Below are 70,876 nucleotides of genomic sequence, written 5' to 3' on the forward strand. Positions count from 1 at the left end.
AAATAACTTCATTTATTAAGGTTAACATTAATAAGTGACTTCCCCACCATGATGGACCACAACTTCAAACTTGTCATCACATATTCCAAACCCAACTATGCAAATGAAAATCGACAGGAAACCACTCAATAAACATAAAGTAAAAGTTGGGAGACAAATCCCAACATTGAAAACTGACAACCATCCACTAAGAAACAATTACAAAATGTTACACACCAAACTGATACACATTCACACGAAGAACAATATAGTATCATTTTTCCAAAACATCACTACACCAAATTTTAAACCAAAGAAAACCCAACAGAAAGCAACAAAAACCCTAATACTCCCATACAAAATTTCAACCTTAAATTAAGAATGCATACATGACCTGGCCTTCTCAACTTCCACTTTCAACAAAAAATCAACCTAATGTTGCATGCGATTATGATCAAACTTCTGAAATGCACACTTCAACACCAACATCAAATTTGTTCGAAGAAAACCACTTTGAAATACTAGATTTCTACATCACTATTTCTTTAAGTTGTCGCATATGCCAAAAACTTACAAGTCATTTCTTGATTGCTCGCATGAACACTATGTTGTTAACAATTTAGACGTCGTAATGGAAAAGGACCAAATTAAACAAAAAATATGAAAATTGGGACTACATTGAATACTTGAAAAGCTCATGTCACGCATTAAACAAAATAGACAAAAATAGGGATAAAAATGGTATTAAGCCATTTAGAATTCTAAATATATAGATTTAAATTTAGGGTAAATTCATTAAAATAAACTTATTTTAGATTATCGTGAATTGAATTTCATATTTTTTTTCTATCTTATTATCTATCTTATTAATTTTCATATAAAATTACATCACTATTGTTTCGGTGGATATTTCTGAGGGTCGAAAGGACTGACCTGGGTGACGTGGTGCTCCTGCTTTGCGACGCTTGATCTAACCGATTGGTGTGCTTTCTCCTATCTCCCGATCGTTTGTTCTTCTCAAATCTTCGACCGTCGGGGAATCTCCAAGCTTGGGCCGGAGGGAGGAGGTACCTGCAATGGCACTCCACGCCCAAATTAGGGTTTTGTAGTGAAGGGCCTTGAGTGCAAGGCTATCAATTCTCAGTATGAGATCGGAGAGTAAATCTCTCTTGCTAATTCCCAGCAAATTAGGTGAAACGTAGCAAGTGTATTGTAGAATAAGATAGCATAAGAGAGCGTACCTGGCTTGTGATTCTAGCCCTGTATATATAGATCATTATCAAATATAAACAGAACATAATATAAACAGCTATACCTGAATATCCGGTTGTTCAGATCTTATCTGATTTTATCTGATACTTATAATATTTGTTAAGATATAATTTCACTAAATCATTAGTCCATAGGCCCAATTATAATAAAACCCATAATGTCCCGTCATTAGTATGATCGAGGCTCATTAATCGTTTAGGACCGTTCGACTACTATTTGTAACCGTTCGACCCAAATATCATATCGTACATCATCCCCCCCAAGTCCAAATGAAGCGTTGGGCTTTATCAACGGTTGAATGCAGGACTTAAAGTGTGAGGGGTCAACCATTTGAGACTATGAGTAATTCCGGAAAACCGGACGTTTCTGGTTACGAGCAGTCTCTGTAGGCCGATCGTTTTAGGCAATGAGTAATCTCGTTACACCGATCATTTCCGGCTACGAGTATTCTCTGTAGGCCGATCGGTTCAAGTGATGAGTAAGCTCAGTAGACCAATCGTTCAGGTGTTCGAGGGTGTGCCAAGTGGTTACCGCAACGCAGCGTTTTAAGGCGCGTCGCTTAAACTCCAAGTCATCATAAACTTTTCCCGCTTTCGCGAGTAGTGGAAGAGTCAAGATCGCATGGTCGTTAGATCATTTCGATCTAACGACTGAGGATTTTCCTGACGGTTTTCGTCAGGTTCAGAGTCGCTAACGCAGGGTTTGCAACCGTCATTTCAGTTTTCCCTATATTTCGAAATTCAGAACGTCATTTCGTCTTTTCCCTTGCTTTGCTCCTTCCGAAATTCTCAAAATCTCCCTTCGAATTTCTCCGATCTGCTTCATCAGTTCAGGTAACTATGTCTTCCTCTGCAAGTTTAGATTGTCCGCTGTCAACTGTAGAAGAAAGGGGGCAAGGGGATCCAGCCAGTGCACCGGAAAGGGCTCCCGTCGTCATCGAGGTAGGTATACCCTCCATTATTAATGGTATTAGAGCCTTTGTGACGGCGGCGTCGTAGTCGACGATTGTGCCCCTTCTGCCCCTTCTGTCATTAACTATGACTGGGCATCATGGGATGTAAACGATTATTCCAGTTTTTTCATCAATAAGGCCTTGTTAGCACAATGGGTAGAAAATAACTGTATACTTAGGAACCATGGATATGGCAGTTCCCTGAGACTGGCACCGTGCCGGCAGGAGGAGAGAGTTTTCACCGAAAAAACGATTTTGAGGAGGACTTTTTCTATATATACTCCTACCTGTTTGTAGATATGTTTCTTAGACTGCCCTTCTCTAACTTTCACATTGACGTGCTGAAAAGGTTGAACGTTGCCCCTACGCAACTTCATCCGAACAGTTGGGACTACATCCAGTCGTTTTTCGTGGTTTGCCAATGGATAAGTATAACACCGACTGCCCCAATGTTTCTGTATTTCTTTAGAACCCGCCCGATCGCTAAAAAGGGTTGGGTTTCCCTTAGCTCTGACCCTAAGAATACCTTATTTAAATTATATGTCGACTCATATAAAGGCTTTAAGAAGCATTTCTTTAGGGTGTCAATAACTAAGTTAGGCCGCCCGTTCTTTTTCAATCAAGACGGTAGTGAAAGATTTCCTTTGTATTGGACCCAAGATCCTCAAACTATAACTTCTTGGGATAAAGATTTAATGACGGAAGATGAGCTGAAAGCCATTGGTGTGCTGGAGGGATTGCCTCTTCGCCCCTATTCTTCGAGGCAAATAATCGGTTGTCTTGCGTACAACAACCTAGATTCAAAAGTCTCTGATATGTTCTTTTTACTGAATCTGTGCTTTCATTGAGTTTGCCTATTGAAGATTTCTCTTTTCCAGTTATCATGGGTAAGAAGAAGGTTACGATCGACTGGTTTAACTGCTCTAAAGACCTTGTCCAGGAAGAAGGTTCATCTGGAGGTGCCAAAACCACCACCCCAAACATTCCTGCAGTGGTCAATCTTGACGAGGAGGTCCCCAGTCAAGAATTGGCGTTGAAGAGGAAAAGGAAAGTAGTCCCCCCGGTGAAGGTTGCCCCGGTCGGTAAGAAAGCCAAAGTTACAGGGAAAGGGCAAGTGGTTGAAGAATCATTCCACCCTTAGGCCGACCACGACCTGTCGAGCGGTATATGGGACGTCGGCTTTGATCTAGGTTATAAAATAGACTTCAACTTTGATCCCACCAAGAAGAAGGTACTGGAAGCTACCTCTCGTCAACAACTGACTCAACAGTGTTTGGAGCTTTGTGCTCGTGCAACCGCATCAGCCTGGCAGTTAATTCACACGGCCGACAAGGAGAAGGCTGACCTTGAAACTTTGCAGAAGCAATTAATGGATCTCACTCTCCTCCATTCTGAATGTGGACCCAAATATGCAAAGGCGCAGCAAACCATTAATGAGGGTCGCATTATCTTCGAAGAGGTGGAGAAATCCTTTCAAGCTCTCAAGAAGGAAAATGATCAGCAGGCCCTTGACCTGGTGGCTGCTCGAAAGGCAAATGATGAGTTGATTGTGGAAAGGAACACGTTGAGGAGCTCCCTGATGGCTTCCAAAGCCAAAGAAAGGCAAATGGTCGAAGTGATTATCTTGGAACACACGCGTGGTTTCAAGAAGGCTATACGACAGGCTGCCCACTTTCTGGAACGCCCCTTGGAAGGACTGCCGTTCAACATGGACCAAGATATCCTTGAGGGAAATCTTGTTTCCTCTAAAGAAGTTCCTGTCGGTACCTATTCAGATGAAGACGACGAGGCAGACTCCCCTGAAAATGAGCACTCTGCAGCCCCGGTGAACGATCCTAAGGATGTTACTGAAGTGCCCACCACTGAAAATGTTGCCCCTGTAGATGTTTCTGTTGGAAAAGCTTAAGACATTTTTCTCTGTCCATTTTCCATTGAACTTTTGATGATTTCAAAACAATTTATTTTCTGCTTTTTTGACCGATTTGTATGACTTAAGGCTTTCGGCCATGGTTTTTATGTCTACACTGTTTCGAGAATTGCTAGTGATTATTGTGCCGTTCACTAGAATTGATTAGTATTATGCACGATTAAAGGCTTTTAAGCCTGAATTCAAACGTCAAACCCTCTGTCATGAGGGGTGTTTTACCCTTTGCTAGTTTGCTTTTTCAAACATAGCGAGGGGTTCTCTTCACTTAGAATTTGCTAAGTGAAAACCTACCTTAAGATAAGGCAATATAGTAGATACATAAGTGAGTAGGTTAGTATAAATTTACTTGTATGTGCAGAAGCGCTCGGTTTCGGCGTTCAGTATTTTTTCGCGTTATTTGAGCGTCTGTTCTTAGTAGCCCATGGATGTTTGAATAGCTATGATCCAAAAGGACCTGCAAACATATGTTAATCTATAAGGCAAACGCTGCCTTTGAAAGTTTGGATTCGGACATTTAGTCCGGGAGGCAAGTGCTGCCCTAGGGTGTTCAGACTTGTAGTCCGTTCGGACATGTAGTCCGGAAGGCAAATGCTGCCTTTAGAAATTTGGACGTTTAGTCCATTCAAACATTTAGTCTGGAAGGCAGGTGCTACCCTTGGGTGTTCAGACGTTTAGTCCGTTCGGACATGTAGTCCGGAAGGCAAGTGCTGCCTTTGAAAATTTGGACGTTTGGTCCGCGCAGACATTTAATCTGGAATCCTTTGGATAAGAATAAACAGCCGAATGGATCATAAACTGAGTGGTTTCATTGAAACAACGTTAACAAATGTATTGAAACAAATGGAGAATGCAGTAAATATGAAATTCTAACAATGCAGTAAATCTGAAATTCTAACTATAGTAGAACTTTAAATGTGTGGCGTTCCATGTGTTAGGAATGACTTTTCCGTCCAAATGCTCCAACCGGTATGCACCGTTCTCCAAATCTTCTATGATGCGAAAGGGTCCTTCCTAGTTGTCTGATAGCTTGTCGTACGCTTTTTCTTTGCGAGCTTCGCCTCTCTTTCGCCAAACAAGGTCTCCTGTGGTAAAGCTACGTGGTTTGACCTTCGTATTGTATCGCCGCACGAGTAGTCGTTTCTGGGCTGCGTTTCATATCATGGCCACTTCACGTCGTTCGGGTAAAGTGTCCAGGTTAACCCTCAGCTGATTTTCATTGAGGTTCATGTCTTGCATTTCTCGTCGTATAGTCGGTTCGCCAACCTCGACCGGAAGCATGGCGTCTGTGCCATAAGTGAGGTTGAAGGGAGTTTCGCCCGTTGAACCGTGTGGTGTGCATCTGTATGCCTAAAGCACTTCAGGCAACTCTTCGACCCATAACCCTTTAACACGCCCAAGTCTCTTCTTTAACTCGAAAATAATGGCTTTGTTGGCTGCCTCCGCCTGCCCGTTTGTTTACGGGTGTTCAACTGAGCTTGTGACATGTTTAATGCCTAGGCCTTTGAGGAAATCCTCTAGCTTTCTTTCAACAAATTGCCGACCGTTATCAGTTACAATTTTGTGTGGTAATTCAAACCTGTAAATCAGGCGCCAGATAAAACTTTCTACCTTTTGAGCACTTATTATTGCGAGGGCCTCTGCTTCAATCCATTTGGTGAAGTAATCGACCGCTACCAAGAGGTATTTGCATTGTGCTTTGCCGACCGGTAGCGGGCCGACAATATCCATTCCCCACTGCGCGAAGGGCCACGGAGAGATGATTTCATGTAGTTCAGAAGGAGGAATTCGTAAATTATGTCCGTGAGACTGACAGGAGATACACTTCTGTACGAATGCCGCACAATCTTGCTCCATAGAGGGCCAGTAAAAGCTGGCTCGTAGAATCTTGGCCCTCAGCATCCTTTTTCCTGAATGTGAACCACAAACGCCATGATGTAATTCTTGCATGACGTACTTGGCTTCTTCGTCAAACAGACATTTCAGCAACGGGGTAGTATAACCTCGCCGGTATAAATCATCACCCACAAACATGTAACGGGCGATTCGTTTAGAATCAGTGATACTGACCCGTCTGCCCTGTTCTTGTTGGACCATGAGTTGAATTATGTCCTGCCGCCAATCAGTTCGTGGTGTAGCCACATTAGTGGTATATGTTTCCAACAACGGCTTATGCAGTATGGTTTTGATCACCGAAGAGAGTTGCGACTTCTCGCGAGAGTGGGTCAACTTCGATAACAGATCCGCCCAAGAATTTTGTGCCCTAGGTATGTGGGTAACAGAGAAATTGGTAAATGATTTGATCAAATCACTAACCTTGTGATAATAGCGTAGCAGGTGATCGTCCTTGACCTAGAAAGTTCCATTGAGCTGTCCAACAACTAGTTGAGAATCCATTCTGCATTCCAGATGATTGACTTCCAACTCTTTGGCCAGCAATAATCCGCTAATGAGAGCTTCATATTCTGGCTGGTTATTGCTAAGTTGAAAGTTAAAGTTGACCGCCTGTTCGACCAGTAGGTCGTCTGGTCCTTCAAGTACAATGTCAGTTTCTCCTCCTCTTCTGTCTGAAGATCCATCTACATTTAGATGCCAAATGTTTGGTTCCCCCGGACGGTAGACTTCAGCTGCAAAATCATCCAGGTGTTGGCCTTTAACGGAACCTTGTGGTTCATATCGTAGACCGAATTCAGATAGCTCAATCGCCCAAGCTACAATCATTCCCGCCAAGTCAGGCTTCCTGAGAATCTTAGCGATCGGATGGTTTGTCCGGATGACTATCTAATGACTCTGAAAGTACGGCCGGAGCCGTCGTGCTGCTGTCAGCAAGGCTAGCGCCACCTTTTCCACCTGAGAATATCTTTCCTCTGCTCCTTGCAGGGTTCGGCTGGTAAAGTATATTAGCTTAAAATCTGGACTTTCTTGGATGAGAGTTGCACTTACCGAGTGGTTGGATGCAGCCAAGTAGAGTTGTAACTCAAACCCCTCGGTTGGGCGAGCCATGATAGGTGGACTGGTCAGAATGCTTTTTACCTTAGAGAAGGCTTCTTCGCAAGCGTTATCCCAGTGCCGAGGTACATCCTTTTTCATGCTTTTCAAGATAGGTTTGATATGATCAGAAAACCTCGGTTTGAATCGTGATAGGGTTGTGAGACGTCCAACTAAGCATTGAACATCCTTCAACTTAGTGGGACTCTTCATCTCTAATATCGCCCGGCATTTGTCAGGATTTGCTTCTATTCCTCGATAGGTCAACATGAAACCCAAGAATTTTCCGGCAAACACCCCGAAAGTGCATTTGTTGGGGTTTAGACGCATGTTGTAGTGCCTGAGTTGTTGAAAGACTTCTTCTAAATCTTTGAGGTGTTGTTGATGCGTGTGACTTCGGATTACCATATCGTCTACATATACTTCCATGCAACGGCCTATCTGATTATGGAAGACTTTATCCATTAGGCGTTGATAAGTAGCGCCCGCATTCCTGAGACCGAACGGCATGACCTCATAGCAGTAATTGGTCTGCTCTGTAATAAAGGTCGTCTTTTCTCGATCCGGGGCGTACATCGGGATTTGATTATACCCCGAGTAGGCATCTAAAAAACTGAGAACAGTGTGTCCGGAAGCTCCGTCTACCAACCGATCAATATTCGGGAGAGGATAAGAATCCTTAGGGCATGCTTTATTGAGATCAGTGAAGTCCACACACATTCTCCATTGTCCATTCGCCTTTTTTACCATGACTACAGTAGATAACCATGTAGTGTAAGTCAATTCTCGTATAAATTCCGCTTTGAGGAGCTTATCCACTTCGCTTCGAATGGCCGCCCGTTTTTCATCACCAAACTGTCGTTTCTTTTGAGACACCGGTCGGGCCTCTCGGAATATCGACAGTTTATGCGCAATGACGCTGGGATGGATTCCGGGCATATCCGATGCGCTCCAGGCGAACAGATCGTTGTTGGCTTTTAATAACTCTTTCAATGCGTTTTCTTCAAATGGCTGAAGGTTATCCCCGATGGACGTAGTTTGTTGTTCATTTTTTCCCACTATGAAGGCTTTATCTCGCCTTGAGGTTGAATCCGCTCGTCCGCATTGGTCTTGGGATCAAGGTCAATCAGAATAGCTTCAGTACGGTTTTTACTTTTGTAAGGCGTGACCTTTAGACCAGCTACGTAGCATTGACGGGTGGTTTTCTGATCTGCCCGAACGATGCATATAGTTCTTCTATCTGTAGGAAATTTCATTGCCAAATGTGGGGTAGAGACGATCGCCCCGAAAGCATTTAGGCAAGGACGTCCAAGGAGGGCATTATAGGACGTGTTTGCCTCCACTAACAAGAATCGAACTCGGAGTTCCTTACCATCATCGTCCGACCCCAGGCGGGTTCGTAAGTCGAGATACCCCCGGGTGTCTACTCTTTCTCCCGCGAAGCCAACAATTTACTCGTTAAACAGAGCAATTACGTCTTCTGCAATTTCCATTCTTCGGAATGTTGTCCAGTATAGTATATTGACTGAACTGCCTTGGTCTACAAGGACCTTGCCCACATCGTACTGTGAAATGCGGGTTGTGATGACCATAGGATCGTCTTAGTCAGGATCTGGTGCATGAAAATTCCTGTCCGTGAAGGTTATATCAGGCATTGACACTGGATTGCGTACCACCGAGCGAACGCTGTGCAGACTTCTCAAATGTCTCTTTCGAGCTGAGGATGAAGCACCTCCTCCAGCAAAACCGCCCGAAATAGTATCGATCCTGCCTTTTACTGTGAGATCTCGCTCTCTAGGCCGACTACGGGATATATGTCTTGAGGGACTACGAGAACGGTTGCGTGAGTGGCCACCCTTCCCATTTGTACGTTCTGGGCTTCTTCGTGTCTTTTTGGGGGAGTGTCCTGCACGGGCAGATTCTTCTTTCACGAATTCCCGGAGGTGTCCAGCATGGATCAGCTTTTCCAATTCATCTTTGAGAGTTTGGCAGCTTTCAGTGGTATGTCCCCCTGAATTATGGAATCGGCATACCTGTGCCGTGTCCACGTTCTTAGGTGGAAATTTTCTTCTTTGAAAGATCAGGTTGGACTACAAAGCCCTTTCCAGCACCTTTTCTCTAGGGACAGTGAGGTGCGCATAGCGGTCGTACCTAGGGTTGAGATTCGCCGGGGGTTTCTGATCCCGGGCGTTCTCACTCCGACGTTTCCCCTCCTTCTTGTTACCATTCACCGGGTGCTCCTCGTGTTGTTGTTTCCGAAAGATCCTCTGGTATTCCATCTTGATAAATTTAGCCATTTTTTGCTGCAACTCCTCCAACGTACTAGGTAACTCGGCGTATAAGCTTTCTGAGACGAATCCCGCTTTTAGGCAATTGGGCAAACTACTAATGATGAATTCAAGGCTGACACCTTTTATCCTCCGAGCGGCGTGATTGTATCGATGCATGAAGGCTCTGAGAGTTTCGTCTTTCCCCTGTCTGAGATTGACTAGCTCGGCCGCAGTAACCTCCTCGTATCGGTTGGTGGAATATTGCTTTTTGAACATGTCCATCATCGTGCGGAAACTATCCACTGAATTGGGTGGAAGGGCGTAATACCACTCTAGGGCTTCACCCCTTAGTGACAGGGAGAATGCCCGGCACTTTACCGGGTCACTTTAAGTGTAAAAAGCCATGGAGTCAATGAAATTCCGCAAATGATGATCTAGATTCGTTGTGCCATCAAATTTTTCAACCTGAGGCGGAGGCCGCTCGGGCATAGGGGCCTGCATGATGGCATCAGTGAACGGCAAAAGGTCCGGGGACCGGGGGGGAGGAGGCGAATTATGATTTTGACTGTCCTCTGATGTCTCCTGGTCTTGTTGTTTTTCTTTATTGCGTTCGGCATCCTCGGCCTTCTTCTGTTGTAACTCTTGCTTTAAACTTGCAATGGTTTGGGCTTGCTCCTCTAGCTGGGCTTGTAATTCTCTTATCATTTGGATCGGATCCGGAGTTTCCATACCTCTTGTGGTCACCATTGGGAGTCTTCACTTTCGAGCCCCACGGTGGGCGCCAAAATGTTTCGGTGGATATTTCTGAGGGCCGAAAGGACTGACCTGGGTGACGTGGTGCTCCTGCTTTACGACGCTTGATCTAACCGATTGGTGTGTTTTCTCCTATCTCCCGATCGTTTGTTCTTCTCAAATCTTCGACCGTCCGAGAATCTCCAAGCTTGGGCCGGAGGGAGGAGGTACCTGCAATGGCACTCCGACGCCCAAGTTAGGGTTTTGTAGTGAAGGGCCTTGAGTGCAAGGCTATCAATTCTCAGTATGAGATCGGAGAGTAAATCTCTCTTGCTAATTCCCAGCAAATTAGGTGAAACGTAGCAAGTGTACTGTAGAATAAGATAGCATAAGAGAGCGTACCTGGCTTGTGATTCCAGCCATGTATATATAGATAATTATCAAATATAAACAGAATATAATATAAACAGCTATACCTGAATATTCGGTTGTTCAGATCTTATCTGATTTTATCTGATACTTATAATATTTGTTAAGATATACTTTCACTAAATTATTGGTTCATAGGCCCAATAGTAATAAAAAACCATAATGTCTCGTCATTAGTATGATCGAGGCTCATTAATCGTTTAGGACCGTTCGGCTACTATTCGTAACCGTTCGGTCCAAATATCATATCGTACAACTATAATGAAGAAAAATGAGATGGAGAATTGAAGAAAGGAGATAATAGTGTACATGTCACATGAAATAGGACAAAATAAAATTATACTCATTGAGATCAAGTCTTGTTGTCCTTGTTTCTAGTTGTCTAGACATTTATAAAGGAATACAAATCTGAATGTTAATTATGAAATTATTATGTTAAACAAAATTAAAAGGTAATTGAACCATTACTGGATTATCATTATGATGTGTAGATGAGATATTTAATATTTTTAAATTGATTTCATTTATTATATTTTCCTTTAATCAAACATTTATTTGAACATCAAAATATTTTTAAGATATAACTGATTGGACGAATCAACAATAAAACAAACTTAAAAAATAAGAAAGATCGACATGAACTAGAATAAAATGTAATATCTATCTCAAAAAACACTTAACTATATATTAAAGACGAATAAATCACTAAATATGAAAAAAAAAAAATAACACCTGTCGAACAACTAATTAACGTCAATAACTAACTGACCAGTTTAATGAGAAACTATAATAAGTTGACAACTTCATGGTTAGTTGAATAATATAAATGTGCTCTCAGAAAAAAAAAATTAATTCGATTATGACTTTCTCTTTTCCTGTTGAATATTTCTTTTCTCGATTAGTAAACATCATTCTCCATTCCTTTTTTTATTCACTAATCATTATGTATTTGTATTTGTTTTCTGTTTCTCTAACTGAAGTTTGCACCCTATTACTAAAAACTGAAAAAAAATACTAAATTACAGTATTAACATTTCTAGTAATACTCTAGCAAAAGAGAGAAAAAATGGAAGGAAAATAAACTGAAAGAGGATCATATTTTTTGTGGATCTACGTAATAATAGATTTTTTGTGTTATTATTTGTCCAATACTTTACATAACATTTTTTTAATAGATTTTACTAGTTACATTTTTTACATATTTTTCTTTATTTTTTGTATAATTTAATGTACACGTGACATTTTTTTACTGTAGACACTCTCTTTTCGACATCAAAATTTAAACTAAAAATAGAAGAAAAAAAAATTTCCTGCCCAAGTCATTTTTCTTTACCATTCAATTTACCCAAATAAATGAAAATGTTTTCTTTTTTTTAATTCCTTCAACACTACATAGTTTTACTTAAAGGTTTCTCATTTATTTATTTTATATGTATGTACTTTTCTTTTTCTTTTCATATCAAAACAAAGGGTAAATGTAAAAAGGTTATTTCCTAATAAAAAAAATAAACACCTTATTTTTGTAGACGTACCCCCTCTTATGTGTTTGTGGCTTTGGCAAGTACGTAGGTATGCACAGGTGTGTGTAGTAAAATCAGAACTTACCACATTCCGACTTAGCTAATTGGGTTTGGGCCCTTAATTTAGTCCATAATAGAATAACAATTAGAGTCTTTTACACTTCCAACATCTCATCCATCTCATTCTGCAACTTCAAAAATTTCATTTTTATCTTTTGACATCTTATTCTACACCTCTATTTTTTTCAAAAGTTTCATTTTCAATTTTAATAAATATCTTTCATTTTTTTCTTTCTAATTAAAAACACTCTCCACCATCTTAATAATAATAATCTAATTTAATTTAAAATTCAAATATTATTTAATATAATTTTATATTTTAATAATTATTAAAATATTGTTTATATTATAATAATGATTATTTTAAAAAATTTAAAATAAAATAAAAATAAAAAATAAAATAATAATAATCAATTTGATTTAATATATTCAAAATATAATAAATTATATTAAAATGTTAAATTAAATTAAATATTTATTAAATTTAAATAAAAAACAAAATTTTAAAGTTAATTACTATCGGAAATCCATATCCGAATAATACATCATCGGATTTCTATATCCGATTCACTTTTCTTTAAATTTTATAAATTATTTAATTTAATTTAATATTTTAATGCAATTTAATATATTTAAATATATTAAATATGATTTTAAATATTATTTTAATTTTCATTATTATCATTCTTATTTTAGTTATTATTATTTTAATTTTTTGATAAAACTATTATAAAAATATAAATCATATTTTAATAATTATTAAAATATAAAAATATAATAAATAGTATTATAATTTTAAATTAAATTAAATACTTATTAAATTTTAAATAAAAAATAAAGCTGTTAGCATATTGTATAAATTTTGATATCCGATAAACAAATTTTAAGAATTTTAATTTTTATTTAAAATTTAATAATTATTTAATTTACTTTAATATTTTAATATAATTTAATATATTTTAAATATATTAAATCAAATTTATTATTATTATTATTATTAATATTATTTATTTTATTATTTTTATTTTAATTATTTTATTTTAATTTTTTAATATAACTATTATTATAATATAAATCATATTTTAATAATTATTAAATAATATTTAAATTTTAAATTAAATTAGTATTATTAAGGTGGTGCAGCTTTTAATAAGAAAGAGAACAAATGAAAAGGATGTAGAATATTTTTAATGAGTAAGAGAAAAAAATGTAAAAAGTGGAGAATGAGATGTTAGAAGATTAAAAATAGAATTTTTAGAAGTGGAGATGATATATTGGAGGGTAGGATGAAACTTCCTAACAATTATGTACTTTCTTATCATGAGCCGTATACGTTTTTCTTTTCATAACAATTATGTAAATTAAATAATTATTTCAATTAATTATTATATTAAAATATTTTTATTTTTTTTTTAACTTTTACTCAATGAGCTACTTCTTTTAATCAACCGTCAATAATATACATATTGGTAAACGAATAGGCACTTGAAAATTGCTACTAATTTTTTTAATAATTAGATTTTTAAATATAAAAATAAACGTATTATATTAGTAAAATAATATATGAATTAAGTAGTTTATTTGATTTTAATATATTAATACGAAAATAATGGAAAAGCATAATCACTGTATAAAGTTGGCAAATGACTTAAAAAATGCTACATTGAAAATTAATTTATAATACTGTATAAATTTACACATCATAGATGATGATTTGTTACTGTTTATTTTAAAGAAAGTTATTCGTCTCTCTCTCTATATATATATAATTATCGTTTAAGAATATTCATAAAATGAAAAAAAAATTCTTACAAAGTATATTTAAATTATTCTCAAATTGGGGTAATTGAAAATTCAATAATTGTATAAATTTTTTTCTTTTTTTAAGAATGGCTTCTCTCCCCGTTCAGCCTCAGACGCCGTTTTAAACGAAACGACAAGTGCGTGAAAACTACGCTGAATAATATCAAAAGGGTGAAGGGGAGGGCGTTGTTGGTACAGGGGAATTTATCGGAAGTGGGAAAATGGCGGGCGGTGGAAAGGTTTCCTTCAAAGTCACACTGACGTCCGATCCAAAGCTACCATTCAAAGTGTACGTATCTATATGGCTCATTCAATTCTCAATCCTCAACATTTTCCCCAAATTTCGTATTTCCCTAATTACGAATTTCTTTGTTTCTTTCAGGTTTAGCGTTCCTGAGGCTGCACCTTTTACTGCAGTTCTCAAATTTGCCGCGGAAGAATTCAAAGTCCCGCCCCAGACCAGCGCTATCATCACCAACGGTAATTAATTATCTTGGTCAGATCGATTTTTTTTTATTAGTCAGTGATGTCGATGTCTCGAGTTTTTGGATATTTAGCTTTTTATGAGAATTGAAAATCATGCTTTGGTTGTGCAAAAGTGAAAAATTGAATACATTGTGGGTTCCTTTTGATAATTGCTTTTCCTTCCTTATAGCTGTTTCAGCCTTTGGGGAATCACAAAACTTTGCCACAGTTGGACCTGTTTTTGGGTTAAGAAAGTACTGTTTATTTTGGTTAACTATTTTTTATTGTGTTTGTATTAAAAAAATATATACGAAACATAGTAAAAGGAGAGAACAATTTTATACGAGACAATACATAATTTTGTCTTTAAACAATGCAACCCATGTTCATTTAGCCCTTTGAAATTTGTATAACTTTATTCCCTGGTCTACCAATGTCATGGTAAAGACTCCTCTAATTTGGTCGACTGCATGAACGAAAAACTGATTTGTTATGTAATTTATAGACTTGGAGGCAACTTGTACTGTATGCATCCTCACTAATACGATTTTGATCTGGAAAATTGCAATTCGTGTTGATTTGATCCTTGTACATTTACACTATATAATACTAATTAGTCCCGAACTTGTTCATTTTATGACAAATTTAATCCTCAAAATCGGTCAACTCAATGAAAAAAAGACTATTTTTTTTAAGTTGAGAGATGAATTATTGTATACATGCAAAATTTTAGATACTAAATCAGCAAAGGTTGCCACTTTTTGAAGACAATTATGTATTTACTGAATGAGACCGCCTTTTGAATGCAGCTGAAAATGCTATGATTATTAGATTAATGAAAAATTTCTACATGTCAGCTCCAAAATATTGTCCTCATTCCTTACCTTGTTTTCTTCACTCTTGAGGGTGTTGTCTGCTTCGCGGGCTAAGTAGTGTCTGGCTTATAGTTTAGCACATAGTTGAAGTTGTTTCCCGTTCTTTCATGTAGACTTATTACAGTAATTTAGGGCATGTTGTAACTAATAAACCCTTTGAAATTTGGGATCTTACGAGGTAATTTATAATCTATGTAATATTTTAACTTTTGGTGTTGTAATTTAATTAGTAACCTCTTAATTTTTTTTTTTTGGTTATTTGAATTCGAATTGATTGAATATTGTAGTCTTCAGGTTTTATTATATTCTCTACTAGTTAAGTTGGTAAACATATTCAATTTTAAGGTGATTCACATTGGCAACATATTGACAAGATATCTGATCTTTTTATCTTCTATCAACTCAGCTGTTTTGTCCTCTTAAATCTTTAATAGCAGTGCAAATGAGACCTTTCCCCTTCTAAAAAATAAAAAGTTCAGTGGATTGAGATTTAATTGGGTTTGTTGTCAAATTAGTTATTTGAGTTGACTTGGTGATCCCATCGTATGTTGTGACTTTTTTGGCGTTTGTTGTTGCATTATTATGAATGTAATACTGTTCATTAAGTATATTTTTTTAACTAACTCGTTACATTAATCAAATCACTGAAGAACTACGAATTTAAGAGTATTTTTGTTTGTTATATTATTGGCTATCAACCTTTCACTTTGATAGCCTATCTTGTTTTGGTAATATTCATCTTAAATTTGCCACTCATATTCCTTGCTTTGAATGCATGCAGATGGTGTTGGCATAAATCCCCAGCAGAGCGCAGGTAAAGCAATACTTTATCATCTTTCTTTAACTTTACACTGTTTTTGAACAATCTTCATATGTTCCTACAAATAATGTTTTACCGCTACAATTTTCTCTTTAAAAAATTACTGCACAAGGATAAATAAAATAATGGGTCGGTTTGTTAAAACTTTTTTTTAGAAAAAAGTTTTTTTTTAATAAAATAATCACTTATTATGATTTTTAACATATTTGGACGAACTTATTAAAAAACGGACTTATTTCCTTTTAATTAAAAATTAATTTTTTGTTACTATGTAAAAGTCATTTAAAAATAAAATATTTTTTGCAATCACTATGGTAATGGTATTTATGGTTAAATTTCATTATATACATGAAATAGTTATGTTTCGATTTCTTAATTCATATTTTTTGTAGTTGCAATCGCTGGTTCCTGTAGAAAGGTTACACTTATAACATTGAATAAAGTTATATTATATATAGGTTTATAGTAGTCGGTATCTTTCATTGACTTGCATATATTCATCTCTGCAGGCAATGTCTTCCTTAAGCATGGTTCCGAATTGCGTCTGATTCCGCGTGATAGGGTGGGTGCCTGATGTTAAGGGGTGTCTGAGATTTATCCTTCTCGCAAAATACATGAACTGTTGTAGCTTCATAACAATCAATAAATACAGTTGTTACTGATTTCTATAACTTGAGATCAAAGGTGTCTTCATGAAGTTGTTTCTTTTTTATGTAATGATGTAAATTTTGGGGAAATGATGTTATCTTCTATAGTTATAGTTGGGTCAGTTTTGGTCCTGGCAGCTTTCAAGCGCCACGCTTTCCCCGATGAAAGAAAGCATAGCAAAAATGTTAATTTGAGATAAATCATGTTCATATCGTGCAATCCCATCGATTTTGTATCTCGAGGTAGTACGTGTCCCTCGCTGATTGTGATGCTTTTCAGATATGGGTTTCAAAAATAAATCTATATTAAAGAAAGACTACTGATGAGGAGACCTTCAACATTGATTCAGGTTGAAATTCTTTTTATTATTTTATTCTGGGAATGCACTAGTGAAATCAGGGTTATTAAATACATGACCTTTAAGCACATCCGTTACTCAGTTGTCGATGTACCACTGTTGAATAGCCACGCTTTGCAGTCCAGGGTTTTTGAAATTTCCTTACTTGGTATTCATACTGTATGATGAAGCTATGCCTAGTTAGTGAAAGTGACTGCAAAGGAATAATGGTACCCTGATTTTGAAAAATTAACATGAGATCTCTGTCCATGTGTACCTCGTACCAGATTGTAGCTGTCTACGGCCTTGTCACAATCTGACATTCCTTATCAGAAAGGGGGGAATGGGAGGAATGTCGTTTTCTTTCGTACAGGAGCTGCGATCGTCAAGTTTTATTACTCCTGAATAGGAAGAATTGTTGAACCGTATTGTCACAAGAAGGGGGTAATTGGGTCTCGTGGGCGAAGGTGCGAACTGGAAACAATGCACTTGCATTTCAGGAGGGAGTGTATGTATCCCGTTGAACTTAGGGTGGACGCAGTATTGTTTCATGAAGATGAATAATCCAATTATAATGCGACTGCGATAATAAAGTTGTCGAACTCATAACAACAGAAAATAAACTTTTTATATAAACCATAAAAAGGAATAATCAGCAGATAAAGACATGAGCAACCATCTTAGCTTTCCTATGGACAGAAGAAAACGACACCTGTCGATCACGAAAAAATTATTCTTTGACAGTGCAAACTATTCCAACATGCATAAAACTGATCACTCCTTAGAATCCAACATTTTAGCAAAACATAAGTTGTCTGCCCACAAAACGACATCTTATGATCACAAAGAGTGTCAGTAGAGCCAATTCAACCGTGAGGATTGTTATATCCAAAAGGTAAAATTCTGGTCAGCTAAAGAATTCAATTTGTGATCTTTCTTTTCCTGACTTTCCATTGATCACCTTCTAATATCCTGAATTTTTCGCCTTTATCTTATATAAAAAAAACTCTTTATTAACTTGTACTATTAAAAGTTTCTCTTGAATTTTCCGTCTTTACCTTATATGAAAAACTCTTTATTAATTTATATTATTAAAAATCTCTCGTTATATGACTTTTTTTCATATTTTCAAATGTTACTAACATTAAACCTTTACTTAGATCGACTTTTAATCTAATGACTCAATTCAAATTGAACTTAATATTATGTAGTCCCTTTAGCATTAGTTAAAAAAAGAGTATAAGGTTACAAAAGTTGTATCTTTGTCCTTTTGTTATTATAGATTACCTTTTACCTGTAAATCGTCTTATATGACCTTTTTTTGTCTTCTTCAAGCATCTTAAAAGAAAGTCAATATTTCTTCTAGGTTGTTAGTTCTTTTGAATGTTTTGATAAGTCATAATGCACCTTAAATGATCATCCAGATTTTGTTTAGTGCTTCAAAAGCATCTTGAAAGGTCACCTTAAAGGTTCAATTTTTTAAAGGATTGACTGAGTTCATATCCTTTTATTTTTTATTCTTTGGCGAAAACTGGTAATCCAATGCACAATGGATTTGCAATGGATTTGAACCAAATCCAGTTAGCTTTACGCTGTTGTGGGCAGCTTCAAGCTATCAAACATGCTAAATCACTTCATTCCCATATAATAAAACTTGGCCTTTTCAATCACGTTTTTCTCCTAAACAACATGATCTCTGTCTACGCAAAATGCTCCCATTTTGACGATGCACGAACCCTTTTCGACGATATGCCTCACAGGAACATAATTTCTTACACAACAATGGTCTCTGCACTCACCAATTCCGGGAGACCCCAAGATGCTCTCACACTCTATAACCACATGCTGGAATCTAAAACAGTGCAACCCAATCAGTTCTTGTACTCAGCGGTTCTCAAGGCATGTGGAGTCGCCGGTGATGTTGAATGGGGCAAGTTGGTTCACCGACGAGTATATCGGGCAAGGTTAGAGTGTGACACTGTTCTGATGAATGCCCTCTTGGACATGTACGTCAAATGTAGAAGCTTGGCTGATGCAAAACGAGTTTTCTACGACATGCCGAGTAAAAATTCTACTTCATGGAACACCCTCATTCTCGGGTATGCCAAGCAGGGTTTTGTGAAGGATGCGTTGGATCTGTTTGATCAAATGCCAGAACCAGACATTGTGTCTTGGAACAGCATCATTGCCGGTCTTGCAGATACTTCTAGCTTCCATGCATTACAGTTTGTTTCTATGATGCACAGGAAGGGCCTTAAACTTGATGCATTCACATTTCCATGTGCCCTCAAAGCGTGTAGTCTGCTTGGCAAGTTAACTGTAGGGAGACAGATTCATTGTTGTATTATCAAGTCAGGGTTTGAGTGTAGCTATTACTGTACATCAGCATTGATTGATATGTATTCGAATTGCAAGCTATTGGATGAAGCAATGAATATATTTCATAAGAACTCTCCTCTTGCAGAAAGCTTGGCAGTGTGGAATTCCATGCTTTCAGGGTTTGTTGCCAATGGAGATTGGTGGAAGGCTCTCAGTATGATTGCTCATATGCATCATTCTGGTGCACAGTTTGATCCCTATACCTTTAGTGTTGCTTTAAAGGTCTGCATCCAGTTTGAAAACTTGAGGTTGACATCTCAAGTGCATGGATTGGTCATCACTAGTGGCTATGAGTTAGACTATGTTATTGGAAGCATTTTTATTGATCTATATGTAAAACAAGGCAATATTAACAATGCATTAAGATTGTTTGAAAGGTTGCCAGATAAAGATGTTGTGGCTTGGTCTAGTTTGATTGTTGGTTGTGCTAGATTTGGTCTAGATACAATGGCTCTTTCCCTCTTCATGGATATGGTTCATCTGGATCTTGAGATTGATCATTTTGTCCTTTCAATTGTTCTGAAAGTTTCTTCAAGTTTGGCATTGCTTCCAAGTGGCAAGCAAATTCATTCTTTTTGTCTTAGGAAGGGATATGAATCAGAGCGAGTTATTACAACTGCTCTTACTGATATGTATGCAAAATGTGGTGAGATTGAGGATGCCTTAACTTTATTTAATTGTCTTTCCGAAGTAGATACCTTAAGTTGGACGGGGATTATTGTGGGATGTGCACAAAATGGAAGAGCAGACAAGGCAATCAGTCTTCTGCATAAGATGATTGAATCGGGTACAAAGCCAAATGAAATCACCATTATAGGTGTTCTTTCTGCATGTAGACATGCAGGCCTAGTAGAAGAGGCATGGACTATATTTAAGTCTATTGAAACAAAGCATGGATTGACACCATGCCCTGAACATTACAATTGTATGGTTGATATATTTGCTCAAACTGGACGTTTTAAAGAAGCAATAAACTTGATTGATGACATGCCGTTTAAGCCTGACAAAACCATATGGTGTTCCTTGCTTGGTGCCTGTGGAACTTACAAGAATCGACATCTTGCAAAAATTGTTGCTGAGCATCTTCTTGCTACCTCACCCGAAGATGCTTCTGTGTATATAATGCTATCAAATGTTTATGCATCACTTGGAATGTGGGATAATTTAAGCAGAGTACGAGAAGCTGTCCGAAAAGTAGGTATAAAAGGGGCTGGAAAAAGCTGGATCGAGATCTTTAGTTGAGAAAGCTGGTTATGTGAATGGCTTGGTTCAACTAGCTTAATCGCTCATTATATATTTCCAGACAACTCAATGACTGTTCTAACTTAAAAAGGAATGTTATGTGACTGGAGTTTGTACGGTGAAAGACAGTCTTTACGTTTTGTTGACTTCAATTAGAAGGTAAAAGCACGGAAGTGTCTAATTTTGGATGGAAGATACTACAAATACTACAACGAAAAATACAAATTAAGTATAACGTGCGCAGCAGTTCAATCCGATAAGCCTTTGGATGCTTGCTATTGCCATGAGGTTTCACACATTCAATGTTTTCCTTCCCCAACCTAGGTACAAACTAAAAAGGTAAATACAGAGTGAACTTTCAATAGCATTAATACGTTATAATTTTAATTAATCAATTTCAGTTTTATATTAACTACAACATAATTAACCTCGTATACCATATTTCATTTAAGGAACTCAAATTTGGTTAAAATCAGAGGTATCAGAGTCATCCACGACACTTGAATTGTAAGTGTGTCTGAAAATTTGTTGTAGTTCTAATAGTTAAATTAGTACCTTTTATGTAATTTTTAATTTTACATAACATTTTGTACACTAGTATTGTAATTAACCAAACCTTTTCTGAATTCTTTTGCTATATCATTTGTTGTTTGGCAGAAGTCATCGGGATTCACGTCTAAGTTAGCTTGACATGTTCAGCTTACGGTAACATTGGCCAATATTCATTATTATTGACTGTTGATTTTAGAGAATGGATTGCTAATTCATTATTGGTTAGTTATCTAAAGGTCAATTTAATTTATAAACCAACGGCTCTTTTATAGTGTTGAGCAATAAGCGAAAGTCTGTTGCAAGCATTTTTCGTTTTGTCATTTGTGTGTAATAATTCATTTTCTCTTAATAAATAATTCTAAGAGAGATTTAAGATTATGATTATATTAAAGACAAAAAAGTGATAATGACAATGCATTAATGATTATAGGGTTTAGGTGTACTTCTTTTTCTTTTCGTTTGTCCACTTCTGAAATAAAATTATATCTGTGTTATCAAGTTAAAAATAAGATAAATGGGAATAGTAATTACAAATTTTATTATATGCATCATCTTCCAAAGTAGATAGATAAAAAAATATGTAGTGTGCTGTATAATAACTCCTAGATTTTAATGACAATTTTTAAGCTTTTAGGTTGTCTTTCCGAACAGTAAGTTGAAGATATATTTGGCTGGGAGTTGACTTGTCTTGAATGAATCGTTCTGTAATTTGGAAATTCCACTGGGGACTAACATCATCACTTTCTCATTCTTCTTCTTTTTGTCTTTTCTCGTTCTGTCCTATTGCTCGAGTGAGGACAGATTGAGACACCACTAAGCAGCAGCAATAATATGTTGGAGGTGGACAAGAACCTCTCAAGCTACGTCTTCCACTTTATGGATTATATGATTAGAGGGAGGGTGAATTCTAACTACCTGGTCCGAGGGAAACAAAAGTAAAATGCTGCTCAAAGTTTGATGTGTAACAATTTTGAAGCCGCTAATTTTCGTAGTACTTACATTACTTACGTTTTATGTACTTGAAGGTCATTCATGTTCCTTGTTATGTATTAGGCTTGGCCCTGATTGGAACTATGTCATGGACCAATTTGGTTTTTCCAAGCCTCCGTGATGAGTCGAGGCTGCTTGGTATGAGTTGCAAGTTTGAACAGAAGTTGGGGCACCTAAATTTGGAGAGCAGTGTTCTTGGGAATCCAGTCAACAACTGCAATACAGTCCAAACCATACGAACCCGACCCATCATCACCAGTAGCTAACACTAGGGACATGGGTAGGTCCCATTAGAAGAAGAGAAGATTAAATGGTGAACCCCACCTCCTCATCATCACTCACTGTAAGCTTCCTGCATAAGGCCGAGTCATTTCTGAGCAAAGTCTCTACTGCATGCTAGTGGCAGTGAGTGACATTGTGACAGTCTTACATGGATTTTAATTTTTGAAGTCTTCTATGGAATTTATTCTCGTGCCATGTTTATTTCTTTCTCAATCATCGCACCCACTTTTGTCTCCCGACTCTTACTTTTTTCTGACTTCTTCCTGCTAGCTTTTATTTTTGTTTCGATCTTAGCAAGGCATGTCAAGTTCTGATTCCTTCACTGTTCCCAATAACCAGGAAACACTGCCAAAATTACCGCGAAACTACCACGCCCAAATGCTTTCCTGCCCACACTTTTCGCGCCATATATGTTTGCTATCAAAAAAAGCTGAGTTGTCGCTGGTCACTCTGCAGTAGTGTGTAAACCAAACTCAATCAAACTTCTTTAGCCACAAGCATTACAGGGACCAGGTGGGTACATCATAACGTGGCTGATGATAATTCTCAAGCCTTAGTGCGCCATAGAAAACAGTTTTTAGTGATCTGTGTTATAATATTCACAATTATCTTGACATTGGTGGTGAGGTGATTGTTAAGCCCACGCCGAGTTGCTTAAATTTGAGTAACGATGGCCAATGCGATCTTAATCATAACACAATGAGTACAAAACAGGAGTCAACTTGTTCCGGATTCGATGGAAACGCACTACACACACAAATCTACATTTCTAATAAAAAAAACACAAATCTAGATCATACGCACCGTGAGATACCCTTATTAAACCGTTTGTGAAGGACTTACTTGTTCTTAGCTGATGTCATGGGAGTTTCTACTCCTCGTCTTATTTCCTTATAATGTTCCTTACATGTGTTTGTCTGTGTGAGCGACTTCAGTTCAATCAACTTTAATAATAATACTATAATAGCGCACTTAAAAAATGTTATTGGGTATATCAGTCTGTTGGAAAAAGTTTTTTTAACAATTCTTTTTTGATAATTTTTTGACAACGTATATAATAGTTTGTGATTGGTTCGTTTCAAATATTTTTTTTAAAATAAATTCAAACAGATGAATGAAATAATAACATGTGTCCTGTTGTTAAAAAAATGGTTAAAATATATCATCCCAAATTATTACAAGAATTACGAAGTGTTATAGAATTCAACTTAAAGAGAAAACAAGCACTTTAACAAAACAGTTAGCCAAAATAAATATGGTTTCAATAAGAAGCAAGTGCCAAAGTTTTTATGTTACCTTATTTTAGAAGTGCCCTTTGTCTCTGGAGTGTGTTCATTGTTGCATTGACCTGGTAGAGACCTGGCCTTTGACCCTGACCATCATTTTCTGCACTAAAAGGGTTTATGGGGCTTCCACTAAGTGAGATATGATATGAGTGTAGTAGATGTAAGCAACCTTTTAGCAGCAACGGATTAAATTATAAAATGCTTTCTACTAGCTTACCTTTATGTAAAGTTCACAAAAATATATAAAGATAGACGAATGCTGAGACCGTTTATAAAAAGTTCGCAAGAATAATTGGGACTTTCAAGAACATTGTCTATCAAGTCTTCTTTTCTCTTTCAATTTTCAGACCGTTTGTTTTATTATCGTTGGAAAAAAATGAGCGTTGAGGCTATAGAAGATTGTTGACCTCCCCTCATGCTGTGATGAGATTATTATAAAAATTATCAATTTCTCATCCAACTTAAAAACTGAAAGACAGAAACAGTTGAGAGAGGTTTTCTCACACATTAAGTATCTATTATTATGCTCAAGAAACATTCAACAAAAATGTAATCATGGGATAAATAGTTTAAAACGTGTGGAAGAAGCACACAAAAATTACAAGTTTAAGGCTTAATTTTCTCAGTAGGACATCTTTCTACTTAGATAAGTTTTGATGGAGTAAAATTATTAAGCTGATAAATAAAGCAAACTTGATGGCGCATGTAAGACGTATAGGTTCTGTCAGTATATGCATTGAATGGATAAAGGAAAGCCGCTTCTTTAATAGTCATCTGAAATACATAAACAATAAATGAGACAAAAGTCTTACCTTAGCTAAATGTACAGAAAATAAAGGCTTATGATGCGGTTAATATATAATTGTTATAGTAATATACAGTCGTTGATTAAATCTGCCATGGATTGGAGAGTCAGTGATACCAACCAACACATACAAAAATGATCTGAGACTGATCTATACTCCCCCCATAAAGCACCAACGAAATAATCAACTAGATGATGTAGAACTTAAAAAGAGTTAACAAAGCAAAGGAACTGATATATGAAAGGAAGTTGTGACCTCACTCAACCCCCAATCCAACAACACATGTCATCAAAAGCCACTATAGATTACAACAAAGCAAGGCAAAATGGCTCTTGGGTTGAACACAACCAACTCATCCAAATTGGAATAAGCCCCAACAGCCCCTGCAACCGAATCATACTCCTCCATGCCTCCTTCTGCATTCTTCTTCACCCTTCCTGCTATAACCCGACAAACCAGCATTGCTCTCTTCTCTTCACTCTCATCCACACAAGCCTTGTCGTGAGCCTTCCCACTCGTTGCCGTTGTCAAGATACCGCTTCCTCCTGTAACCTTGAACCCGTGCTTGATTATGCTGCAAACGTTGCACTGCGGAACGGAGTTGCACAAGTTGGAGGACCCGTTTAGGCCTAGAGAACACGCAAAGGAGGTGCAGTGAAACCTGAGTAGCTCGTTGCCATCTGCTATGCAACGTGGGTGTTTCTTGGGGAGTTTCGTGGCCTTTGCTTTTATGGAGTCTCTGTATTCTTCGAATCTGGTAATGGTTTTCTGGGTGTTGTGAACCTTGAGGATGCGGTCTATTTTGCACACTGGAGATTGCTTCTTCAGCCAGCTGGAGTGGAATATTATTTCAACTATGTTCTTGCTGGTGTCTTCTGGACCCAGTTCAGAAACTGAAATCGGTAACCAGAAGAAAAAAATGAAGGTAAAACATGTAGTTTAGTCATGGTACATTGGTATCATCATTAAAATCATAGATGATAAAGTGACACAAACACATCAACATGTCGATTATGATGTTTATATAAATAAGCACACTTCATCCCAGAGAACAAGAAAATAAAGCAAATTAAACTAAAACTAACCTATGAATATCAGTTTTGAAGAAAAAATTAGATGAGATATATGTCATGCTTACAATGTAGAAACTACACCTGTTAGCTTCTTAAAATCATATGCATGTGAGACCAAACACACAGAAAACTTAAATGAAAATGCTGAGAAAAGCTTATTTTCTTCTAATGAAAATTGAAAGCATGACTTCATACGATACCTGCATGTTTGACTGCCTGGTGATGCTCCAAGCTTTCAGCTTTCATGATCTCGCCACAGTCGGGGCAAGAACAGATGCTACTCCTGAGAGAAGGATCTCTAGTGAAGCCTAGAACCGGGTCTACCACCATTCTACACTCGTAACAGCCGGAAAGTCTCCTGAATGGCATTCCCCTGAAAGAGCCAGCGCCAGAAGAATTGGAAGATGCTGACAATGAAGAGGAAGAAGCTGAGACGGGTCCATTGTGTTCGGTAAGAGGTGCTTTCATGGATCTGCTGGAAGCATCGTTGCTGTTGCATCCATTTAGAAACAACCTTTTCTTGTGGATATCTGGGGTTGATGTGTCCGGCTTTGCCGTGATCTTGGTGTTGTTACAAAGCGAACCTGAGCACTTCATCTTCTTGCACTTCTTGCTGTTATCTTCCGGGATTCTTTCCTCCTGCAGCTTTCTCTGTTCCTGTTTTTTCCTGTGTTGATGATCTTTTGCTTCTGGAGGTGGTTTTGCTTCCTTCTGCTGCTGCTGCTGATGTTGCTGGATTTGAACATTCCTACAAGCCAACAGGCCTCTTACCACCCATGAAGGTTGTTTTTCTGTTTTCTGTAGCTCTTGGTTTTGGTTTTGGTTTTGGCTGACATGTTTTGTAATGGTCGGTTTTCTTTGGGTTTTGGGTTTGCTCATTGTAGAAAGGATGGAAGTTTCTTGAGCTTACAAATGATGGCTTTAGAACAAGGTTGGAACTAGAACAAGATTCTGAATTTGAGTCATTTAGGTGTTGAAAGTGTTAAGTCGCCTCTGAAGTCATTTAGCTTTGAAGAACCTGTGGCTCTCTTCCCGTGGGGGAGATATATGACTTTATGATGAGCATCTCTCACCATTGATTTTTCTAGGTTGAAGAGTTCTTTTTTATTTCTAAATAGTGGAAAAGTAAAGGGTTTATTGGCCAACGGGTCCCCCCGCCTTTTTATGTTGTGCCTGTCTTCTGTGTGCAAACATTTTGTGAATATCATAACTGACCATCTTTATTGCCTAATATCTACAGCGACTAAACTACTTGGATTTCATTCTTTATGTAAATCAGAGTTTAGTCTTTGATAAACACTTTAAATTGCTGCCATCAAAATTCAGTTTAATTAACCTTTTTGGGCTATCAGCTTCCAATGTCCCTGCTGAGTAGTTATGACTTGGCTCGAGTCATCAATGCAAAGATATGAAACACAAATCATTCATCAGATGAAAATTCTAGGAAACTTACATTTGTATTATTGGCTGATATAATGGTCCCCTCTTGCAAACTAAACCCCCCCAAAAAACTTCAAATAACATTTGCCAGAATTACACGTTCGATTCCATTCTTCTGTTGTTTGGTGGAGGTACTCAGCAATAGGTTAATATAAAAAAATCGTTCCATTCCATTATTTTGTCCAGCAGAACATCATGTTTCAATAGAAAGTAGATCATGTTGGCCCTAATATGAAGATAATAATGCAATGTATCATTGAAGTTGGTGTAAAAACTAGGTTGTCTTTGCCCTCCACTGAGATCTACCACTTCCAGTTTTCTAACATAGACATTTCTTCCATCACTCATTTGTGAGTAGGACTAACACAACTCTTGAACGCATCGGTATTTGAAAGTTGAAACTCTCATGGTTTATGAGCTTCCTGAAACTCTTTCTCAACATGATTGGAATATAATTGAGTGAACACTTTGACCTCGGAAAATGTTAGTTTAGGCTTTGAGACAGAATCCTTGGCTGAATCAATCTCCCATAACCGCTGACACAGACCATATCTCAACAGATCTACTAATAGATAACTGATTAATACCACTGAATAGGACAAAAATCATTTACGCATCACAGCTAGAAAATGGATTCAAGAGTAGCAACTGGTTGCTTCCGTACCCGAACCCAGCACAAGTTTATGGGGAGAGAGTTGATAATTAATTAGGCTTTGTCGTTATTCTGATCTCAATAAGGTGGACTTTTTCGGGCTAAACGCATTGCACCATTTGCAAGGTATTCCACTAATTACCCCATAATGGCACCTATTATATAGGGAAAAGCTGCTCATTTGATTCCCTTTCTGCCTCAAAATCATGCCACCCCATATGCTATGGAATAAAGCCACTTACTTTAACTAACATAAAAATCAGTAATTTCCCCCAAAAACTTTGAAAAAATTATTCTTTTAACCCAAATTGTACCATTCCAACTAGAACTCGACCATGTATAAACATGAAACATACTAATAATTCGTAATGTATCGCAAAAAGTGTATTGACACAGAAACATACCCATTGGTGTGTCACGTTTATGAAAATTTCATACAACGGTTCTTTATTAATAACATCACTGTTTTCATGTGAGATTTACAAATGTTTTTAAACTTAAAGAGAGTTTTTCTTACAAATCATGTTTGTAAAATTCATGCTAAAATAATATTTTTACTAATAAGAAAATCTTAAAAGAAAAAACTTCTATCTGAGACGCTCTCATGCCGTGAAAATTTTAAAAACTTAGCTATCATCAACCTTGGAATATTCAACTATTTTCTGAGATTTTGAAGGTAGCATGTCACGTACATAGTTTAATTTTTGCTTCTTTTTGTAAGGCATTAGGATGAGAACTTTCTCATGTGTGACTTAGGTCTTGCGTAAGAACACAAATTACAGAGATGTTAGCATCGAGGCACGAAGTGTGTTTTAAATTTTAAATGACCACGTGAAATGAATATGTCAGTTAAAGTGATCTAACATTTTTTAAACGGAAAACTAAAAACCGAATGGAGAAGGGCAAGACATGGTAGTACAAAAAAATGTCTAATTTAAAAAGGTATTTGGTCATCAGAGAAAGTGCTTAATCTGGGAGCAGCACATCACATCCATTGGCTAAAGAAATGAGAAAAGGGTAAGGAGAAATTAATGGTTAAGAAGTGTGGTAGAGTAAGAATATTGTGACTCCAACTCCATGCCATAACTTTTCCTATGTAGAAGAAGAGAGCACGAAATTTGATGTGATGAACAGAGAAGGACAGTAAAAGGACCTTGGAAAACAGACAGATCATAAATTCGTGGAAGCAGCGATTTGATTGTTTTTGTCCTCTCCACAGACAATTGAACCACCAAATATAGCAAACTAAAATAGTAGGATATTTGATTGTTGGGGCCACTGAGTGAGTGGTTCAAAGTTCAAGCTAACCTTGTCTTACGAAGCATGCTTTTACTCACCAGAACGTTTATACTTTGTGACCTATTGATGCTGATATTGCAGTAATAGTTATATTGTCTTGATTATTGTTTACGTTGCTGCTAAAGGGGATTTTAGCACAACTAAATTTGAATTATAACGGTGCAAAAGTTTAGATTTTGAGTGGAAAAATGGCTCGAAATCTAAGTAATGGCTCAACTAGTAGTTGTATATCTTTTTTGAATTTCGATTCTTTCCGCTTCAAATCAAGTTGCCCTACAAAGTTGTCAGAACAAATTGGTAAAAATTTCAGTGCAAGAGTCCATGGGAAACAAATGTTGGTGAAGCTCAAAAGATTCTTTGGTTTCCAGAGCTCGAATTGCAAATCATGCTATAGGGTGTCAGTCTACTTACATTCACAAGCATTAATAATAATAAAAAAAAACACTATTTACTTATGTCATTTAAATAGGCTCCATGGATCTAAAAAAAAAAAGTATGGTGTTATCATCCTATATCTACCGAATTACCGGACTGACTAAATGGTTATTTATATCACAAACACAATTATACATTGTCATCGACACTATGACACTATTATTTCTAATACTGATCAATTTATAACTTAATCATAATTAGATTGTCACTAATAAAAATTTATTATAAAGTTTATAAATAAATATAGAAAAATAGACAATGATATCTATTGTACATTAATAACTTGAGCTTAAGTTATTGAATATTTATTAACTTTGACAATGGAATACCTTGTAGAAATAACCACCAAACATAATAAAAGAATTACAAAAAGATAACTATTTAGATCACTAACAATTTATACAATAATAGACTGTTGATCTTAACTCCCACATTCGAAACAATATCTAATAATTTTACGGGTATACCAAATTCTAATAATTTCTTCTTTTAGTATACGAATGTGGGAAAAGAGAATATTTAGTTGTATATTTTAACTAAATGGTTTGATTACAAAAACTGACATTGGAATATTTTGTCATAATGGATTTGAATGAAAATAATAATTTTGAAACTATGATTTTGAACTAAACAAAATGATTATTTGTGATATATACAATCGAAATAATGTAGTTAATTTTAAAAATATGCTTCATCTACTTTCTTATTTCCTACACATGCACCAACCAGATATGTCTTTGCTCGGGCTATTGTCTCTTACACTAGTTGAAAAAAAAAAAAAACTAAAATAGCTTTTATTATTACATCACATATAACTGTTGTCGTTGTCACCTCGGTTTCCATTATTACTGCTGCTACAAAGAAAGAAGAAAAGAGGTAGAGAGAAAATGTGGAAAACAACTCATTCCTAGTTTTTTCTTTTTTCCAAAATACATTTTACGTGTTTCGGACAATTATATGCATTTAAAAAGGTTTGTTATGAAAATCATATCCCAAAAATTTCAGACAACTTGTACCAACAAACTTTTATAATATGTAATTCGAAAATCATATAACAGATAATAAAAGGGTCATTTTGAAAATTCGGGAAGTGCACGAAGAAATTGTGAGGGTGCAGGAAGTAAAAGCTTGTATTTGCAGTGAACATTGTCCAATAAACCCGATATGAAAGTTCACTCCGAACACAGTAATGATTGGGCTTTGAGCAGGCCCGACTTTAGATGTTTAGTAACAAGCCCAAAGGGGCGCTGTTTTAGGAGGCCCATGGAGGAGGAGAAGGAGGAGCGCGAAAGGAAAAATTGAATTTCAATGCAATGGGTGTTGTTCGGGAATTGAAGGGAGAAGCGAATAGAAATGCGGTGGAGACTGCTCCATGGATGGGAAGCCTAACCCGGATTCCTCCTCCCCGGACTTCCTCCGCCACGTTCAAGCCGCCTTGAAACGACACCGTCCACTCGGTCCGTAATCCCCTTTCAGTAGTCCGCACCCACTCATTCAACTCATTTCAAATCTCATTTTTAGGGTTTCTCCTTTTCAGGTTCAATGCAGTCCAATAGCATAAGGCCAAGGCGCACGCTACTTCCACAACGAAAGCTATCCAACACTCCCTCCGACCCCACCAATTCTCAAGAACAAGCTTCTTCCAAGGTCTCACTCAACACCCTCGTCCCTTCCCAAAACCTACACGTTCAGAAGAAAGATCAATTTTCAGTTCACACGAATTCTACTGCGCAGGGTAAAGTGTTATTATATAATGCTCCTCGTGTATTTTGAACACGTCATTGTTATTTCCTGCGACATTTACTTTTTACAGATGCTAAGGCCACCACTGAGTTGGAGAATTTATCGTCTCACATGGGTTCGCTTGGATTCGCAGAAATGGAGTGGGTTGAAGGCAACCAAATTGAAGCATCGTCATCGTCATCATTGCTAGGAGGCAACCAGAAGGGGGATGTTCAGCAGGCTGGCTTTGACGCGAGTTTGAGATGTGACAGTGGAGTGAGTTCCATGTTGCCAAAGAGAAGTGTGGTTACTCAGGATCATTTGCAGCAATTCAGTAGCTTTTTGAGTCAGCCAGCTACCCAGTCTTCGGTTTTGGGACCTTCATGTGCTACAACAACCTCAGTTCATTCAACTTCGGCACCTATGCTAAATTCAACAACACGATATTCTCATTCGCATCTAGACGGTGGCTCAAATGTGACTGCTGAGCCTTTTGGGGAGGTTAATGCTAATCCTCGTCCTGTAACTGAAGGGGTTGTGAAATCAGTAAATGTTTTCCAAAAGGAAACCAACAGAATGTTGATGGATCGGGGAGCAGAAGCTGAAGTGCCGGCCTCTGATCTTGGTATTGGTGATGCAGAATTGGTGTCTAAGGAGAGCAATCGATCTAGGGAGCAACAAGGGGGGATTTTGAAAGAATCTGGAAATTCTAAATATACTTGGGATGATGGTAAAGGGAAAGAGGCTGTGGATGTTGCCACTACACAACCGCAGGTACTACCTCCCACATTCACAACCACATCTTCAGATGTGAAGTTGGAGTCTTCTAAGGTAGAAAAGCGAGAGAAGATTGCAAGTAGTAAAGGTGCATCAGCTCCCCGTAAGAGGACTTATGACCCTGATTTGTTTTTTAAAGTTAATGGAAAGCTTTACCAACGTCTTGGGAAGATAGGTAGTGGTGGAAGCAGTGAGGTACACAAAGTGATTTCATCGGACTGTAGGATATATGCCCTTAAAAAGATCAAGCTCAAGGGTCGTGATTATGCTACTGCATTTGGGTTTTGTCAAGAGATTGAGTATCTCAATAGGCTGAAGGGAAAGGATAACATCATACAGCTCATAGATTATGAGGTACTATTCGTTAGTGACATTTTTCTGACGGGATACTTTACTGTTTTTGCTTTTGGCTATTTTTTTTTCTTCATATCTCTTCGTTTTTTGTGCCCTTGGATTATATAAAGATAAAATGATTTTCTTTTGAGCTGATTTTTGTGTTTGTAGTGTACGGAAAATGTTTTATTTACTTATGTTCTGGTTTATTTTACTTTTATTCAATCAGTCAATTTTGTGATTAGGTGACAGACAAGGCATTACTTGAGGAAGTTATGAAAGGCTCTTTAAGTAATAGAGATGGCCGGGTCAAGGATGATGGATGTATATACATGGTCCTTGAATATGGAGAAATTGATTTGGCTCACATGTTGTCTCAGAAGTGGAAGGAACTGGATGGGAGCCACCGGACCATAGATGAGAACTGGCTTCGATTTTATTGGCAGGTTGAAAAATCCACTATGTATCCTTGTAAATATTACTTCATAGATTTGAAATGATGTTCTTTCAAACTTGTTACCTGTTCTTGCCATTATATGATTATGGACTGCTTGTTCTTTTACTCATCAATTTCCTTCCGTGGAAGTTGGAATTATTTTTTTATATCTGTCGATATAAATTAGCTTAGGCTATTCTTTTGACTCCTTTTGCAGCAAATTCTTCTAGCTGTCAACACTATTCACGAGGAACGTATTGTGCACTCAGACTTGAAGCCAGCTAACTTCCTTCTTGTCAAAGGTTCCCTAAAACTAATTGATTTTGGTATAGCCAAAGCAATAATGAATGACACAACCAACATCCAACGGGATTCACAGGTGATGCTTATTTCCACCTCTTTCTCTACTTTTGATCCACTTGGTAGATGCATACCTTGAGGCTTTAGTCTGCTTCATTATGCAGGCCTATCTTGATTGTTAAATGGTGTGCATTATTGCATATAGGTGATGTAAAAAAAAGAGATTATACGAAATTTTTTGAACTTTTATCCCAATTTTAAGGTGGTGCCAAACTAACTATAAATATTATATTTGAACTTATACTGTGTTAAACTCTTATAGGTGGGTACACTTAGTTACATGTCTCCAGAGGCATTTATGTGTAATGAGACTGATGCGAATGGAAACATCATAAAGTGTGGCCGGTCATCAGATATATGGTCCCTGGGTTGCATCCTTTATCAAATGGTATATGGGAGAACGCCTTTTTCTGATTACAAGACATTTTGGGCCAAATTCAAGGTCATAACAGATCCACATCATGAAATTACGTATGAACCAGTTTCAAACCCATGGCTTTTGGATCTTATGATGAGGTGTTTAACATGGGACCGCAATCAAAGGTGGAGAATACCTCAGCTACTGGAACATCCTTTTCTTGTTCCTCCTGTACCATCTCATCCATCTTTGCCCCAAGATAATAATAGCTGTAAATTGCTACAACATATTTCTGAAACTTGTACATATGACCCAGAGGTATCTGAACTGTGTAGTCAGCTCCAACGGCTTCTAAGTGATTCAGTCGACAAAACAACTCACTCACTAAATTCACGAGATCAACAAATAAAACTGCTGTCCCAAATGTCAGATATGTGTATTCAGCTGCATGAACGTTTGAGAAATACTGGAAACAAGTAGGGTGATGAGGGAAGCTAGTGCGATGGTCAGTGGGTGCTTAATTCTTTTGGTCTCTTAGTTATTTTTCTCCAATCCCAGTTTTTCCATACTCTACTTTTCTTCTCACCTTACACCCCCATCTCGTATATTTTTCTTAACATCGTTCACCTCATTTATCGCTTTCTCTCTTTCCTTGTATCTTCCTTCCCAAAGTGCAGGTGTGAAGAAGTCTTCGTATTTTCATTGATGTAATTTTCTTGGACTTTTCGTGGGTAGGTAGTCTTCTAGGTTGCATTGTATGTATTTCCCATTATTCAGAGTGGGTTAAAATGTGTAGCAAGTGAATTTAGGACAGGACATGTATAAATTTTGTTAGGTGTTCCTGAAGCGCCAAATTAATGAATCGAGTATAGATATTTGTTAAAAACTTTTATTGATGCAACATATTAATGTACATTGGAAAAAAAAAATTAGTAAATTGAACTTAACAAATTGGATTCTTAAAATATGGAAGAGTCAATACGGGTTTTCAACTTGTTGCTAACAGGAAATCAGGAAATGGGTCTTAAATATCTATACTTTTATAATCTTAGCACTTATTTTATATATATATATATTATTAGGTATTTTATTTTATTTGTTTGTTATTATTTTTTATTTTTACTTATTTTATATTTTTCTATTATAAATAGAGTATCTTATTCTTATATTTAATATAAGGAAAATTAATTTCACATATAGTTTTCATTATATTTAATATAGTATTAGTATCATGAATTAGAGTATATTTTAGCAAGATTTGTATTTGTTGGATCTATTATTTATTTGTTATTAGATGGTTATGGAATCACTTGTTAATGTCTAGTTTTATGCACGAGATGAATATGTCTCAATGTGAGGAAATGTGTTGAAAATTCCATATTGATTATACATAAGGTCAATTATATATATATATATATATATATATATATATATATATATATATATATATATATATATATNAATTATATATATATATATATATATATATATATATATATATATATATATATATATATATATATATATATATATATATATATATATATATATATATGAGGTTTGCTAACGCACGTATACAATTTTTTCAGTTGGTATATTTTAACAATGTGTACCGGATTTTAGTAGAAAAAAATACTCTTATATATATCATTTATATATCGTGGATGCTAAGTTTTAAAGTTAAGAGTATTATAATAATTTTCATTCTCAAAATTAAAAAAAAAATCCCTCAAACTCTTACCTCTCTCAATCCTCACAACCCTTTCTCTTTCATCTTTCTCACTCCAACTTTTTCTGTCATTCCTACTGTAACTCAAATTGAAAAAAAAAAAAAGAAACACTTGCCTAATATTTTTTATTAATTTTAATATTTATCTTTAAAACAAAAGTCATGTATACACATCAATAAATAGACTCAATGTATACTGTGATAAAAATATAATGAAATGTGGCATAGATGTACAAATGATGCATGGAAATTCTATGATTTGTGAAGATTTTATCTACCGTGACTTAATTTAAAAATGAAATTTAATAATAATAAGAAGGGAAAATATATAACACAACATCAAAAATCAAATTAGATAAGTGAGGAATGTGGGGTTAAGGATAGACAAGTGTTTCTGATTTTTTTCAATTAGGACTACAGTAGGGAGGACAAGGAGAAAAGGTTGGTGTGAGAGAAACGAAAGAGAAAGGGTTAAGAGAAATGAGGGAGGTGAGTAAGGGTTTGGGTTTTTTTTTTTTTAGTTTTGAGAATGAAAATTATTAAAATACCCTTAACCTTAAAACTTAGAATCCATGATATATAAGGGTATTTTTGTCAACTAAAACCTAGTACACACTAAAAGATACCAACTATAAAAAGGATAATGATATTTAGACAACATTTTTTTGACAACATTTGAACATTGATTACGTGTCAATCTGTGATTGGTCAAAAATTATTCCACAATAATGTTTATGATGCGTTAATAACGCACGCACGCAAAGTTTTGATTGTCTCATTTAGGTGATTATTGTGCCTTTAACGACGCCTTTATCAGAGCTCCTATGTGCTCTCAAAGTTTTGATTGTCTCATTTAGGTGATTATTGTGCCTTTAACGACGCCTTTATCAGAGCTCCTATGTGCTCTCAAAGTTTTGATTGTCTCATTTAGGTGATTATTGTGCCTTTAACGACGCCTTTATCAGAGCTCCTATGTGCTCTCAAAGTTTTGATTGTCTCATTTAGGTGATTATTGTGCCTTTAACGACGCCTTTATCAGAGCTCCTATGTGCTCTCAGCAACCTTCTATATTAGTTGCTTAAGGGAGTCTTATGGGTTGATATTTCCTTTTTTATGTTGTCTTTGCAAATCATTAATAATTTGGTGTCACCCAAATGCAAAAGTAGATATTTTCACTAAATTTTTACAAGAGCTAAGAACCGATTATTTTCTGTAACAAACTTGCTATATATAATTTAAGAAGTGTTAGATATATTATATTATTAGATATTTTAGATAAATATTTTATCTTTATCCTTTATTTTTAATAAATTTATTCTTATTTTTTATTTACATTTTAAACTTAATTTATATTTATTATATTATATATATTATAACTAGAATACTCTGTATATATATTTTATATAAAGATTAATCTCATACATAATTTTTAATATATTGAACACTTAAACATATTTTTATTGATTTTTGTGTTCTAATTAAAGTAGCAAGATGAGGTGAGAAACAAAGGTTACCTTGGTGTGAAAGTTCAAAGTAGGATAATATTTACCAAGCAAGTGGTGACGTAGTTAACACACAAAATAAAAGAAATTGCTCCGTCTAATCCAGCGTTAGATCCAAATTGCATCATTAACACAACAATCACTGCCGTCTCATTAACCTTTACTAGGCGACTATGTATTATAATTCAGAGTGGGTTAGTGAATCAATTTAACAAAAGTCTTGCACAAATAATGTTATGTGAGACAGAAGTGCAGGTTCCGTAGTATTCAAATAAGCAAATTATGCATCTAGATTTACCAAAACCACTCCACATCTTTTCATGTCTAAACATTTCTTGGTGCTACAGTATAATGCAAATTGGGTGAAGGGGGAGTGGAAGATTCGATATGATTCTCCAAATGAAAAAACTAAACTGCAACAAACAAAAGGGGCAGCATACTCCCCCCATCCCAACATACAAAATTAACATTTCATTAGAAGGTATCGTTTTGGTCAGTATTAATATTGGAATAAGGGAAAGGAAGCCATCCATGTATTTGGTAGCTTGTACAAACAGCAGGAGCAAGTTGTTATTCTAGCAGTGTATGGAGGACCATTTGTAAGAGGCTTCAGCACGGGCTTCTTCCAACTTCATCAAAAGGTCCTTCATGAAAGGTGTATTTGTGCCATGAGTAATCCGTAGTATATCCACCGCCTTGGTCAGTGATTTAACAGCTTCCTCTGCCTCTCCCAAATACCTATTTCAGAACAATTAAGCTCAAACAACAAAAATACATTTCTTTTCCTTTTTAGCTTATAGCCTTTTTTTTTTATCCTTACCGTTTTATATCTTTACTTTTCTTTCATTTTTTCTTAATTTTATGCTACCCTCATACTCCTTAGTTACACCTATTCACAATATTTTAACTTTTAATAAAATATTTTACCTTTAAAGAAATTATTACTTAGAAGTAATAAAGAAATGAAAGTTATAATTCCTGAAAAAATATTTGTCTACAAAAAATTCTATGTTTCTTTTTGTATTATTTTATAATTCGGTTACTTTAACAATTAATTTTACTTAACTTAGAACTTAATGAGCCTGGATTTTTTTATTCAAGTTAACTTACTAGTTTTCAAATATAAGTTAATTATTCATTAAATCAGGCTTTAAACTACTAACATCTTAATCAATTCAGTACTAGCTTTTACGCTGAAAGTATACAAAACGTAAAAGTAACTCAAATTTTCACTTCCCTATTTTTAAGAGGAAGGGGATGGTAAATTTACTTTACTTCCACTGGAGGTCAACATGCCCTAAAAAAGTGATTGGCTGTAATGTGATAATATAACACCGCCCCACCATAAGACATTTGTAACTACTATTGGAGAGTGATGAATGATTAAAGTAATTATCAATCTAAAAATGATGGAAAAATTTGTAGTTCTAAGTTGTTTCGGTATAAAATTTAGGGTCTGAGAGACTAACCTGGCGGGTGCAGTTTTGTCACTTTTTGGTTCCTGGAGTGTTCCAATCGCTCGCTCGTCCTAGTGATTGGCCGTTCGCTTTACTTCAATCTTGACCGTCCGGTGATCTTCAAGCTTTGACCGAGAGGGGAGGTACCTGCAATGGCACTCCGACGCCCAAGTTAGGCGTGTATTGTGGAAGAACCTCGGTTCTTAATTTGACGATTCTCAATATAAGAGAGTAGAGAATAGGGTTTTTGTAGAATATGAGTGTTGGATAAGTAGATCGTGAATTGGAAGTGTCACTAAAACGTACCTGACTCGTGGCCCTGACTCTTTATTTATAAATTATCATAAGCTCAATAAAATATAAACAAAATTAGTATAAAAACAACCAAATGAATAAAAACGGTCTTACGAGCACATCTAATCCTGTATATTTGGCCATATATCTTTTAATTAGATATTCCTGAATTATTTTATCCTTATTTGGGCTTTTGGCCCATTTAGACAATCACGGGCTCAATCGCGACTTTTCCTATTCTATTTTATTTTGCATTGACTTTGACTGGATCGCTCGCTCGGTTTTACTAGATAATTGTTCGGTCATAATATCATACCGTATATCATTCCCCAAAGTCCGAGTTAACTGTTCGGCTCCTTTGTTAGGTTAACTGTAGGACTTTGAAGTGGTTCTAATAATGATGTGTCCTTTCTACGCACCCTTTTGTGATGACGTTTCATTTTCAAGTAATAATTTAGCTTTTCTCCCTTTGGGGTAGTGGCAGAGTCGCGAGAACAGAACCGTTAGATCTTCCTTATCTAACGGTGCAAATTTCATAGCGGTTATGTCAGTTTTCTCCATTAATGCAATGGCCTTTTTGAAAAGACTCTGGTTACCCTAACCGTCATTTTTGTGCCTTCACTCGCCGAGAGCCTTTCGAACTCCTTTCATCCTTTGCAAGCATTTTCAACTACTCCTTTTCTTTCAAGTAACCATGGCTTCCCTTGCTAATTTAGATTGTTCTTCGTCACTTGTTGAGGAAAGAGGGCACGGGGACCCGACTGATGCATCGGGGAGTTCTCAAGCTAAGGTCGCCAATGTTATTTCTTCAGTGCTTAGTTGGGAGAGGGCCTTCGTTTGTGGTGGTGTCACCGTTGAGGATCCCGAGAACAAATTTTCTTCTTCCTCTGTTGATTACGAGTGGGCTTCACACGATGTAAGTGAATACCCTAGTGTTTTCGTTAGTAAAGCCGTTTTATTGGATTGGGCAAACAATAGCTATGTCTTCCGAACCCAAGGTTATGGTTTTGCTGTGAAATTAATTTCCTGTAGGGAAGATGAAAGAGTTTTCCACGGTAGAGAGAGCTCCGGGGGGGATTTTTTCTATTTCTATTCGTGCCTAGTTTTTTATATGTATCTTAGGCTACCCTTCACCGCTTTCCAATTGGACGTTTTGAGAACTCTGAATGTAGCCCCTACGCAGCTTCACCCGAACAGTTGGGGCTACATTCAGGCATTCGCCGTCATGTGTCAGACCTTGACTATCCGACCGACAGTCGCTTTATTTCTTTACTTCTTTAGGACACGTCCTAACGCCAAAAGGGGTTGGGTATCTTTGAGTTCCAAACCTAGGAATGCAATTTTGAAACTGTTCACCGAGTCTTTCAAAGATTTCAAAAATCAATTTTTTAAAGTTTCTATCACCGAGTTGGGTCGTCCTTTCTTCTTTCATGAGGATGGTAGCCCTAGGTTCCCTTTATATTGGACCCAAGAACCCCGCACGATGACATCTTGGCCCAAGGAAAAGATGACCGACGCTGAGCTGGAGGCCCTGGGTGTATTGGTTGAGTTGCCCCTGTCTTGAGCATGATGATGTCAATCCGAGGGTGTTTGGTATGTTCTTTTACTGATTGCTTTGACTTATACTATGCTATTTCTGACCTGTATCTTTGTTTGGGATGTACAGAGATTATAGGGATGAGGCCTACACAAGACTGGTTCAACGTAGCCAAAGCCAAGAAACAAAAAGGTGGTTCATCGAGTGGTGTTGTTGTTCTTATTCCCTCAGGTTATTAGGATACCTATTGTGATTGATGACGAACATCCTCCTTCTCCTGAGGAGGCTTTATCAAGGAAGAGGAAAATCAGTCAGGTCGCGGCCGATCCAAAGACTTTGACGAAAGGAAAGGGTACTGCAGGGACGGTGGATGCTGAGGCCGACCGTTCTCTTCCAGGCGGCAGGTGGGATCCCGGTTTCAATCTTAGCCACAAGGTTGAGTTTAATTTTGATTCAGCTGAGCCACAAGTGATGGCAAAAACTACTAAGCAGTTGGGGCTACATTCAGGCGTTCGCCGTCATGTGTCAGACCTTGGCTATCCGACCGACGGTCGCTTTATTTCTTTACTTCTTTAGGACACGTCCTAACGCCAAGAAGGGTTGGATATCTTTGAGTTCTAAACCTAGGACGTTAAAATAATTCAGGAATATCTAATTAAAAGATATATGGCCAGATATACAGGATTAGGTGTGTTGGTAAGACCGTTTTTATTCATTTGGTTGTTTTTATACTAATTCTATTTATATTTTATTGAGCTTATGATAATTTATAAATAGAGAGCCAGGTACATTCTAGTGACACTTCCAATTCACGATCTACTTATCCAACACTCATATTCTACAGAAACCCTATTCTCTACTCTCTTATATTGAGAATCGTCAAATTAAGAACCGAGGTTCTTCCACAATACACACCTAACTTGGGTGTCGGAGTGCCATTGCAGGTACCTCCCCCCTCGGTCAAAGCTTGAAGATCACCGGACGGTCAAGATTGAAGTAAAGCAAGCGGCTAATCACCAGGACGAGCGATCGATTGGAACACTCCAAGAACCAGAAAGTGAAAAAACCGCACCCGTTAGGTTAGTCTCTCGGTCCCTAAATTTTATACCGAAACATAAATTTCAAAACAGAAAAATTTATAGAAGCAAGTCTCTCAAGAACTTATATTTCTTACACAAAACTATGTGGCTAATTATGGGTTGTGTTCATAAGCTTATGAATTTTCATATTTCATTGATTGATGTGATAGAGGTCATTTCCCTTGCTTCCATCATTTTGTACGAATATATATAAGTTTAAGCATAGTTTTACACTTTTAGTAGAGCCTTACGATTTAATTACAATCTTTTGATCCCCATCCTAAGTAAAATCTCAACTTTGATAAAACTAACATGTTATGATATATATATAGAAACTTCTATATTATTTACCCAAATGCGTTCACTAAGGAAAATAATTTAACAAAAACCTCAGTTAAACAGATAAGAGATGCTTACCATTCTAGTTTTCCACAAGTATAATATTGCAATCCAAGCAGAGGGTGAACAGATGGATACACTTCTGCATTTAAGTAAATTGACAAGGAAATGGATATTAATATTAGCAACATATTATGAACTTTTCTATCAGAACATGATGACTTGATGAAATTGAAATGTACTAGGGAGTTTAGTTAACACCACTAGGGAGTTTGGTTAACACCTAAATTACAACCTTGATTTTATTTGCTTTGCTTCCAGAGTACCGTGTGTCACTATTGTTAATAATAAGAATATTCTTTTCCTTTTCATTCAACCGGAATAAATGAAAAAAAAAGTGGAAACAAAAACTGAAGAGCAACTGCAGAATCTCATTATTATGTCATTTACTGTGAATCCACCAAGTTCGGTATAACATACTTTCATAGAATGGAATGGTCAATTTGCAATATGCTAAAGCTTCAGTCCAGTGTTCCAGCTCCATTAATGACTGCAGACAAAAAGCTGTCAAAATTTTAGATCTATTATATGGAGTTCAAACATAAAGTATTGCTTCGTATGGACTATTGTTTAAGTCCAGTCTTCTTTTTTCATGTGGAAACATGCTCCTCATGCAATGATAAAAAAAAAAAAAAAAAAAAAAAAAAGCAGAAGACAGGCATAGATTTTAATTAATAAATTATTAAATGAGTCTATTATTAAATTAAGCAGACTTTGGATATACATGAAGGAGGTAGGCTCCTTTTGTCATGAAGACCTGTGGTATACTATGTGCAGCGTCATACAAAACAGAATATAAATCATATCAATCTGTATTAATTGATTAGTGTTTAATATAATTTAGTGACCGCAAAAGAGCAAGAGAATTTGTTTCTACTGAAAAGTCAAAAATAAGATCTGCATTCACTGAAGAAATCTCCATGAGAATTGTACTAATTAATGCATGTATTTCAAAGTTGAGCTTGATAATCAATATCATCGAGCAAGATATATTAATAAAGGAATAAGAGTAGAGTAGATAAGAACGACAAGCAGGAGCTTACCTTCAAAATCTTCTCTCGAGTTTGCATCAAACTAATTGAGAAAGGATGATAGAGCTTTGTTTGCAGTTTCTCAGTCTTTTTGTAAATGGAAATAACTTCTTGATAACCTATATACAGTCAAGGATTTGACTTCATGAACAACTAGGAATCCCTTTTATGTGCACATGGATCAAGACCACCATAAGGGAGAGAAAAAGAGAGAAAATATTTGAATACAAAAGGAGAAAAGTTTAGGCAATAGCAATGGCAATTATATATATTTTAATAGAAACATTAAAGGATACTGCAAGAGAAAGAAGACTTAGAAGCTGCTTCTTCAGATAGCAATTCAATTTCAGTTATAATTTCCTTTATCTCCTCCTTGCCCATAACTAGTTGGCAACCTTGGCATTGAAATCCTTTCCCATCTTCAAATTTAGCAGATAAAAAACAAACCAAGGTCATTGATAAGAAAGACATAAAAGCACCTGAAAGGTTGGTTATCTATCTTTGATCTCAGTCTTGTTCATAAAGAGGAGGATGTACAAATGTACCATAAGATTTCAAAATCAATAGTCAATAGAACATTATAATGATCCCCTCCAGATACTTCAACATTTATTACAGCCACAGGTTACCTACCGGTTGTTCGAAGCAATAAACCACCACATTTTTCATTTTTGCATCTATATCCTTCTAAAATTGCACTTTCTTGTATATCATCTTTCTGGCCCTTCAAAACTAACGAGACTGAATTAGCTAATAAAACCATGCCAATTTTATGGAAATGTAATAAGTCATGAAAGCCTAAAAAATATATTCCAGATTAATATAACAAGTACCATTTTAGAACAGCGGGGACATGTACAAGTGAATAAATACTGCTCTTTGAGAGCCTTCTGTCGGGTTATTGTGCTTCCAGCAGTCTCTATATAACTTATCACTACCTTAAAACACAGAAAATTGTATTGAACATGATCTGGAAAAGAATATATTATGCAACATCTTCAAGTAATGTTAAATTGAAACTATCGTCGTCTAGTGGATATGACATGACATCTACCCCATCCAAAAAGTTTTTAAGATAAAAACAAAAGGTGCAACTGTTAATCAAGTCCATTAGAGAAATGTAGTTCTTGTCCAGAAAACATAGCAGAGTTAGAGTGTAGCAAATATTGAACAGCTGCTTCACTGTGGAATCAATTAAGAACTGTGAAGTTAAGTAGGTGCCAGTTCTGCACAAGATAAAATAGTGGCAAAAGTAACAAATTAAAACAGGAAGCAGTGTCAAGGCAAAGTTGTCTGATGTTCAAGAAAACTAAAGGTGATTCAACAAAACAATTGGGATTAGGGGCCAAAAGTGGTACTTAAAGTTTGACAACAATTTTGACTTTATCCATATTCAGGTTGAATTTATCATTATTGAATATAGTGAAAAACTATGTATGGAATTAATCTTCTTTGTGTAAAAAATACACATAGGGTACTTTATTTATAATGAAAAAAAAAACCATTTATTTAAATGCACACATTTGATTATATCTTTGATTTGAACTGACCATCTTATTGATACCACACCCACATGGAAATCTTGAAAGACTAAATTACCTTAAAGGTGCCTAGTTTTCCTCCAAAAAACGGCTGCATGAGTTTTGAGTTTTAGCATTAATTAACATAGAAAAGCCACATGTCTTAAATTTTCAATGGATTACTAGAAATAACAATTGTGTCTATGATAGTTTAGCTTCCATTTATATCTACAGTCAAAATGTAGTTATCTAAAAAAAAATCCAGTTAAAAGTGGACACAACTTAGAGAACAATAAGATGAGACATACAGAAAATATATTAAGCTAAGAATGAAGTTTATGTTCACAGAAATACATAAAAGGCTAAAAGACAGGACTTGTGAAACAAAATGCTAAAAATCCCAATTTTCTGCCCAAGCTTGTTTTCAGATTTTATAAATAATACTCAAATGACATTTCTTGCACTACAAACCAATAAAATAAGTATTGCAAATTATAATTGACTTATAATTTAAAAAAGAAACACTTACCTCAATACCTGCGGGTATATGTTGCACAGCACGTACCAATGCTGACCTTCCCTCAAAAACCAACACAGAATTGGGCAAACAACTATATGGTAAAACCAAGATTAGAACACTACCAACAAATAGGATAATGGACACATATATCGGGTCTGTAGAATAAGTGGTTACCTATGATTGATTATGGAAATTACGGGATACAATCCTGTTCCCACAGGTCTTAACTCACTGTCACAAATAGTATGAGCATTACATGCAAACTGCAGGATTAGATCTAAGCTTAGAATGGCATCATCAGAGTCAAATTCATATAAACAGGATCTTATGTCCAAAACAAGTAGGTCTAAATCCACATGAACATAACCTTTTTTATTTGTCATGGAGAGTGCTGCTTGCGATTTTAAATGAGAACAGTTTATAATAATTAAATCAAATGATTTAGGTATAGGATCATCATAAGACCTTAGAAAAATTTTCTGCAATCTCTTTTATATTGATTTCCGGCCATTGCAATATAGAATATACAAGATTAGCCATCTGTGCATAAAGCACCAGCTGCTCCTCTGTGATATCGGACATGTCTTCATGAAAGTGAATGTTAAAAAGAACAATCATCATGAAAAGTACGGAAATGGAGAAAAAACTAAATTCATTTCAATACACTTTCAGTAAAAAGAGTAATAAAAAGGATACGAGCCACTAATGCCTCCACCAAGTTGTAGTTGTCCATAGCAGTGCTTGGGATAACCTAGCAACAGAACGAATAATAAATTTCTCTCTTAAAGCTGGTCAATATTGAATAGGGTTGAAAAATCCTTTCTGAATAAACGGGAGAAACATTTCATAGCCCCAGAAAAGAATTTTAATGATAAGTCATTGAAGGCAAGGTTGAAAATTCTTATGTTAGTACAACTGAATATAGAAATTATGAAAGAAACCAGGATGTTAAGTATCCAACAGAACAGTCAGCAACGAATATAAACATTCTACCAATATTCTTTATAATTACTCTGTTTGGTATCTAATGAAGCAAGCTCCAGTCATATTTGAACTAACTTCCTCTACAAGTTAATCTTCTGGGATTGTAACATTAGCTAATGTGATTGCTAAATGAATAATATAGCCCGTAACTAAGGCCTCCATTTCCAGGGAGAATACAAGAGCATCAAGCATATTTCCAGAATACTAGTTAATGACAAGTATATATACACAGAAAATATAATGGTCTTTGGAAATATAAAAAGAAAACAGGTTTCGAAAAACTGATCTCTCAGCATTTAATTGACTGAAAACGATAAGATTTGCATTTTGGTAACAACAACAACCATTAGGAGAGGCTGACTCCATGAACCACACAAAATCATTTAGCTCAGTTAAAGACTTCACATTTATAACATTGCATTAATAAATGTTTGTACTGACTTCCCAGACATATTCCATTCAGCAATGAAAATGGGGTAAGATATAAATTTCATAATGTAACAAGCAGCTCTGACTTTCGTGCACCAATATATTACTCAAACATTAACTTTTTATATACCTTATCATCTTGCAACTTCCTCCGTAGATAAAGTCTCACCATCAGCCGTATGGATGGCGTGACAGATTTTCTCTTATCCATGTCAAGCCTTGAGAGGACCTCACACTCAAGACGATGCAGCTCCCACTCTGACCTCTGAACAGCATTAAAAAACAAAACAAAAGTTACTGATAGAGCAAATAAATATATTAACCCCATTAGCAATATTTAGAATCAAACACTGTAGGAACTGAATCTATCAATGAAAGAGGAATAAACGATGAAGAAGAACAAGACCTGACATGTGGTTCCGCAATAGTATGCAACATGGCAACGTGAGCACCTTCTAAGGACATTAGATGTAATGAAACATCCATCACACCTTTTAGGGGTGGAAAGTGAGGAGTTTTTTGGAACACAAATGTAAGGTTCTTGGCCTATAATCACATCCCCTGCAATATCAACGACGCATTTGACATTGATTAAACTCATTCAACTCACAAACAAGTAATGAATGAAGCGAGAAAACTTGTTGGAACTAAAGTGAGAGAGACCTGGATAGAAATCCCTTGAAGCGAAGAGAGAACGACCCTTTTCTGGGACGGTGGAAACTGATAAGCTATAATCTTTAAGAGCAATTTGCAGATTCTCCATTGCTGGGTGGAAGGACGGTACCTCTGCGCTCTTCTTTTCCCCCCTCCCTTTGGTTTTAGAGGGTTCGGGTTATTCATCACCTGCAACTCGTTCCGCGGGTAACCTTTCTTAAATTTCCAAAATTGCTAATTACTCCTTATTCTGACACTATTTGCAAAAATCTTTTCCTTGCCCCGTCTCTCCAAATTCACAACAATTATAAAATTTTGTTTATTAAATAAATTACGGATAAAAAAATTCATGACCATAAATCATTTGGATTATCATAAATTATATATACGCGAATTAGATTTTTTTTTTCAAAGAAATTGACAAATATAAGCTTAGATCAATAAGACTGAGTTTAAAAAAAAAAATCATCAAATTATGAATATCCTAAATAATTTTATTGTAAAGAAGATAAATCAAGGAAGTTATCTGAAACTTTAAAAATATAAGCTTGCGAATATTTATATCACACTAGATCCAATTATATTTTAGAGATAAAACATGCCCAAGGACTTATTTTCATGGTTTGTACCACTAAATGCAATATGCTCTTAGGTCCACAAAATTTATGAAATCCAAATATTAAATCTTCTTAATTGGGTATGTTTTTAGACTATTATAATTGCATTGTTGTTTAATCATACACTCTGCAAGTAGTTTAAATAATTTCTTAAGATGATTTTTTATCATGTTCAATAGCAAAATAAGTTGAAGGTTTGTTGAAAATAGTTTACATGTAGCATATATGTTCTAATCATAATATAATAATAATAATAATAATAATAATAATATGATATTTACTATTGTCAACCTTATGAAGGATTGTCATCGTCAAATATTAGTTTTTATCAAATAAAAGACTACTTAAACAATAAAAGATATTTATATTGGTAAGTAACCTATAAGTTTGGAATCTCAAGTGAATAATTAGTTATTGAGTAATATCTCTCTCAAGATGTAGAGGTGGGCAAAAAATCTGTTTTCCCCAATCTGATGTACGTTTGCATTTTGTTTTGATCTGTTTTTTTTATTTTTGATCTGAATTTTATAATTTTTCTAGAGGTTAAATATATCTTTTAGTCCTCATATTTGTTTTCCATTCTCAATTAGGTCTTCATGTTTTTTTTTGTCTCAATTGCATCTTAATATTTGTAAATTTGAGGAATTAAGCTCTCCGTTTTTTTTTATCCCAATTGCATCCTAATATTTGTAAATTTGAGGCAATTAAACCCTCTCAATTGGCCTACGACGTTAGTGGCCAGTTAACGAAGAGGGCTTAATTGCCTCAAATTTACAAATATTAGGATGCAATTGGGACAAAAAAAAACATGAGGACCTAATTGAGAATGAAAAACAAATACGAAAACTAAAACATATATTTAACCTTTTCTAGATCAGATTTCTGTTTTACTTATATATATATTTTAAAATATTGGAAAATCTGAATTTTCAATTCAAAACATATTCGGATAAAAATAATGTTAAAGTGATTTTAACTCAGGATAAATAATTTCTCTTAGACTTCGTTACCTTTATGAAAATTTCATCCCTCCAAATATCTAATGTCAATGGAGGAAGGATGGCACTCAAATTTTAAGTTCCAGTTTGTTAATCCATACATTCTATGATATTACATAAAATGGTCTACATTTATAAAAAGTTATTAAAATAAAACTGTACAGTTGATTCGGACTCAAGTAAATTTAACTTAAGTTTAAAAAATGATATACTATTTTTAAATATCCATCTATTTGAATACAACTCTCTCAATCCTAAACTAAATATATTTTATTTATTACTTTTATCAACTACGTAAGTTGTAAGCCGAAACTTAATTTGTTAACACTAAAATAATGGTTAATAATATTTGAATGGTTTTCATATTTAATTACTTATATAAATTAATACTTTTATTTGTACTGGTGATTCATATTTATTAAAATAGGTAAATATTTTAATTTTATTTCGATAAACATATCAATTTCTGTCAATCTATCTTACCAAATTTGTAATTCAATTAAAAAAACATAATTGAGTCAACAATTTTTATTTAAACTCCACTCTCAAGTGTGAAAGGTACTCTTCCCAAATATAATTAAAAATAACAATATAAAAAAAATTTAAAAATTCAATTATTTTTGTATTATTTTTAGAGTTGTCAAAATGATCACAACCCGGGTCAATCCGGTCCACCACGGGTTTGGGCCGGATTAGGTTTTAAAAAATTGTATTTTTTTATACAAGCCAGATTTCAACCCAGCTCATCCGGGTTGAACTTGTGGTGGGCTACATATCTAATTTTATTTTATTAAAATTAAATTTTAATTTTATAAAAACATATTTATTATTTTTTTTTTGCTTGAAAAAATTAAGTTCCCTATTTTCAAAACTAATTAAACATCTCAAGATTGAACTTTGTTTAGATTTGAATTATAGAGAGTTTGTAAATTTTTTATTTAAAAAAATTGTAATTAAGTGAATCAGCGAGTCAACCCATTTACTCATTAACCCGTAGTGGGTCGGGCCGGGTTCGAATTTTTCTGGCTCAGTAATAAATGAGCTAGATTGAGTTGGCTCTCAATCCGTGGTGGGTCAGGCCGGGTGGACTGTTTTGACAACACTAATTATTTTAAGTAACAATAACACAAAATAGTGAAGCTTCAATTCCTGCTAAATTGGATTCAAAGTCAAAATTGGTTGGTCTGAAGTTAAGACAAGTTAGTATAAGTTAGAGGTCGAGACGAGTCGACTCAAACCAAAGACCGAGACAAACCAATTAAGGTTGAAAGTTAAGATGGGTTAAGGCACATTGAAGTTTAAGACAAGTCGCCATAAGTCGAAAGTCGAGAGGAGTTGATTCAGACTGAAGGTCGAGATTAGGGATGATAAAAAATACTCGTGTCCACAGGTATTCGTAGATAAAATTTATATTATCCGATGAATAGTTAATACTCGTGGATATTTATTACTCGCGGGTGTAAGTATCACACTATCCATACCTATGGATATTTGTTATTCGCAAAAAACTAAAATTAAAATTTAATTTATATTTTATTAAGTTAAATTTCATTTAAATTAAAATTAATTTATATGATATTAGGTTAATTTTAATTTATACTTAATTTATTTTGTATTATATTATTTTTGTAAACTTATTTAGATTTTATTTTAAAAATTATAAAATATTCCTTAAATATCCGCGGGTAGTGGGTACATTATTTATATCTGACTCGACCTATTGTCATCCCTAATCAAGATAGTCGATCCAAACCAAATGTTAAGATAGATTGATCCAAAAGTTGAGATAGTTTGGTCAAAACTGAAAATCGAAATGATTCAGCCAAAATCAAAGATCGAAACAAGTCTTGTCGACTTTAAATGAAATAATTATTTTGTTTTTAAAATATATTTAAAATAAAAAAATATTTATATCAAGTTTAAGTTTCTTTATAAATGGATTTAGATTTTGATCCAAATATTTGAATATAGATTTACAACTTGATCCAAATATTTGAATTTGGATTTAAAAAAAATCCAAATTAGCTTTTCGCAATAAGTAAATTTGGATTCAAAATTTAATCTACATATCTGGATCTAGATTGGATCTTTAAAAATCCAATCCATGCTCACCCCTATCAAAATGTGAATAATGATATCAATTAAATCATAATATCTTGTACGCAATAATTGAGGTGTAATGGGAATGGAAAGTATCTTATTATTAATAAACAATGTTGAGTAGATAATTTGTAATGTAAAATTGATTTTTTTTTCTTTTTTTGGTTAGATCTTGAGTTTTCATAGCTTATTTTAAATGAGAGTTTTGATAATTCGTTTATAAGTTGGAGATATTATGTAAATGTCTTATAGTTTTTCCTTTTAAACCACAACATCAATCTTAAAGAGATCCTGAGGGATGCCAATGATGATATCAAGGGTATGTGTTGATGATTGCATATACAATCCATAAAATTTCAACTTTGGTAGATCATTTATTCTTAGTTGACAATCTACAAGACATCTTAACAAATTTCACTTGTACTAAGTCATGGCTTAAAAAATGGATTTAAAAAATGGATTGACCATATTCAATGTGTTCAAAATCATCTTTGAATTGGTTTATCACAATAAGAATGTTTTTCACTTTTATAAATTGTTTTAATTTTATTAAGTTTGTTGAGTTAACATTTAAAGTACCACTTACCCTATTTGAGATATTGTTCGTTTTGAAGTTTGGAAACCCAACATGGTTTTGTCTTAAAAAGACAATTCAAAGAATTGAACAAGAAATTTATATCTAAATTTTCACTGACCTTAATCTTTTAAATAATGTGAGATTATTTAATGATATTAGAATAAACCCTCCATTTAAGGTCTAAGTGAAACAAGTATTTGTCTTTGAAACCACTTTTCCATTCCACCCAGTTGAAGGCTAAATAAATGAGGGTTTGTGTTTAGAACCTCGTTTTCATTCTCACAAATTGTGTTAATGTTTCAATCTTAACTCCATTAAGATAGTATCCATATGATTAATTTCTGCATTTGATATATTGTTCGTTTTTAAGTTTAAAGCGTTGTCACAATTTTGTCATTGAAAGAGGAATGTGTATTGTGAGACCATTGGACATACTTGGAACAAATGTTCTGACCACCTTAAGTTTGTTGAGATAACATTATTATGATCCATAATTGCATCCAAGATATTGTTTGTTTTGAAATTTAAAGCTTGGTTATGATTTTACCTTAAAATGCTTTAGAAGATTGAAAAAAAAAAATATATTTAAATTGTCATTGATCTCTACTTCTAAACGATAAAGATTAAATGCACCAAAACAAGTTTCCAAACTGAGTTCTAAAGGACACCACAATTCATTTTTAGAACCACTTTTCTATATTTCATTTTCATAAAAAAAAAAATCAATGTCAATAATGTTCCTATATCAAATTTGTTGTAATAACATATTTAAAATCAATTATTACATTCAACATAGTGTTTCTATTGAAGTCTAAAATTTTGTTATGATTTTATCTTTAAAAAATGTTTAAAAAATTAAAAAAACATATAATATTAAATTATAACTGGTATCTACTTCCTCTGTTAGAGACCTATTGAATGTAACGAAACATAAATCACTGTTCCTCAATTATGCATTAAACACATTGTGGTCACATATTAAAACTTTTATTAAAACTCGTGCCTTTAACATATATTGAAATCAAACAATGTTATTGTTTTATTTTTATTATTTGTCTGTAAAAGTGCAAAATACAAAGAGAAAAAAGTTTTGGGATGGAATTTGATTTTTTTAGTAAGTTGAAAGTTGAAAGTTATTGAAATTTTTTAATATAACTATTTATAAAAGGAGAGCGCATACATACAATAATTTATTTAATATTTCTTAGTTACAGATTTTCTAAATTCAACTCAACAATATATTATTTTTAAAAATTAGAATGACTATTTACTATATTTCGTTTGTAAAATTTTATTAAAATGTTCCATATATATACAATATTTCACTATTATCTGTAAGAAATAGTCTTAAAAAAATCAGAACAATTGATTAATTTTATCCAGTAATAGAGGGAACGTTGGATTCTTGCAATTTTCATAAGTTTCGATGACTGAAATGCAAAAAACTGAACCATGTAGTAGCAACCGGTCATAGAAGGGGAACCACCTTGTTTTTTCCGACTCGGGGTAACGCTTTTTGAAATCAGAATAAACGTTGATGCTGTTGCGCAACCCTTCGTGGACAGCGTCGTTGCTATCAGCCACCACCAGAAGGCTCTACAACCACCGCCTTTCTACATCTTCGTTCATGGCGTCTTCAGGTTCGGTCTTCAAGGGTTTTGGTAGTTTAAGTTCGGGGCTCAATGTATCAGTTAACTAATTCGCCTGTCACTTAATAATTTCATCGTGTAAAGCCTGAATATTGAAAGTGAAATTGTTGTTTCTCCGTTTTTAATCAGCTTTGGACTGCAGTTTGCTGGTTTTGTGTGGAAAATCATTGGCAGAGAATGAAACCGCCAAAGCTATAAAAACCAGTAACACTCTAAAGCTCCCCGAGAATGGAGAATTCTCCCTCGTTTTGCATTCGCAGCTAGATAAAACTGTTATGCAAGGGTCTTTTCAAATTCACTCCTTTATGGATTCTCTTTCCACCAATCAATTTGGCAGGCTTCTCATCTGGTCCCCTCAGTTAACTTCAACACAAGATATCGTTTCACAGTATGTTTTGCAGTTTTAGCCTTTTGTTCGGTGTTTTAGACAATGCTTTGGCAGCAGAAAAATGACTTTGTTGTGCCTAAAATAATGTATTGTCGTCTTCTTTTTTCGCATTTTCTAATTATCCATATTCATTTATAAGATCTTACTTTCCTAAATCCGGCACTCTTATTTTGTTCAGAAACTTTTGTGAGCTTCCCGTTGGTACAGTTTGTGTCGCTGATGTTCAGACCAAGGGACGAGGTTTGATATTACTTATACGACATTTAGTGCTGTTGTGTGTGATTATCTGTCCTTTTCAACTTCTATTTTAGTTAAAGTCAAAGATGCCCTGAGCTCTTAAACTCACAGGTCGGTCTAAGAATGTCTGGGAATCTCCATCGGGTTGCCTTATGTTTTCTTTTACTTTGCAAATGGAGGATGGACGAGTCGTTCCTTTAGTTCAGTATGTGGTTTCCCTTGCTATCACAGAGGCAGTGAAGGATATCTGTTACAAAAATGTAAGTGCTTTGTTTTGAAGTACTGACTTGACACCTAGCTTGCTAGTAAATTTGATAAGGGAATGTGATAGCCAGGTTAAAAAAATTAAGTAGGTTTATTTTATGTTTACACAAACAAATGTGCAGATGTTATTGACTAAATAAACTGAAAATTTTAATTCTTTTGTGGAGACTGATGTCTGATGGTGCTTTATGTGATTCTGCGACTAACAGCAGTAAGAATACTGTTGTTTACTTTGTGTTTGGCGGTATTCCAAATCAACATGCATGATTTGTCACAATGTTAATACGTTCTCCAATTGTTTGGGATTGTGTCTGCACTTAGATACGTGTTATTCAAACACTTTCCATTCCAGGGGTTACCCAGCATAGATGTTAAAATCAAGTGGCCAAATGATCTTTACTTAAATGGCTCTAAAGTTGGAGGCATTCTTTGCACCTCGACATATAAATCAAAGAAGTTCAATGTTAGTGCAGGTAATAAATTATTCTTGAGTAGTATTTACCGATTGAACTTCTATCTCGTGTACTTAAATAGTTGACTAAAATCCTTGTTTTCTGTGGAGAATTTGATTTTCCTTACTGTCATTTGGATAAGAGTAAAATGATTTTAAAGTTTAGGCTCATGAAGATGATCATGACAAATCTCATGCGTTCACAGGAATAGGTTTGAATGTCAATAATGAGAAGCCAACAACGTCCTTAAATACAGTTCTAAAAGAGTTGTCTACAGGAGCTTACCAATTTCAAAGAGAAGATATTCTAGCAGCCTTTTTTAACAAATTTGAGGAGTTTTATGGTTTATTTGTGAATCAAGGTACTGTTAGTTGAGTGATTTGTTTGATATTGCTTTTTGGTTTCATATCTGAATTCTGAAATCATACCTCAATTCTGGTTATTGTGTAAATATCTTGTATCTGTTTTCATTCCTCTATCATGCTCTTTCTCTGAAAAACCCATGGATGAATAAAATAATTAACCAATCTGAATCAACTTCTTGAATTATGCTTCTCACCCATGTGTACCGATCACAATGGAATATACTTCTAAGTCTATCCTTTCTATATCCAAATTAATCAAACTACAAATCATATGAAGGGAAGAAAGTTGTGGAAATTTATATTTTGGGAAAACAGAGAAACAGATAAGAGAGTAATATATAGGGAATAGGATGCAACAGTGATGTATATAGTTGAAAAGTATTTACTGGTTTACCATTGCAAGTGCAGAACTCCATGAGCCTCTATTTTTCTTTTGTCTGGGTATTTTTTTCCCTTTTTGAAGATTTACTGTTTCTTTTAATGGATTGTACCCACGACTTAGAGAGTTAGGCCCGACATGATCCTAAGGTTTCCTTAGTTTTTTTTTTTTTTTTCATTTACAAATGCATCAAATTCAATGCAACTTATGCCAACAAATTCGCTATTGAAGTGACATCAAAGTGGTTCCTAGAAGGACAAAACTAATGGGAATGGATCCCTCCATCTTAGATTTTCATGTGATTGTCTCTGGGGAATGTCTATGAAAAGGGAGATAGACACTCAGAAAACATTAAGATCTATTCTAAAACTAATGGCGCTTGTAATTGATGGACCACTTTAATGTTTCCCGTGTGATCTAACATACATCTATGGAAGAAAAAATAGGCATTTATTAAAACAAAATAATAATAAAATAAAATAAACAACCAAAACTGTTTTTCATGTTAAAATACTGCCATTACTCTGTTTCCTGACTTTAGAGTTTTCTTCAACTTACTGTATTTTAAGCACCCATTATTCTGCATTACCGAATATTTTGATTATTAGTTAGGTAATTTTGAGATTCATAAATCTTGTTAAATGCAGGATTTCAGACCCTAGAGGAGCTCTATATTAAGACATGGTTGCACAGGTGACTGAATTTAAAATTCTCACCTGTAGTTTTTATTTATTTTATTTTATTGGCAAGGATTCATTGCAAGACTTAGGAGAATTGGCTGGTTTTCTGGTAATTGCCTGTGAATCTTTTTTTTTTTTTTTTTTGGTAATGCCTTGAGTTATAAGACACAAATAATGTGATACTTGTTGGCATGGATAAAGTTGAAGGACAAGTTAGGGTAGCAAAATTTAAATATGCTAACAACTAGGTGATTGAATTCCCTGTTTCTCTGCCTTGGTAAAATCAGAGAATCATTGTTACTCTGTAGACTATTTTTTTGAAGAAAGTTTAGTGACTAACCTAGCATTCAGTGAATTAGTTTCCATTGTGTGTGGCTGCATAATTAGCTTGAGGTCATTATCGTTAATATTTATACATAGAATAGAAGAGTGCCCTTGACTCCATTGCACCTTAGCTTTAAATAGAAGTTCTGATGATTCTTTGTCCAAGAGTACTATTTTTTACACAATGGAATTATGAGGGACCTCTGCATTCATTCTATTTTCTGTTTTTCGTCACTTTTGGTCTTGAATTCTTATTTGCTACCTGTCCCCCCAGAAAAAAAGAATAAAATGTCTCTATTTATCCTCTTTATCATCATTTTGTTCTTATCCTTTTGCTTTGAAATTCAAATCACTAGAACTAGCAATTAATCACCATCATAAACTTAAGTTTTACTTCCTTTTACTCTTGATACTTTGTGGCAATTTTAATCATGAAGGTGTGAATCTGAATCCGTAACATTTTGTCATAAAACTGATCATAAAGCAGAAACACTCTTCTTTTTTGAGACGCAAGACATTACTGCATCAGCACTTCCCTAACACTTACATGACGCGTGTTTGACACTCCCAGGGTCCACTTATATTATTTTCTTTCAGCTTTAACTCATCAGCCAATACATACTTCGGGATGGAAACTTTGAGAACATTAGTATTATAAGAAAATAAAATATTTATATTTTTTGAAAAAGAAAATCAGAAAAGTCGACATAGAATGTAAAATATATAAAAAAATGTCTCTCGCTATGTTTTTGTGAAGGAAATTATGTAGGAAGTTTAATATAATACACAAATCTTGATTATCATTTTTAGATTATATATCTGTATGTCTCGGTGTCTTGTAATTTTTAACTTTAATTGTGTTGAAATGTCTTTATCTATCTCGAGCCTGGTGTCCGTGCTAAAGTTTGTGCTTTAGATAACACTAACAGCTAAACTCATTTATTCATTTTAGTTAGCAGCTGAAATGAAATGTTAAACATATTGTAGTATTCATCATTTTGTTTAAGCTTTTATTTGGAAAAACAAAACCTTTTTATGCATAAATGTGGGACGGTTTATAGGTGTGCAGTCATTTATATATTCAAAAATGTTGTGTGCAGTGGACAGAGAGTTGTTGTGCAAGAAAAGAATGGGGATAAAGTGATCGAGCACGTCGTAACTATTCAGGTTTGGCAGATGAAAACTATTCTTCCTGAACTACCGTTCTTAGAGAACACTTAAAATTTGTACCGTGAGAATGAATAATTTATGGATTCATTATTTAGTGGTAAGGGTTAGTAATTTTCAAAAACGAAATTTTTAGATGAAGTGGAAGATTGTAATATATGAAAATTATCTGTCAACCATTTCCACTGGTAATTTTGATGGCTTAACTCAGTTGTCATATTGCTGTAAAGTAATTTTTCTATTATTGTATGCGTAGGGTTTGACATCATCTGGATATTTATTAGCTGTCGGTGATGACAATCAAATGTGTGAGCTCCACCCTGATGGTAATAGGTAATGGAACAAAATACCATTTTCTTCTATCTGCATGATTAAGTTGTGACCAAAACACTTCTGGAAAAATAAAAATCGACAGTTTAGGCCTTTGAGCTTTTGAAATTTGAAGCACACATGTAGTTATCAAAAACAGTGATAAATTTCACCGGGCACATTTATTAATGAAATTGACGTTTCAAATTACGTGATTGCATGACCTGATATTATATCAATTGAAATTCAAAATTGTTTTCTACTGTGTTACAGCTTTGACTTTTTCAAAGGACTAGTCAGAAGAAAACTCGACTGAACAAGATTCCTTGACACATTTCACAAGAGGCCACAACTTTGTATATATTATTACGAAGATTTGTCTTTAGAGCTAAGAATTTTCCAATAAACCATATTTGTTTAATGTATGTTGTCTGCAGAAGTTCAGAACTTTTGTACCCCATTTGTATTTGTGATTTTCCGTCAAACTTGTGATGCGCTTTCCTTGTCCGGTCAAACTAGATCTTTCTATACATCATGGCACGTAAAAAACATCATGCAGTTGCAACCAAAATAGTAACTTTTTTTTCTTCTCTTGATAGGGCCTAGTTCATGATTGCTTTAGTCAATCATTTGTAAGGAGTATGGTGGTCCTTCATCGCCAGCTATGAAATGATTTGAAAAAAAGAAAAAGAAAAACCGTTTCTATGATTCATACTTGTGCTCAATAATCGCCTTTGCTTCCAAATAAAGTATGCTAGAATTAGATGCTTAATCAGATGTGTTGACTGTCTGTCTTTCAAAAATCGGTCGCTTTTTGAAATTGGACTCATTCGCCATAATGCCAAATCTATTTTCCTTATAAAAACATGCAGTACTTTTCTCCCACTGCCTTTATACAGTAATGGTTACCCATTTATGATGGCGTTTATTTCTCACATACTGGTATCATGTAACCACATAGTACTTGTTGTCATAGTTGAGAATTTGCATTTATTCCACAAAGAGTAGCATTGTGCTGGTGATCCATAATGGTCCATTCTCCATCATATTCAGCATGTTTTTTTGGTGGGGTGTTTGGTGGGCTTGTTCGAAGAAAGAACTTTATAGTGGCACGTTCAATGGTTGAGGTGTACTTGGTCTTTCTCTTTCGGGATCGGTGGCATTATTTGCTTGTATTTCTGTAAGTGAACGAAAGACACCACACCATCCGCAACACATGGACAAACTTCCTTACTTTCTACAAAATGCCTTGGCGATATGATAGTTAAGGCCATAAAGCATGAAGCATGTCCATGCAACTCCCAATGTCTCCATCACAGTGTAAAATCATTGGAGGTTGAGTCATTCTCAAAGGGAAGCAAAAGGGCATGTGAGAGAAGCTACCAGTCGCAATTTTCGTCTCTTGGTCATTGCTGAAAGCCTAGTGTCAACTTCTAGCCTTTTCTTTGTTCTCCTTTTCAAAACTCAACCTGCCACTATACTCAATAAGCACCAAAGCTGCTGCCTTCTTCTGCCAAACGTGGCTTATTTAACATTTACGTGAATCATGGACCAAAAAAGCACGTTTAGGTGAATCGGGGTGTTGGTCTCTACCGTGCCATTGCTAGCATCTATTACATGTCACCACTTCTCGAGCCCCATGGGTTAAGGAAAATTAGTTGCTAATTTGGTATATGTCACGATCACACATCCATCTGTAATATACTAACCAAACTTGTTATAAAAATATTAGTATTAACAGTGCAGACGCTCCTAATTTTAGACTAGCTGTCCAGAGAATAAGGTTCTTGGCGCAATTCCAAAGGTTCGGAATTGAAATCTTTTCACCAGAGCTTCTGGAAAATGGAGATTCTGAACATGTAAAAGAATATGTGTGTACATATGTGGACAAAAGAAAGTCTATACGTGAATATGGTATTGTGCTTTACAGGTTGGTTTGATTTTCGAATAATTAGTCTAGATTCACACCTATGCTATCGAATGTAGATGGTGTCTTCGGCAATCATTATATGAATGTAAATGGTTAAACAGTTCACAAAGTGAAAGTCACACAATTGAAAATTGCCCCCTTATACTGTTTTTTACCTGTTTGACATAATCATACCATATTTATCCAAGCTTTTTATCTCTTCTTCACAACTTTCTCTGCGACAGATGTAGTTGTCAATTAAATTTCAAGTAAAGAAGTGTGTGCAGCATGTTTTTAGTTCTAAAAAATATGGCAATGGTGAGCTTGAATTTAGATTTTCAAGAAAAAACCGTTAGAGTCTTTACAAATTTTATCAACAGGAGACTCAAATCTAGTAACTTAATAAACCAATGTTCTAAATATGTTAAACGCTTAATACTCGACAAACTCGACATTCGGTCATAATTTGAGAAGACAGTATAAGTCGGTAGGGCGGATCCAGATCCAAATTGTAGAAACTCGAAATAGCTGGCATAAACTCGATGTCCAGTCTAGGAGAGGTCGTGATTCCGTTAGAACCGTCCGTCCGGAAGAAAGATGAACTTTAAGATTGAGTTAAGATAAAACAAGATTAAGATTAGAGATATTGGGTCAGTAATTGGACCGTGATTAAGACTTTGCTAATCACGGCCCCATAACTATAAAAAGAGGTCAAAGGTAAAAGGTAGTTGGTTATATTGATTGCACATTTACTTGAAATACTCACTTTCTCTTTCTATCTCTACCATTGAACTGTCCATTGACTTGAGCGTCGAAGTACCTTTGACAGGTACTCGACCGGGCGTTACCAGTAGAGGACAGAAGATTGGAGTGAAAGAGGAGTGCTTGGAGCGCAACAGGACGTCTAAGAGAGAAATTGTGTAGGTGTTGGAGTCAGACCGACCATACAACCGAAACACCTATGAATAAAAGAAAAACATCATCTTAACATCACAAAAGTTAAAGAAAATTTTAAATTTTCTACATCTCATACTTTCAAACGAACTTAGCTCAATCCTTAAAATCACTTATAAAATAAATTTTACATCTATTTATATATAAATGGGCGTGAAAGATACCTCTTATTCTCATTTTATATATAAAAAAATTATGATACAAAATACTTTAACTTTAAATAAAATATAATCATGAAAATATATATATATATATATATATATATATATATATATATATATATATATATATATATATATATATATATATATATATATATATATGGGAAAAACTCGTTTTATCTTTAATCATACGAACAAATATTGTACATAAAAGTATGAGGTTTATTTAAGTTCTTAACACGTTATTCGGTTCAAATGAATTTTGTTGGTGAGTCTGTAGAGTTTGACTAACGAAGGCGTGACTAAATGTATTAGATGAGGAGCTAGCAACTGAAAATATTTAAAAGGTGAAGTGAGAAATTTAAAATGATTGGGAAGGTTAGAGAAATTTGACAGTGCAGAAGGAGAATTGGTGGCACTAATGGATGAAAGGAAGTTGAATAAAGGGGAAGAGATCACAGGCAGGGCCTGCAGCATGTAAGTAAATTCATGAGTCATAATTGCATATGATTAATGGAAAAAGAGACGAAAAGAAGATTAGTCGTAGATCCTTTGCATCATCACATGGGGAAGCAGCCTTCGTGGGCCACAAAACTTTATCCTAACAATCCAACGATCTTATTATATATTACTATACTCACGCTTTAACTTTATTAACATCTTAAGCATGCTTTCAACACATGTCTAATCTTACGTAAAAAATCCATATATTCTACATCACCCACAATATGATCTTGCCGCTAACGAAGTAGATATCATTGACTGAATCATTAAAGCCAAGTAATAGAATTGGGATAAGGCAAAGAGGGCTAAAAGAACAGTACACCAAAAGTGGTACAAAGTATATTCAAAATCATAAGCTTGAAATGTGGGCATAGACATGGAATGAAAAAATGGCAGCTACCAATATTACTAATAAAAAATGGGTCCAACCAGTGATACAAAATTTAATTCAAATGTGCACTTATATTTGGTAGACCAAGTGTCACAGGCTTTTGCACATTACACCATTTTGGACCGTTTCGTCACATGAAACTATTGTTTCTGGATGCTTGTGAGGGACATTCTCAGATCGCACAAATCCGTTCTGCATAACATGTTTTTTTACTAGTTGAAATTTTACATCAACTATAAATAAGATCAATTTATAATATATAAATAAATGTAAATTTTATTTTAAAAATTAATTTTATACAATTAAATTACACTTAAAGTCCATTGCTGGACTACTCACATTATATATGAATATCACATGCATCTTTTCTTCTCATCCAAATATTCACCCTTCCTACGTTTATGGCTTTTAATTATGAAAAAAGTCTTAAGTATAGCCCATGATTTGGGGTGTGTGTGATCGAAAGAAAAGAAAATAAATAATATAAATAAAACATGAATTCTGTTTTCTGATTTGTACTAATCATGAGATTGCTTGGTAGAGACGGAAGAATCAAAGGAAAGATAAAGTAATATAGAAACCAAATAACAAAATTAAAGCAAAAAATAACTAAAGGGAATCTCTCGCAACTATTATTTAACACTCCATTATATAAATGATACATTGTTTATTCCAAAACTATTGGATCCGAATAACTTAGTCAAAATTTGACTGATTTTTTCTCAGTATGATAAGGAATATGTGAAGAAATATCCCAAACCCACAGAATTTCCGTCACTGGAATTGACAAAGGCTGCTGCTACGGCTGCAGGTGTGTGAAATTTGTCAATATAAAATAATATTCCATTAGTATAAATAAATAAATAAATAATTAATTAAAATAGTTTATTTTGTAATTATGGTTTGAGTGGGAATGAAATGATGAGTGTGAAAGGTAGAGGAGATGAAGAGAGGAAGAGAAATAGGGTAGGTGAAGTAGGTGGCATGGGGTACAAAATGAAATCTGCAATGAACACAACACAAAAATTGAGGATGACACTGTTTCAATCTTCATGGATATGGCCCTTCTTCCTTTTTCTCCTTTGCTTTATGTCTTCTGAACACAACATCGTACGCAGCAGCTGCTCCTGCACCACCCACCCACCAGACACCATTGTTCTTGTCCGTTTTACTGTTTTAACTTCTTCGTCATGTAATCATTCATTCTCCCACAAATATTTTATCATTTCTATATCCCTTTTAAGCGATAAAATATATGAATGATTCTTGTTACGTCTTTAGGTAGAAGTCGGTGAAGTGAATTTCGTTACAATGATTAGTGATAATGACAATAACACTGTGCTTTCTCACTGATTTAATTGAAATTAGTCTTGTTTAAAATTCAAGATAATATTATCAGGTGGTGAAAGTTCAAAAATGACCTTTTCTGTAGCAGCTTTAAGTTGAACAGCCACGTGTCATCAGATCATGAATGCGGTGCAGCGTTTGCGTTTGACTGAGCCTTTGGTCAATGTCTTCCACAAAGAAAACGACGTGTCCGTCATCCTCTGCGCCTGGGTACACCTTAACGCGTACTTCTCTCTAACCTTTATTATCTTTTATCTCTGTTCGCACTCCTCTTTTCAGATCTTCGTACACTCACGCCTCTTAAACGTTACCCCTCACAACAACTCACTCTTAATTTAAGATAAATTAATCAATAATATATTATAATTAAAAGGTTAAAGATACCAGTTTAAAACCATCAAAAAGTTTTAAATGGCCCAATGCATAATGCATTGTTTAAAGAAAATAACAGACTCTTGGCCCACCAATAACATCTCCATCAATTTAAAAATCATTGGGAATTTTGACTCTAATATTGTGAGATGTTCATTTATAGGTTTAATTGCTTTTTTTGTCTCCAATTTGGTTGAAGTGTGTCAAATTAGTCCTAATTTCGTCCCCATATAGAAAAAATTTGTGTCAATCAAGTCATTTTTGTTAAAAATCATTGCTTTCAAAACTCACTTTATCCACTACAATATCAGGGATCGGATCCATGAAGTGGTTATTATTCAAAACTCACTTTAAGTTTTTAACACCATTAGTTTGTATTTAACGCAGATGACTGATTGACATAAATTTTTTCTATATAAAAACGAAATTAACATTTTTTTAAAAGAGGATGAATTTGACATGCTTTAACGGGACAAAAAAACAATTAAATCTTCATTTATACGTTAGTTCAACACCACTGTTTCATAAAATTCTCCTTAAAAAAACTATCACATTTCATTCAATTATATTTCTCATATTCATGAAGTATTATGAGTGATATAATCATATTATGTAAACACTCGTGAAATATCAAGTTATTAAGGATGAAATTTAAAATAAATAGATTTTCATAAAAGATATAATCGTTAAATATTCACAATATCATCTAATAATATTAAACATTCATACTTTATAAAAGGAACTCTCGTTATAAAGATGAGACGAAATAATACGAAGATAGAACATAAATTTATCGTATATTATTGGTTCATTAAATAAAAATTTAGCTCATAATATCTTTTAAACATGTTTTCGAGTTATTTATAACCCTAGTTTATGTTTTTTTAATACTCTTTCATTTGTCTATACATTTTGTTATTTTTTTTCTCTTTATCTTTTTGAAATTATTATTTATCCAACTCTTAAATAATTTTTTTTTACCAATTTTTTCTGTCTAAGCTGAAATGAAACTCAGACAGGAGACATTTCAAATCTTTCTCTCTCCCTCTTATTATCTTTCTTATATGTTCTATCTTCGTGTTTGGTTTCATCTTTTATCACGAGAGCTCTTCTTACAAAGTACAATTAGTGAATTTAGTATTATTGGATGATATCGTGAATAATAACTAATAATAATGTATGCATGATAAATGAGGATTTTATGGTATATTTAAACTCTGATGATATACATAGTCGTATAGACATATATGTATCATGTGATGAGAGTGAATAGAGATGTGTACATTAAGTTGAAGTGAAGAGTTATCAATACTTAATAAAACATATAATAAATAACTCTATCATAGGAAGTTGATATATAGGTCTTATATCAAAAAGCCGAAAGATTGACAAGTACCAAACATTGTAACAAACGTTAGTTTCTTTATTTCAATTTAAGATTAGTCTTTCAAAAGTAGTCTCTCAATGTATATTTGTATGAATGATATGCGTGGCTTTTAATAGACTTAATGCATGTTTAATCATATGTTGATTATGGTTTATATGATCAATTAAATAAGTAGTTTACCTTTTAGTTTTATAGAACAAATGATTCTACAAACAGAGAAAATTCAGGATTTTTTTAGATATGGGAGTTTTAATAGAATTAAAAAGTGTGTAATTGAAATTTTTACAGATGATATATGATTGTATTTTAACTTTGCTTTTGAAATTATGTGCATCACATTAAATATAATTTTGATGTTAGTTATCCATATATTTGAATTAAATACGAAGTTGAGGCGTTTATTGAATCACATGCGTATGAAAATGACAAATAAGGTTTCACACTCAACATAACATGAGACGTTGAACCAACTTATAAGAATTTTGTTGGATACTTTTTTTTAGTATTAATGTTGGGACAATGTTTTGTTTTTAGTTCACCTTTACAACATTCTATCATAACTTTTGCTTAAATGTGGGTTGTTGCTTGCAGGTTGGAATGGTATGATGAGACCTTGGATTGAGTTAAGTGTGCTGAAAACTTGCATGTTATACAGCTAATAGTGATTTATTTTTCATATCATGATAGTTTATAAACGATCGATATAGTTAAGATTGTTCCTTTCGAAACACAACCTAAATATAAACAAAGTGAAGTTCTGATATTTATATATGCTTTAAAAATAACATATATGTTCCCTTCACACACAAAAAAGAGTGCGCATTCTTTTCGTAAGTATCAAAATGAGTTAGAGACTGAATAAAGTATAGAGTTCATGTTGAGTAATAGCATAAATTAAAGTACTATTGAATGCATATTTATCATATTAATAATAAATTATCAAATTATTTCTATAATAGTATATCTATCAAAATGTGATGGTGTAATGGAAGCCAGCTTAAGGGTGTGGAAAGTTTAACACAGCCTTGAAAACGAGACATCTTATTTAAAATTTATTTTTTTGAATTTTTTTATGTTAAATTATCTATTCAGTTGTTAATTAATTTTATTGAATATTTCACATAGCAAAGCTAACTTGTTTTTTTCAATTCCAATTTATGTTCATATTTATTTTATTAGAGATTTCATTTCTAATATCTATAAAAGACTAAATTCTAACTTAGAAAATAATTATGTAATTCAACCTAACTAAAAACTGATAGTTTGTAAACCGAGCCTGTTTGTTTGACAATTGTATTTCGTAATTGTGTTTTCTTTCCTTGTATAAAAAAACCTAAACCCTGTAAATATAGGGCAGCAAGTGTATAAGTGAGTTTGAGATAATACACAGATTATTAGAGTGTTTCTTCCTCTGTTCTCTTTTCACTTTCTCTCTCTTTCTTTTTTCCAACATTGTTCGGTGCAAAGAGGCATTATCGTTCGGTCATTGCCAAGGATTCAAACCCTCGCTCTCCACCATCCCAACAGTGGTATCCAAAGCTTCAGGTTCGTGACTTGGGAGCTTCGTACTCATCTAGGGCTTGACGGAAGAGTGATTGAAGCGTGAAGAAGATCAAGATTGCATTTCTTGGTGAAAGATCGAGGGTTTAAAGAATATGTTTGTTAATCTACCTGTTCTCATAGACAAGAACTAGAGCAGGTGGAGCACACAAATGTGTGTCTTGTTTTGTGTTCAAGATGTTAGCAGCGTGATGGAGGGAGGGGTATTTGCGTCTGACTTGCGTGGAACAGAGAAAAAGGAGTTCAAGAAAAAAGATGATAGAGCCTTGCTGATTATCCATCAGTGTGTGGACGATGTGCATTTTGAGAAGATTGAAAATGCGGCTTCAACAAGAGAAGCATGGAACATCTTGGTGGGCTGTCATGCCGGAGGGGAAAGGCGAAGAAGGTAAAGCTCCAGACGTTGAGGAGACAGTACGAGCACCTACTGATGGAGGATGGTGATAAGGTGAGCGATTTTTTCAGTAAAGTACTCTCAATTGCTAATCAGATGAAGGGTTGTGGCAACACTATTACTAATCTCATGGTGATCGAGAATATCATGCGGTCACTGCCTTCGACCTTTGATCATGTTGTGGTCGCAATAAAGGAGTCGAGAGACCTTGGAAAACTCAAGATAGAGGAACTGCAAAGCTCTCTGGAAGCGTATGAAATGAGGATGAGGGAAAGAAATCCCATCAGACGCAAGGAGCATGAGTTGAAGGTTCAGCACGTTAAGAATGAGGAAAAGAATACAACCAACAAATGGAAAGGAAAACATGGTAAAGGGAAGTGGAGAAAAGATAGGAACAAAGATGACCAGAATGAGTCTTCAACAGAGGATGTAGGGAAGTCTGAGAAGAATTTCCACAAGAAGGACAAGAGTAATATTGAGTGTTTTAATTGTCATAGATATGGGCATTATGCTAGTGAGTGCTATTCTGAAAAGGAGGAGCAGAAGAAGGGTCAAGGAAAGGAGGCCTACACAACTCAAGTAGAGTCTGATTCAGAACTCATCATATTAATGACAACTACATCTACAGTAAGCTCACACTCTCAAGACAAACTGTGGTATTTGGATTCGGGATGTTCGAATCATGTGACCTGCCATAGAGATTGGTTGGTAAATTTTGCAGAGACCGAGAGGAGCATGGTGAGATTTGCTGATGACAACACTTCAAAGGTAGAGGGAGTCGGTGATGTGGTTATTAGAAGAAAGAATGGCTCGCGTGCCATCTTAACTGGTGTGTTGTTTGTCCCTATAATAAGGTACAATCTTCTAAGTATTGGCCAAATAATTCAAAAGGGTTTTACGGTAGTAATGGGAGACTACAATAAAGTTGATGTGTTTGATAAAAAAAAACTGATCTTGAGGAGCAAGATCTCGAAGGATAATACGTTTCAAATCATCCTAGTGAAATCCACAATGAGTGAAGAATGTGGTTATATAGAAGGTGAGACGTATATTGATACACGAACTGGTAATGAGGACGGCCTGGTGCATGTAGCCATGTTCGCAGGTGAAAAACCGATCAGTCAAAAGGAAACCTTGGCAGATGCAAAACCGATCGGTCAAATCAAAACCTTGAAGAAATCCGAGTGGAGGGATGCAATGAAAGAAGAAGCTGATCCTGTTGAGAGGAAAGGAATCTGGAATTTAGCTGACATTCCAGCGGGGAAGAAGAGAAATGTTGAAGTGAACGTTGTCAAAGAAGCATGGGGAGTCACTGGTGAATTGAGACGTGGAGAACACCGTTCGATCATGTCTTTCGAACCATTCAGTCTCGGTCGCACAACTCGCACAAGTTGGCATCCTTCTTCGTCACGTGTTTGGTAAGAAACTATTGCCTAGAATGGAGAATCTGATGGAGAATGCGGAGTGAGTCTCAGAATTGTAAGGGAGAAGCGTAAAAGGAAAGCACGTGAAGGTTAGATTTTTCCACCACTATTGACAACAATAACAGGACAAGAATCCATAAGAGTGAGACCTATAAAGAAGATGAAGGCTAGTGCTCTAACTCACTAAGGTTCCATCTTTTTCCAAACAAAGAGGAGTCTTATAGATAACATAAATCAAAAAATGAAATTTTTTTAAGACTCTAACAAAATTCTAAAATACAAGAAAGCAACGAGACACAATGGGTGAAATCAGTAGAAAAGAAGTAACATAAAGATAAAAGAAAAAATAGAAATCAAAATTTATTGTAAGAGAATAAAATAATTAATCATTCTTTTTTTTCTAAACAAAATTATAATTGCTAGAAAAAAATTAATTCATTAAATATAATTTTTAATAGAGATAAAAATTAATAAAGACTAATAACTTAATTAAATTTTATTATCAACACATAAAGTTATAATTAATTTGATGGAGACATATTAGTATTAAAAAAATTGAAGTCCTTTTTTTCATAATTATAATTTTCTAATTAATTTAATAAAAATATATTAGTAACAAAAAAAATTGAAACATTGTTTTTCTTAATTATAATTTATAATAGAAAAATATTAGAATTAAAAAAATTGAGGTCTAAAACAAGTGTTTTACCTCCTTAACCCTTGAACCGACCCTAATGATTACAGGTGTTTTAAAGTGTTATTTTATTCTTTTATTGTTAAACTATTAAACAATACTTTGGTTAGGTTTTTATTAATTAGGAAGACAATATATGATTTGATATCAAAGAATTATGAATAAATTTATATATAAGATATTAGATACCATTTTCAACTTAAAACTTTAAAATAATGAGTTTATGTATCTTTCTATTTATATAACTTTAAAACAATGAGTTTATGGGTTCTCCTATTTATATATTGGTTATTTTCTGGTTTTTATCAAACGTGAGACTTCCAACTCACCTTGAACTTTTAATATTTTTTTGTCCATTAAATGATAAAATTTGTTTATTGTTAATGTCTAGTTTTACACTCTATAAATATGTTAGAAGTTTCTCATTTATTAAAGATAAAAATCAATTTACAATTTAAAAGATATAAATAAATATAAATCTTACTTTACAAAACAATTTTACAAGATTAAATTAAACTTAAAATTTACTTCTTAAAAATAATAAAAATCCGCATGTTTATGTCATTTATAATCCCAAAAAAATATATAAAAATCCAAACAATTTTTATAATATTAAAAGATAATCTCATATAAAAAAATATTATTAAATCAAACTTGAGAAAATATATTATAAAGAAAATACAAAATCTTAGAGTGAAAAATTAAACATTAACATACTTTTGACACAAAAAATACCTTATTCGTATTTTTCTTATTGAATTTTTTTCAAATTAAATTCCTAAAAGAATGAAAATAACAAATAGTTATATTAAAGATGATAAAGGTTTACCTTATCTTCTGTATATTGTGAATTACTTAATTGCAATGTTTGTTTATTATAAATAGAGATTTGATTAACAATAGTTATCATGTGAAGTATTACCTAATATCTGTGATTGCTATTAAGTTATTGCATTATTATTTAGTTAGTCTTTTTTTTTTATATATTTTTCACGTAAATAGCTATAGTTATATTTAGCTTATAGATAAATGAGTTCATCTAACTTAGAAAAGAGTTTAATATATAAATAATTTGGTCTATTTTACTTATGAGAAGGTCTGTTTGTCGTTAATAATTTTTATAATTCGTCATTTTCTATTTGAGCACGTAAGTTTTCTAACTTTTATAATCATTATGTTCATAAAAAATATTTATAGAGAATCATTTTATTCTTTATCTTTCTTTATATATTAATACAAACTGGTGCAAAAGATTTAATTAAGAGTTTTGTATTTGTAGATTATTACTCCTTTATCGACCTGGATTACCTTTATTTATTCATTTTTTCGTAAGAAACATATTTAAGATGTTAAAAAATATAGTTAATACCATCAAAATTAAAAAGTTTAACACATATATAAGATTCCACCACCCTCTTGTGACTTAGAAGTTAGTATAAAGAGGTTGATGCAAACAAATTCTTTAAAAACACCTTTTTTGTCTATTTTTTTAATTTAATTTTATAAAAACTCATTTATTTTAAGTGATATATATATATATATATATATATATATATATATATATATATATATATATATATATATATATATATATATATATATATATATAACAGGTGATAATGGAGTCCGTGGAAACTAATGAGAAAAATATTTCTATAAAATTAATAATTCATTCGTAAATTTAGTATTCAAATTATCCAAATTGGAGGGTTGACACATTCAGCCGAAAGAAGTATTTATTTATTTATTTATTTTTATAAAACTAGGTTGTTAGGTGTTTGGTCTTGTAGTGAACGTTTCACAAACGAGGAAGATAGAAAGAGGAACAGGTAGGCGTGGCTGCTTCAACCAAAGGTTGCAATGCCAAATTAAAAAATAAATGCTTGTTCCTTAGTAAGATATTTTTATTTTAAGAAAAATCCGACTTTAGTGTTAATACTTTTTTTATCAAATATGTCAAATTCAAATCATGAAAATAAAATTATGTTAAATATAAAATTATTATTATTTAAATTTAATTATATTTTAAATATCTTATAAATTTAAAAAAATTTCATTGAATCTTTAATAAATTTTTATAATTGATTAAATACTCAATAAATGGATTTAATAAATTTTTATTGTGTCATTAAATACTCAATAAATTTAATTTTTAATTGATTTTTTATATTAAATATTTATATTAAATTAAGTAGTTAATAGAATTATTATTGTGTCATATTATGACATGTGACAACAATTTAGAAATGTGGCATGACAAGATAAGAACTACCTCACCCACATCATCTTGATAAAAAAAAATTAATGATATTTCACAATATTTTTTTAACAATTTTAATATCATCTACGTATCATTATCAGATTGATATATGTTGGTGTTTATTATTATTATTATTATTATTATTATTATTATTATTATTATTATTATTATTATTATTATTATTATTATTATTATTATTATTATTATTATTATNTATTATTATTATTATTATTATTATTATTATTATTATTATTATTATTATTATTATTATTATTATTATTATTATTATTATTATTATTATTATTATAATAGAATAATTTTGAATCAATAAAAAATAACATATAGATAAAATTAAAATATTATAAAAAATATTTTCAAAGTA

At 34.2% G+C, this 70,876-nt stretch overlaps 7 protein-coding genes across 14 annotated transcripts; 4 read left to right on the top strand and 3 right to left on the bottom strand.

The window, feature by feature from the left end:
• Positions 1 to 8,716: 8,716 nt before the first annotated feature.
• On the bottom strand, positions 8,717 to 9,670 carry LOC106760352. Its single transcript, XM_014643790.1, has 2 exons — positions 9,227 to 9,670; positions 8,717 to 9,148 (listed from the first exon to the last, which is right to left on the bottom strand). Exons 1-2 carry the CDS (start codon positions 9,668 to 9,670, stop codon positions 8,717 to 8,719), a joined length of 876 nt encoding a protein of 291 aa, XP_014499276.1.
• Positions 9,671 to 14,051: 4,381 nt separating this feature from the next.
• On the top strand, positions 14,052 to 16,976 carry LOC106760970 (ubiquitin-fold modifier 1). The gene is made up of 4 exons (XM_014644428.2): positions 14,052 to 14,218; positions 14,312 to 14,409; positions 16,051 to 16,083; positions 16,599 to 16,976. The coding sequence occupies exons 1-4, from the start codon at positions 14,151 to 14,153 to the stop codon at positions 16,661 to 16,663; spliced, it is 264 nt and encodes an 87-aa protein (XP_014499914.1). The 5' UTR covers positions 14,052 to 14,150; the 3' UTR covers positions 16,664 to 16,976.
• A 1,403-nt stretch (positions 16,977 to 18,379) lies between these two features.
• On the top strand, positions 18,380 to 23,429 carry LOC106761753 (pentatricopeptide repeat-containing protein At4g08210). Of its 7 annotated transcripts, none has more exons than XM_022780665.1 (4): positions 18,380 to 21,034; positions 21,148 to 21,202; positions 21,353 to 22,580; positions 22,859 to 23,429. In XM_022780665.1, exon 1 carries the CDS (start codon positions 18,617 to 18,619, stop codon positions 20,693 to 20,695), a length of 2,079 nt encoding a protein of 692 aa, XP_022636386.1. In that variant the 5' UTR covers positions 18,380 to 18,616; the 3' UTR covers positions 20,696 to 21,034; positions 21,148 to 21,202; positions 21,353 to 22,580; positions 22,859 to 23,429. The 7 variants fall into 7 exon arrangements, with proteins under 7 accessions (XP_022636386.1, XP_022636387.1, XP_022636385.1 ...); XM_022780666.1 differs by having other exon boundaries at positions 21,353 to 22,208; positions 22,301 to 23,429; XM_022780664.1 differs by having other exon boundaries at positions 21,353 to 22,182; positions 22,273 to 23,429.
• Positions 23,430 to 24,613: 1,184 nt separating this feature from the next.
• LOC106759902 lies at positions 24,614 to 27,132 on the bottom strand. The gene is made up of 2 exons (XM_014643285.2): positions 25,885 to 27,132; positions 24,614 to 25,504 (listed from the first exon to the last, which is right to left on the bottom strand). Exons 1-2 carry the CDS (start codon positions 26,561 to 26,563, stop codon positions 24,900 to 24,902), a joined length of 1,284 nt encoding a protein of 427 aa, XP_014498771.1. The 5' UTR covers positions 26,564 to 27,132; the 3' UTR covers positions 24,614 to 24,899.
• Positions 27,133 to 30,782: 3,650 nt separating this feature from the next.
• LOC106759642 (probable serine/threonine-protein kinase mps1) lies at positions 30,783 to 34,382 on the top strand. Of its 2 annotated transcripts, none has more exons than XM_014642924.2 (6): positions 30,783 to 30,967; positions 31,048 to 31,245; positions 31,387 to 32,363; positions 32,588 to 32,788; positions 32,996 to 33,157; positions 33,401 to 34,382. In XM_014642924.2, exons 1-6 carry the CDS (start codon positions 30,883 to 30,885, stop codon positions 33,974 to 33,976), a joined length of 2,199 nt encoding a protein of 732 aa, XP_014498410.1. In that variant the 5' UTR covers positions 30,783 to 30,882; the 3' UTR covers positions 33,977 to 34,382. The 2 variants fall into 2 exon arrangements, with proteins under 2 accessions (XP_014498410.1, XP_014498409.1); XM_014642923.2 differs by having other exon boundaries at positions 30,784 to 30,967; positions 31,324 to 32,363.
• A 2,569-nt stretch (positions 34,383 to 36,951) lies between these two features.
• On the bottom strand, positions 36,952 to 46,824 carry LOC106762718 (histone-lysine N-methyltransferase ASHR1). The gene is made up of 14 exons (XM_014646760.2): positions 46,641 to 46,824; positions 46,384 to 46,538; positions 46,108 to 46,242; positions 45,261 to 45,315; positions 45,030 to 45,148; positions 44,739 to 44,827; positions 44,574 to 44,655; positions 43,358 to 43,462; positions 43,158 to 43,248; positions 42,821 to 42,943; positions 42,537 to 42,643; positions 41,914 to 41,983; positions 41,512 to 41,575; positions 36,952 to 37,465 (listed from the first exon to the last, which is right to left on the bottom strand). The coding sequence occupies exons 1-14, from the start codon at positions 46,738 to 46,740 to the stop codon at positions 37,303 to 37,305; spliced, it is 1,458 nt and encodes a 485-aa protein (XP_014502246.1). The 5' UTR covers positions 46,741 to 46,824; the 3' UTR covers positions 36,952 to 37,302.
• A 5,558-nt stretch (positions 46,825 to 52,382) lies between these two features.
• On the top strand, positions 52,383 to 57,849 carry LOC106761009 (biotin--protein ligase 2). The gene is made up of 10 exons (XM_014644475.2): positions 52,383 to 52,563; positions 52,702 to 52,960; positions 53,139 to 53,200; positions 53,309 to 53,457; positions 53,814 to 53,934; positions 54,119 to 54,274; positions 55,305 to 55,350; positions 56,762 to 56,828; positions 57,085 to 57,161; positions 57,411 to 57,849. The coding sequence occupies exons 1-10, from the start codon at positions 52,461 to 52,463 to the stop codon at positions 57,451 to 57,453; spliced, it is 1,083 nt and encodes a 360-aa protein (XP_014499961.1). The 5' UTR covers positions 52,383 to 52,460; the 3' UTR covers positions 57,454 to 57,849.
• Positions 57,850 to 70,876: the final 13,027 nt, after the last annotated feature.

This window comes from Vigna radiata, chromosome 5 (assembly GCF_000741045.1).
Source record: "Vigna radiata var. radiata cultivar VC1973A chromosome 5, Vradiata_ver6, whole genome shotgun sequence".
Lineage (NCBI taxonomy): Eukaryota > Viridiplantae > Streptophyta > Magnoliopsida > Fabales > Fabaceae > Vigna > Vigna radiata.

What these genes read in the sequence shown, in the direction of transcription:
- LOC106760970 (XM_014644428.2), top strand. Translation starts at nt 14,151, where the DNA reads ATGGCGGGCGGTGGAAAGGTTTCCTTCAAAGTCACACTGACGTCCGAT. An exon ending in CCAAAGCTACCATTCAAAGT is followed by an intron (nt 14,219 to 14,311) that starts GTACGTATCTAT and finishes TGTTTCTTTCAG; the next exon opens with GTTTAGCGTTCCTGAGGCTG. An exon ending in AAATCCCCAGCAGAGCGCAG is followed by an intron (nt 16,084 to 16,598) that starts GTAAAGCAATAC and finishes TCATCTCTGCAG; the next exon opens with GCAATGTCTTCCTTAAGCAT.
- LOC106760352 (XM_014643790.1), bottom strand. Translation starts at nt 9,670, where the DNA reads ATGATGGACATGTTCAAAAAGCAATATTCCACCAACCGATACGAGGAG. An exon ending in TCACTGTCCCTAGAGAAAAG is followed by an intron (nt 9,149 to 9,226) that starts GTGCTGGAAAGG and finishes GACACGGCACAG; the next exon opens with GTATGCCGATTCCATAATTC.
- LOC106759642 (XM_014642923.2), top strand. Translation starts at nt 30,883, where the DNA reads ATGGATGGGAAGCCTAACCCGGATTCCTCCTCCCCGGACTTCCTCCGC. An exon ending in GAAACGACACCGTCCACTCG is followed by an intron (nt 30,968 to 31,047) that starts GTCCGTAATCCC and finishes TCTCCTTTTCAG; the next exon opens with GTTCAATGCAGTCCAATAGC. An exon ending in TACAGCTCATAGATTATGAG is followed by an intron (nt 32,364 to 32,587) that starts GTACTATTCGTT and finishes TTTTGTGATTAG; the next exon opens with GTGACAGACAAGGCATTACT.
- LOC106759902 (XM_014643285.2), bottom strand. Translation starts at nt 26,563, where the DNA reads ATGAGCAAACCCAAAACCCAAAGAAAACCGACCATTACAAAACATGTC. An exon ending in CCAGGCAGTCAAACATGCAG is followed by an intron (nt 25,505 to 25,884) that starts GTATCGTATGAA and finishes TACCGATTTCAG; the next exon opens with TTTCTGAACTGGGTCCAGAA.
- LOC106761753 (XM_014645324.2), top strand. Translation starts at nt 18,617, where the DNA reads ATGCACAATGGATTTGCAATGGATTTGAACCAAATCCAGTTAGCTTTA.
- LOC106761009 (XM_014644475.2), top strand. Translation starts at nt 52,461, where the DNA reads ATGCTGTTGCGCAACCCTTCGTGGACAGCGTCGTTGCTATCAGCCACC. An exon ending in ACACAAGATATCGTTTCACA is followed by an intron (nt 52,961 to 53,138) that starts GTATGTTTTGCA and finishes TATTTTGTTCAG; the next exon opens with AAACTTTTGTGAGCTTCCCG. An exon ending in ATTAAGACATGGTTGCACAG is followed by an intron (nt 55,351 to 56,761) that starts GTGACTGAATTT and finishes TGTTGTGTGCAG; the next exon opens with TGGACAGAGAGTTGTTGTGC.
- LOC106762718 (XM_014646760.2), bottom strand. Translation starts at nt 46,740, where the DNA reads ATGGAGAATCTGCAAATTGCTCTTAAAGATTATAGCTTATCAGTTTCC. An exon ending in ATATACCCGCAGGTATTGAG is followed by an intron (nt 43,463 to 44,573) that starts GTAAGTGTTTCT and finishes CTGTGTTTTAAG; the next exon opens with GTAGTGATAAGTTATATAGA. An exon ending in GTCCCCGCTGTTCTAAAATG is followed by an intron (nt 43,249 to 43,357) that starts GTACTTGTTATA and finishes TTAGTTTTGAAG; the next exon opens with GGCCAGAAAGATGATATACA.